General features: G+C 42.9%; 3 protein-coding genes and 2 long non-coding RNA genes across 5 annotated transcripts; 1 reads left to right on the forward strand and 4 right to left on the reverse strand.

The window, feature by feature from the left end:
* Positions 1-11560: 11560 nt before the first annotated feature.
* Positions 11561-14574, reverse strand: LOC120521043 (zona pellucida sperm-binding protein 3-like). The gene is made up of 9 exons (XM_039742936.1): positions 14152-14574; positions 13095-13213; positions 12824-12927; positions 12570-12744; positions 12376-12496; positions 12204-12295; positions 12010-12125; positions 11815-11940; positions 11561-11694 (listed from the first exon to the last, which is right to left on the reverse strand). The coding sequence occupies exons 1-9, from the start codon at positions 14491-14493 to the stop codon at positions 11576-11578; spliced, it is 1314 nt and encodes a 437-aa protein (XP_039598870.1). The 5' UTR covers positions 14494-14574; the 3' UTR covers positions 11561-11575.
* Positions 14575-32332: 17758 nt separating this feature from the next.
* On the reverse strand, positions 32333-32924 carry LOC120521042. The gene is made up of 3 exons (XR_005631970.1): positions 32782-32924; positions 32480-32577; positions 32333-32405 (listed from the first exon to the last, which is right to left on the reverse strand). It is a non-coding gene; the product is annotated as an uncharacterized LOC120521042 (long non-coding RNA).
* A 6232-nt stretch (positions 32925-39156) lies between these two features.
* On the reverse strand, positions 39157-42085 carry LOC120521040 (zona pellucida sperm-binding protein 4-like). The gene is made up of 12 exons (XM_039742935.1): positions 41977-42085; positions 41776-41897; positions 41613-41685; positions 41380-41523; positions 41118-41305; positions 40744-40841; positions 40542-40669; positions 40211-40400; positions 39987-40134; positions 39744-39819; positions 39401-39523; positions 39157-39297 (listed from the first exon to the last, which is right to left on the reverse strand). Exons 1-12 carry the CDS (start codon positions 42083-42085, stop codon positions 39176-39178), a joined length of 1521 nt encoding a protein of 506 aa, XP_039598869.1. The 3' UTR covers positions 39157-39175.
* Positions 42086-60659: 18574 nt separating this feature from the next.
* On the forward strand, positions 60660-61256 carry LOC120521039. Its single transcript, XR_005631969.1, has 2 exons — positions 60660-60955; positions 61158-61256. It is a non-coding gene; the product is annotated as an uncharacterized LOC120521039 (long non-coding RNA).
* Positions 61257-66595: 5339 nt separating this feature from the next.
* Positions 66596-69142, reverse strand: LOC120521038 (zona pellucida sperm-binding protein 3-like). Its single transcript, XM_039742934.1, has 7 exons — positions 68730-69142; positions 67683-67801; positions 67412-67515; positions 67158-67332; positions 66964-67084; positions 66792-66883; positions 66596-66713 (listed from the first exon to the last, which is right to left on the reverse strand). The coding sequence occupies exons 1-7, from the start codon at positions 69069-69071 to the stop codon at positions 66596-66598; spliced, it is 1071 nt and encodes a 356-aa protein (XP_039598868.1). The 5' UTR covers positions 69072-69142.
* Positions 69143-72089: the final 2947 nt, after the last annotated feature.

Here is a 72089-nt window from a genome sequence, read left to right on the forward strand (position 1 = left end):
AATGTGTTGTTCTTCATCCACCATGCATAGCATTATTTGTTCCGATCAGATAACTCCATTTTTGTCTCATCAGTCCAAAGCACTTTGTTCCAAAATGAATCTGGTTTGTCTAATTGAGCATTTGCATACAACAAGTGACTCTGTTTGTGGTGCGAGTGCAGAAAGGGCTTCTTTCTCATCACCCTGTCATACAGATGTTCTTTGTATAAATTGTACTGAGTTGTAGAACGATGTACAGACACACCATCTGCAGCGAGATGTACTTGCAGGTCTTTGGAGGTGATCTGTGGGTTGTCTGTAACCATTCTCATAATCCTCTGCATATGCCACTCGTGTATTTGTCTTGGCCTGCCAGACCTGCTAGGTTGGTTTAACATCAACTGTGCCTGTGGCCTTCCATTTCCTGATTCCATTCCTTACACTTGAAACTGACAGTTTAAACCTCTGAGATGGCTTTTTGTAGCCTTCCCCTAAAACAGGAGACTGAACAATCTTTGTTTTCAGATAATTGGAGAGTGGCTTTGAGGATCCCATGCTGTCTGTCACTCTTCAGGGAAGAGTCAAAGAATTATATAAAAAAAAAAAACATTAACAAGATCTACTGAGATGATTAAAGGATCACCCCTAATGCCAATGTCATTTTGTTGACCCCCCTTTCGCTTTAATGCCAGCCCTGAGTCTGTTGAAACTTCTCTATCAGCTTTACACACCTAGATTGAGCCCACTCGACATTTGCCCCAACTCTTCTTTACAGTTGAACTGTTCAAGTTCACTGACATTAGATGGTGAGCGTTGGAGGTCTGCTATCATCAAATCTTTCCACAGATTTTCAGTGTGATTTAGGTGCTTTTATGCGTTCCTAAGATACGACGCAATCTCCGAGGTGATCGAGCTTTTCCAGTTGCAGCTCCAAAACTCGGGAATGATTTGCCGTAGCACTTTAAGGCAGGCTGTGTCACTCGCTGTCTTTAAATCTTATTTAAAACCGCACTTTTACCCCCTGGCCTTTAACCCAGTATGATATGTTGACTGTCTGTGTACTTTTTATTATGAATCTCCTCAGCTCTTATGTATTTATGTGTTTCTGTTTCTTTTAGCCTTTGGTTATTGTTTGTCTGATATGTTGGGCTTTTATTGTACAGCACTTTGGTCAGCCTTGATGTTGTGTTTAAAGTGCTTTATAAATAAATAAATAAATAAAATAAAACATGCTAGCTGGGCCGGCTCAAGACAGGCATATATGAGGGGGCTGACAGAAATATGAAGGGGGCACATGGTGGGCGGAGACGGAAAGGGGTGGGGTGGTGGTGGTGGTGGGGGTGCTCTGGATAACTGTTTTCGTCATGTCATTGGATTGCACTTTGTCAGGCCTCTACCCTAAGACCTGTCCAACTTGGGTGTCCCACCTGAAGGCTAAGCTTCTGCTGGTGTGGCTCTTAGGGTCAACGAGGCATGAAAACCCCCTGACCACAATAAGGTGGCAATCCCTAAGGAGGAAAACTGAAAAATAAAACAACAAAAAATAAAATAAAATTTTCCTCATCAGATTAAAACAACTAAAAACATGACATTTATCTTAATTGGATGGCCTAAATCAAATATATTCGAACCCAACAAAAACACTTCTCACTATTGCCAATATTAGCAAAACTAAAAAGGGTAGGCCAAGTTATAAAAAAATCAATTCACTAAGTTTTGAAAACAAAACTGAAAAATAGTAGAAAAAAATCTAATAAAATAAAGAATAAAATAAAATATCCATCCAGATCTTTACAACCATCCATCCATCCATCCTCTTCCGCTTATCCGAGGTCGGGTCGGGCAGCAGCTTAAGCAGAGAGGCCCAGACTTCCCTCTCCCCGCCACTTCTTCCAGCTCTTCTGGGAGAATCCCATGCGTTCCCAGGCCAGCCGGGAGACATAGTCCCTCCAGCGTGTCCTGGGTCTTCCCCGGGGCCTCCTCCCGGTTGGATGTGCCCGGAACACCTCACCAGGGAGGCGTCCAGGAGGTATCCTGATCAGATGCCCGAGCCACCTCATCTGACTCCTCTCGATGTGAAGGAGCAGCGGCTCTACTCTGAGCTCCTCCCAGATGACTGAGCTTCTCACCCTCTCTTTAAGGGAAAGCCCAGACACCCTGCGGAGGAAACTCATTTCAGCAGCTTGTATTCGCGATCTCGTTCTTTCGGTCACTACCCATAGCTCATGACCATAGGTGAGGGTAGGAGCGTAGATCGACTGGTAAAATGAGAGCTTTGCCTTACGGCTCAGCTCTTTTTTCACCACGACAGACAGATGCAGAGCCCGCATCACTGCGGACGCCGCACCGATCCGCCTGTCGATCTCACGCCCTTCTTCCCTCACTCGTGAACAAGACCCCAAGATACTTGAACTCCTCCACTTGGGGCAGGATCTCTCCCCCAACCCTGAGAGGGCACTCCACCCTTTTCCGGCTTAGGACCATGCTCTCGGATTTGGAGGTGCTGATTCTCATCCCAGCCGCTTCACACTCAGCTGCGAACCGATCCAGAGAGAGCTGAAGATCACGGCCTGATGAAGCAAACAGGACAACATCATCTGCAAAAAGCAGTGACCCAATCCTGAGTCCACCAAACCGACCCCTTCAACACCCTGGCTGCGCCTAGAAATTCTGTCCATAAAAGTTATGAACAGAATCGGTGACAAAGGGCAGCCCTGGCAGAGTCCAACTCTCACTGGAAACGGGCTCGACTTACTGCCGGCAATGCGGACCAAGCTCTGACACCGGTTGTACAGAGACCGAACAGCTCTTATCAGAGGGTCCGGTACCCCATACTCCCGGAGCACCCCCCACAGAATTCCCCGAGGGACACGGTCGAATGCCTTTTCCAAGTCCACAAAACACATGTAGACCGGTCGGGCAAACCCCCATGCACCCTCCAGGACTCTGCTAAGGGTGAAGAGCTGGTCCACTGTTCCGCGACCAGGACGGAAACCACACTGTTCCTCCTGAATCCGAGGTTCGACTATCCGACGGACCCTCCTCTCCAGAACCCCCGAATAGACTTTTCCAGGGAGGCTGAGGAGTGTGATCCCTCTATAGTTGGAACACACCCTCCGGTCCCCCTTTTTAAAGAGGGGACCACCACCCGTCTGCCAATCCAGAGGCACTGTCCCCGATGTCCATGCGATGTTGCAGAGACTTGTCAACCAAGACAGTCCTACAACATCCAGAGCCTTAAGGAACTCCAGGCGTATCTCATCCACCCCCGGGGCCCTGCCACCAAGGAGTTTTTTTACCACCTCGGTGACTTCAGTCCCAGAGATGGGAGAGCCCACCTCAGAGTCCCCAGTCTCTGCTTCCTCATTGGAAGGCATGTTAGTGGGATTGAGGAGGGTTAGGGTTCTCCATTCTCCATGTTCTCCATGGCCTCTCCAAACTCCTCCCATGCCCGAGTTTTTGCCTCAGCAACAACCGAAGCCGCGTTCCGCTTGGCCTACCGGTACCTATCAGCTGCCTCCAGAGACCCACAGGACAAAAAAGTCCTATAGGACTCCATCTTCAGCTTGACAGCATCCCTCACCGCCGGTGTCCACCAACGGGTTCGGGGATTGCCGCCACGACAGGCACCGACTACCTTGCGGCCACAGCTCCGGTCAGCCGCCTCAACAATAGAGGCACGGAACATGGCCCATTCGGACTCAATGTCCCCCACCTCCCTCGGGACGTGGTTGAATTTCTGCCGGAGGTGGGAGTTGAAGCTACTTCTGACAGGGGACTCTGCCAGCCGTTCCCAGCAGACCCTCACAACACGTTTGGGCCTACCAGGTATGACCGGCATCTTCCCCCACCATCGAAGCCAACTCACCACCAGGTGGTGATCAGTTGACAGCTCCGCCCCTCTCTTCACCCGAGTGTCCAAGACACATCATCGACCTGAGGCCTAGGGTGTCCTGGTGCCAAGTGCACATATGAACACCCTTATGCTTGAACATGGTGTTCGTTATGGACAATCCATGACGAGCACAGAAGTCCAATAACAAAACACCGCTCGGGTTCAGATCGGGGAGGCCATTCCTCCCAATCACGCCCTTCCAGGTCTCACTGTCATTGCCCACGTGAGCATTGAAGTCTCCCAGCAAAACGAGGGAATCCCCAGAAGGTATGCCCTCTAGCAACCCCTCCAGAGACTCGAAAAAGGGTGGATACTCCAAACTGCTGTTCGGCGCATATGCACAAACAACAGTCAGGACCCTTCCCCCCACCCGAAGGTGGAGGGAGGCCACCCTCTCGTCCACCGGGGTAAACCCCAATGCACAGGCTCCAAGTCGGGGGGCAATAAGTATGCCCACACCTGCTCGCGCGCCTCTCACCGGGGGCAACTCCAGAGTGGTAGAGAGTCCAGCCCCTCTCAAGGAGATTGGTTCCAGATTCCAAGCTGTGCGTCGAGGTGAGTCCGACTATATCTAGCAGGAACTTCTCGACCTCACACACCAGCTTAGGCTCCTTCCCCTTCAGAGAGGTGACATTCCAAGTCCCAAGAGCCAGTTTCTGTAGCCGAGGATCAGACCGCCAAGGTCCCCGCCTTCGGCCACCACCCAAATCACACTGCACCCAACCTCCTTGGCCCCTCCCATAGGTGGTGAGCCCATGGGGAGGAGGACCCACGTTACCTCTTCGGGCTGTGCCCGGCCAAGCCCCATGGGTGCAGGCCCGGCCACCAGGCGCTCGCCATCGAGCCCCACCTCCAGGCCTGGCTCCAGAGGGGAGCCCCGGTGACCCACGTCCGGGCAAGGGAAAACGTCGTCCAAAGTTTTTGCTCTTCATCGGAGGTTTCTTTACAACCAATAATATAAAATTTATCTTAATTGGATTGCCTAATTCTCAAATAAATTTGTAAAATAAAGTAAGAATAAAATAAGACCTCTCAATATAGCCAATATTTACAAAACTAAAAAGGAATGGCATAGTAATAAAAAAAATGTCTTTTCTACAATTCTCAAACTAATTTGTAGAACACAACAGATTAGAACAGAACATTTGAACTTTTTTCTTCTTTTTTGTCTTTTTGTCTTGTTTTAAGCTTGTTTGTTTTACATCAACTGAACTCTCCATTTGCAACTGAACAGCTCCACTCTCCTTTCACTTCAATCCACTCTACAACAACAGTCTCCTATTTAACTTTGCAAACGCTCTTCCAAATTCATCCATAGCCAAGTTATTTGTTATGGACTTCTCATGGGCCAAAACCACTAAATTCCTCTTTCTTTTGTGTAACATGGTGCGACGATAGGGGGTTAGGACCAGTGATAAAGTGGAGAAGGAACTCTCACACGATGCTGAAGACACACCAATGACCAGGGCTGTTACATGCAATTTATGCAATTCAGGAAAGGGTTCCTTGTACTCCCATCACAGCCAGAGGGTGCAACATGATGGGATCTAGAAATGTGATAGATTTGGGAGCAACACTAGATATGGCTCTCATCAGGTCAATATTCTTGTGTGAAAATCTAGTTTCTATTTCTGAAATGGCCCTGTCATGGATGTTGAGCAGGGATCTATTCAGAGACTGATGGGGGGAAATGGTAGGGTCACCAGAGTCTGTAGAGCCCAAAGTTGAGAGTACAACACTTTGACCCAGGTGTTTGCTCATTGTACTCCTTCTCTTTGTTGGACGTGACTCATCCTCAGCATTAGATAGATAGATAGATAGATAGATAGATAGATAGATAGATAGATAGATAGATAGATAGATAGATAGATAGATAGATACTTTATTAATCCCAAGGGGGAATTCATATAATCCATATTAGATGACACTCCCCGACAGTCATCCTCACGGATGTTTTTAAAGGAGTCCACTGCTGCACTAAACCTCAGAAGCACTGCACAGATCAACTGACTGAGACTGTAGAATAGCATTTGCTGGTTTCAAGACACCAAGCACCCGCACTGGGAACTTTCCAATCTCAGACAAGTGATGCCTCTTAATTTGGCATAGCAGGCCTGATGCCTCGGTACACAGGTCAACTGTATCATCACCATCTTCTGTCATCTCAGATAGGATACTAAGGATTTCTTCTTGATTGTCTACAGTGCACCTTGTCACCTCATAGTGGCTTGTCCATCTGATCTCAAGCAGCTTTTTTAGACAAGGTGCATCATGTTTATTGAGCACATAGTGGTGGTGAACAAAGTTGTAGACTGAACTAGATAGGCTAAAAAATCTTTTTTCACACGGCTCACTCTGCATGTCCTGCTCAAGCACTAAGTGGAGTTGGTGGTTGTAGCAGTGGATGTATGGGACATATCTGTCAAGTCTCTTTTGGAGCAGAGCTTGTACCCCACCTCTAACCCCACTCATCACAGAAGCCCCATCATAACACTGGCTCAGTATACTGTCAGCACTGTAGCCAGCATCACAAAGGTGGAACAGGATCTCAGAGGTGATGTACTCTGCATCAAGTTGTTGCAAGTCAAGCAACCCAATAAGATGCTCCTCTGCCATGGAATTTCTGACAAACCGTATTATCACAGACACATTTTCCACATTGCACCTATCCCTGGTCCCATCTCTTTTGAGGCAAAACCCTGCAGAATCAGCACTTTCATATTTTTTCCTGACCTCTCCAAGAACCATGTCAGCCAGTGTTTGGATAATTTCATTTTGGATTTTCTTAGAAGTGTATTTTGCATTTTTTGTGATACCCATAGGAATGCTGGCTAGCTTCTCAACCTTCTCTAAGGTATATTCCATCAGTTTTAGAAAAATACCTGAATTAATGTCATCATCATTACCCACTGCATCATGTCTCAAGGTTTCTGCAGTCCCACGGACCCACAACTCCATTACACAGAGAAACCTTATAGCACTACCAATAGTCTTGACATAGAAATGTTTTTTTTTCAAGTTGTGTTTTACCCACCAACATTGAATCCACAGTGCCCCACCCCCCCGGGCTGTCTGCTTTTATGCTCAGTCCAGATGGTTGAAGCATGCACATGGTTGTGGCTGGACACATGCCTCTGTAGCTCCTTATCTCGATCAAGTGTTGCTTTCCAGTTGTTACACCCAGTTAAGGTAAAAACTACATAGTTGTTGTTAATTATCTCATGAGTCGCTATGATTTTGACAGAGATCTGCTGCTTCCTCAAAGCTACCTGCTGTTACGCAGCTCATTTTGCTCTGCCCCGCCTACTGAGAAACCTGACACCGGGTCATTTGCATACTAACAGTGATTGGATGTTTAGCTGGGGGGAGGGTGAGTGGGAGATCTCTGCCAAGTGCTGTGAGAGCTGCAGACAAACAGAGCACAGAGGGAAAGAGCAAACAAGAGGTGAAACCTGTCATCTCATTCGTGTCTTTTCCAGTGGATTTTTCAGCTACTGTAGTAAATCTTGTCCATATTAAGTTTGTGGGTAATCTATTATTTTCTTTCTCAATTTCTAAAAGTTTGATTTAAGGGGGCAGGACATTTGTTTAAGGGGGCATTGCCCCCTCTTGCCCCAGCGTAGAGCCGGCCCCGATCGACGATAAATAAATCTGAAACAATGGGACTCTCAAAAGCAGCAAGAGGAGTGTTGGCTGAGGCTCTGAGCCACTGGGAGTTCCTATTGCACTCACTTGGACTGAAGAGACCGCATTCTGTTCAAACCTCCCTTCAAACTAGTATGGAGTAGCCCTTTGCTGTTCCATGACTTACTAGGCAGACCTGATTACTGCTACCTGAAAACAGTTTACACTTTTGTAGTTTAAGTTGAATGTGGCATCACCATTTGAGATTTTACACTTAATTTGCAGGCACCTTTTTCTCAAACGCCAGTTCAGGTTTCATAAGATTGCTAAAATTAGTCTTCCGTTGAAATGCTGCCTCTGAATCTTCTACAGAGAAGACTGCATGCAGAGTCGATATCACTGATCAAGACATATCGACAGCCCAGAGACTTCTGGATCTCAATTCATTTACCATTATGGTCAGTGAGAAAAATGACCATAACTCTACCTGTGTATCAGTTTTGGACCAAAAGGCTTGGCTTATGAACCCAAGAAGCCCAAGTCAACTGCATGCTTTATAACCCAACTCCAGTATTAGTTCTGCTCCTTCTACTTCACTAAATGTCTGCTTGGACTTTTGCTCTTTAGTACCAACCTTACTGTACAGGATGGCCGTTAACAAAAGAATGAAGAGACCCTTTCACTGTCAAGGGTATTCCTGTGCTGGACAGTAAGATGATGGTGCCAAGTTGAATCCAACCTCAGTAGGAAACACAAAAAGATTACAGAAAAGCAATACTTTCTTCCAGCAAACTATGTAACATATGAGGAGCATTCGGATGGGAAATCTTGGAGTGTAACTGCAGTACAACCAGCAAACACGAGGTATGACCAAACACCCAAACTCACAATGCAACAGAGCCCCTGAACAAAGACAAGGCAATTTTTTAATCCTTCTCAGTGTCAAAGACCACGTGGTGGTCTCTAAACAAATGGAGGTGATGCATTTCCCTGTCTAATCAAAGGACAAAAATAAGCACACCAGATATAATTTTGGTTGCAAGACAGTTTGCAACATCAGTTTGTTCGCTTTACCCCCAGCAATCTAAATTTAAGTGGTTTTGGGTTTCTTCCAAATTTAAACTGTGGATACACAATCAGAGAGTGGGACAGGTGCCAGTAGTGGAAACAAGAGCTTATAACCAGATAGAAACTTAAAAGCGCATTTGACCCCCCTTAACATATAAATGTAAAATGCTCTTAAAAGAAGTGTTTCCTTTTTGTTAAGTGCTGGCGTGATTTTGGTGTATAGAGGTGCGCATGAGCAAGATTTTATTTTGTTTTTTAATATAATAAAAAGGAGACTGCATGACCTTTTTTTTTTTTTAACCCTGATCAAGAAGCTTCAGAGAGTTTTGTTATTCTTCAGACATCAGTATATTACCCAAGTGTACGCTGTTAAAACATTTCTTACTATTGCAATGACATTTAGTCTTCATGTCAACACCCACAAAAACAATTAAAAAAACATTAAAAAGCTGGTCTGGAATGAAACAAGCAAAAGCTGCCAAAAACCGGACAGATTAGCTATTGTTTAAGTTAGTAATGGGCCCCAAAACACTAAAAAAAAATAATAAATAACACATTTAAAAGCTCGTCTGGAATGAGTTTGAGAAATTCTTAAGACGGGGTCCTCAATCACGGTGGGCTGCATTGGCTGCAGGTTTTTATTCCGTCTACCATCATGTACAGGTCGGGTCTTGAAACCCGAAAAGTCGATCATATCAGACCGACTTGTACGCCCGTTCAAAAATGCGACACTTAATTTTTCTTTTACATGTTCTTGCCTCCTTCAATCTCACATCAGTTTCTCAGACACATTGAATTTTGTTGCAGCAGCGTAGTTGCCAATTTCTTTCCGTACTTCAACGTTTAATTTAAAACCAGCTTTATATTTTCTTCTGATCGGACGCTTCATCGTAGATAAGGGATGCTCTTACGTTGAAGGGGCGAGATACACAAAAAAAAAAAAAAGTGCAAACGTCGCTTTGGAGTAGTTTGGGTATTACCGTGTGGTCACGTGGGCACAAAAGAGCGAGATTAGGCGCTGACACAGCGCATTGCCACACCCACATAAAGGCCGTGTGCTCCGTTACTCTCAGGTGGGCGTTAGCATATCGTAATCTCTTGGACCAATAGAGAGTGAGCTTTCCGCATTCGATTATACGAGCGACATTATAAAATAGTAGAAATTGTACGATAAAAATCAAGCTCTGACTTATCCACGGGAGAACTTGTCCGCGAGTACGGTAATTAGTAAGCAGTCCATGCGGATGATGAAACTTGGTATTGAACTATTTAGCTTTTTAATGCTTGCATTCATCGAAGAGCAATTGTAATTGCACTGTAGAGAGTGTCCTTCATAGAGAACATATCCATGTGTTTTACGGCCCAGAACAGATTTAAATTTAATGATTCTGCCAATTCCTCTCATTCATTTCTAAACCTTTTTTTTTTTTTTAAATCACCGACAGTTCATGGTAAGTATGTGAGCTGCTGCATGGTTTATTGGTTATGTGCATCTCATTATTAATGAAAGTCTGATAAAGATAAACGGGCAACAATTAAAACTTAATGCTACTCCTTAAATCTAAAAAGCAATTAGGATTTGTGAACGGTAACAGGCAAGGGAACTAAAATTAAGATCCAAAACATTGCTTTGCTAGTAAAAAGGTTCTAATTAAGAAATCGGTTAGAAGTGAAAAACCTGCAACCATAACAGACCACCAGGACTGTAATTGAGGACCCCTGATCAACAATAACTAAAATTTGTCTTTGATGAATAAAAGGCACCAACATTCATCAGCAGCAAGGACCAAGTTCTAGTTTGGACCCTGGTTGAAATGAAAGCCTTTAGCCAATTCAGCCCTCCAGGACCGCAATTGAGGACCCCTGCTTTAAGTCAGAAATTCAAAATCTGTACCTCTTACAATACAACCAAATCCTTGTTACAAGGAACCTATACTTTGTTGTTGCACCAGTTGGTGTTATTTAATGAAATCCAAGAAACTAGAAGAGAAAAATATCAAGTTTGATTCGTATCTACCAAGGAGAATAGATCTTTAGTTCTGACATCCCAGCTGGATTATGAAACAGAGCAACTATATATATATATATATATATATATATATATATATATATATATATATATATATATATACACACACACACACACACACACACACACACTTGTAAATTAAATGTATTGCTGTTCTTGCAGCAAGAACCTGTCTTACTGGAGAAAGATACTCCATCTCAAAGATCACTCAAAATAAAGATCTGACAGCAGGGTTACTCAGTTATGAGTGCCATTAAGATTCAGTCCACAAAAAGGGTCTTTAAATCAAAGCCAAAGTGTTTTGCTCAATGAGACACTTCATGCTGGATTCCCAGGATTTTGGTCCTGTCAGCTTGTTTTAAATTTCTTTCTAGCCTAACAGTTTGTCATGGGTAGGGTCTGAAAATGTAGACACTTGTTTGCCTCCCCCACCCCAATAAGTTTAGTCCCCTACTTTGTGAACCCGCTGCATATAGAAAACAAATGTTTTGGGTTAAAGAGCTGCTGGGCTTGTCTGAATGCAGAGAAAAGCTATAAAATCGATCACAAATGACAGGTGGCATGGGCTGCCACATTCATAGCCCCCCCCCAACACATTTTGAGGCTCAGGTCTAGATTGTGCCATTTTAATGAATAGCTGCTGTAATGTCTGAACTCTGGTGGGTACCAGAGATTAAGAGCAATGGGAGATCTGCCATCCAAAATCTGACACGAGTGCATGGAGACTTTTGCCTCGACTAGTAGGCACATTTGTGGAGAGGACACTTTCTACCAAAGTTGGTTAGAGAGCAGCTTCTTTAGTACTCACACCTAAAATCCTAAGCAAATTGATGGTCAGAGATGGTGCCACATGCATGGCCACTACCTCATGGAACAATCTGTCTAGAAGATTCAGAAAGACCAGAATGCTATTTAAATAGGCACCGGTACACCACTCCCTGAAAATATACTATAGGCAATGCTGTGAACTTTAAAAATTTTTATTGCTTAGTATTAACAGAGCCCTTTGCTTTTCTGTACGCAAAGAATAGCACAGCCACACAGGAGACAGCCAGGACACCTACAACAGCACCAAGGATGGAATCTTGGAATTGGGAGTCTGCAAGGAGAAAAGACGGACATTAGGAATGAAGAACACCTCAACACACTGCAACTCACTAGGCTAGATTCAAAAGCAGTCCTTAACATGGCTTGCATTTACACTGTACAGACAAGTTACCTGCAGAGACTTCATCTTGCCGAGGAGACAAGGCCTGAGATACAGAGGACAAAGGAGAGACCTTCTCCAGAAAAAGAGGGCCAACAGAAATGGTCTCCTGCCATCCAGCTGGTGCACTCACTTCACCTGCAAAACACAATTAGTTGGTGTATCCCAGACTGGACACTACAGAAGCCTGCTGTAAAGGTCACTTACTTGCTCTCCTGCGTCTGTGTTTAGGGGCACCAGAGCCCCTCCTGAACGGAGGGGGGTTGGCACAGCTTGTGTCACAGCAGCTACAGACAGCATTGTTCCCATCCACTGAGCTCCACCTGAAAGCACAGCCACCAATCACAACCTGCTACCTCATCTGAACAGGTGCACCCTCATCCTCCCAGTCAGTCGCTTACTGGCTCAGTGCAGAGTCATATGAACAATCCTTATTCAAAGGATCAACATTAGCAGACGCCAAGGTCACCTTCAGATGGCAGGTAATGAAGATCTGCAAGTAGACATGCAAGAGTACTGTCAAACCTGGGAGATCCAATGGGATTCCTCCAAAGATGGGAGGAAAGGACTTACTGAACTAGTAGTCAGGCCATAAAACCTGAAGGCATCCAGCTGGAACTGCATTACAGACTGGGCAACTCTGGGGGACACGAACTGGGAATTGGAGCCTGTCAGTTGGCTGTCTAAGAAACACCTGCAATACACAAGATGGACCATAGCATTGCGTTTCCAGACCAAGATCTAGTCCGACTATTCCTCACACCCACCCATTATTCCCAATGAAGGTGTAGGCTGGGGCTGATGCATTGGACCCAGGAGTGGCCACACAGCGGTCCACAAAGACACGGAGAGGCTCATGGTTAGTGCTGTCCACAGACGCTTGAAGGTTAATGAGGTCACCTAGGAAGAAGGTGTTGGATGGACTCGGCCCACTCCAGTCACCTGCAGACAGGAATGTTTCAAGGTGTTCAGATCACATTAGTGCAAATGGAAAGTAGGATTTTTAAATGTGTACACCTACTGCTCATTATAACAAGCGAGAAGCCTAGAACGTCCTCGGCAGATATTGTGGAGGTGTAGGGAACCCAAGTGGGGTTTAAAGCATTGCTGCTTACATTGTGTAGCCTGGGGAAAGAAAAAGGACATTAGAAAGGTGAGCAACATGACAGGTCTTCAAATCAGGGTAGATTCTTGTAGTTTAACACATCATAATGTGCTGTACATCGCATCCGTTTTGCACTTGTCTGTTTTGCATTAGTATATACTTGGCCAAGTGGACTTGGATCCCTTACCTGTTGTATTGGCATTCAATCTGCACCACAGCTGGATTTGTTCTTACAATGGGAAGACCATCAATTGGAGAAGGATTGTAGTCCAGGGAGAAGGTGTACACGATGAGAGCTCCCAGCATCTAAAGAGCCAACAGTTTAGGGCTATTCAGCTGACAATGCTAAACTATAAGAGCAAAAACATCTAGATTGGACTCGAACAGCACAGTCAGAGACCCTTTGTAGTCAAAAGGTTTAATCAATATAAGTTGCATAAAGCAATTTCCTTTGTAACTTTTCAGTAGAAAAGCCAAGCAAAATGACGCCTTTTATTGGCCAACTAAAAAGATTACAATATGCAAGCTTTCGAGGCAACTCGGGCCCCTTCAGGCAAGATGTAAATCTTTCAGGATTGTAACAAAAATAATCCTTTTAAAGGCTCCAGATATCCTTTTCTTGATCTGTAAAGATCTCCCACCAAAGGGCTGACTACTGGCCATTCACCCAAAAGGTTACTTAAGCAAATGTCCAAGCAGTACACCTCTCCCAATTTTTAGTACCGATGTTCAAAGCAGTTTACTCACCATATTGATTAAAGTCTTTCACAGCATAGTGAAATGGTTTGGGGTGTTAAATTGTAGATTTCATACCTGAACGCTTTAGGAATGCGGGTTTGTGAGGGAAAATGGAAAAACCTCAACTTAGTTAGGTTTAGTCAACTTAACTGAACAGAATTTAGATGGCTTCTTCAAAGGAATAATCTGATATTTAGAATGCCCACATACAGGTCACGAGTGGGCACTGCACCACCGATAAAGGGTCTATGCACACAATGCAGGCTTAACTACTCAATTCTCCTTTCTTGCCTATGCTGTACTAAAGCCTATGAGCACTCAGTCCGCTATGAAAACGTAAAGAAAGAGAGGATCTCGTTAAAGCGTGCCTGATCAATTGCGACTTGTGCGCCAAAACGTCATACGAACATAAACCAGACCTGAGCCACATACGAGAGCTTTCAGTAGTAATCATCGAGAAACAAGATTAGGAAAAGGACAAATGCGAGAGCACTTCATCAGCTCACCTCCACGGTGCTCCCGCAGCCCTGCAGAGGCGCTTCGATCACAAAAGGCTGAGCACCGGCCGGGCTGGTGACGCCACATCCACCCATGGAAAGATCAGAAGGCTGCACCGGCTTTTGGATGCCCAACAAGTCCGGACTGATGGTGACGATCACCTCACTGTCGGTGCACTGAGCGGTTACGGTCTGCGGAGCGCCAGCTCTCGGCTCAACATAATGCACGACCGCGGGCTTCTGGTGTTTTGCGATTTGCTTCCGTCCTTTGAAACGGGGCTGAGCAAAAGCATCGCAGAAGAGAAAGAGCAGCAACACCACGGCTATCTGACCCTTGTCTTTACACCACATTTTGAAACAGCAAAGGGGAAAATCAACAAAGCGCAGTAAAGTTTGAAGCGCAGCACAGTCTTTGTATACACGAATGAAGGCGGTCGACCGCTAATGATAATAACACGTGCGGAGAAAAAGATCACCAATCAGACACCAATCGCGTTTGAAATAATCAAGACGCATGAAATACTGAGGTTAATTACGGGAAACAGATCATAAAATTCGAATCACAAATTAAAGCATGCCAACGCGTAAGATCATCTCTGGCAGTAAACTAGCAGTTCTTATGTGGATCACGCAGCCGCCAATTGGGTTTTAAATCCCTCGGTAATTAAAACCTATTTGCTTTGCGTAAGTGAAGAATAAAGTGAACTAAATGTTAAGTGTGATGCCTTGAAGAAGTTTCACTTACGAGATTTGCGGGCGTGTTGTGCATTGCAGACTAACACGGAAGACTAATGGAATATTGGACAAATGTAGTTAAAGTTGAATGTAGTCAAATGTTTTGTGGTAATGGGGTGCTACTAAAACGTTTTTATGTAGCTTCGATTTAATCTCACTTTGCATCAAATTCATTTGAAAACGTTTGGAGTGATGCAGACAGCTCTAAGGAACTGTTTTGGTAAAATCAAATCAGCTTTGCAAAGCGGAGACAGGACAAATATCTTACCATTCACATTGATTTCATATCTGATTGATTAAGTGAAAAAGGTCATAAAGTAAATCACCTTGTAAAAAAAATAGTGGAAAGCAACCTCAGGACAAGCAGGCCCAGTTTTGGGTGGATTGGTTCAAACAATGCAGAGACGATGATAAATATTATTTTTGAGCCAAACAGTGGCAGTGCCTGTGACTGCTCCATTGTTGTCCTAATCTGGAAGTGGACCTCAGATAACATAAAGAAATCTTCCTTTTTTGCCTATTTATGTAATAGTGAATCAACAGTTTTGTGGTGTAAAAGTGACCAGGAACGGCACTTGAACGTCTCAGGTTCTTTTTATACTGGTGCACAATATACGTATTCAACATTCACTGGGCACAAATAAGCTGAAATGCAAAGTAAGAATATCTCAACATTGGTCAAGGTAACCTACCTCAAGTTCAATGTCTTATCAGGGGCTGGAAGCCATTTGACTCATGAGACATCCCTACCTGCCAGGATTCACTTTAAAATAATTTAATAGTAATATGTCTCTAACGATAGGTCTAATGCTGTAGTCACATGGCCTGGGAGGGCAGAAAATAATAAAAACTCCAGGGGTTGTGATGAAAGGGAAAAGAAACAAAATATTCAAGAGAGCAAAGGCCAAAAGAGCGTACACACTGACATTTTCCAGCTCTTGTTGTAACAATTGGAGTTGATTAATGGGGTGCGGAGTAAGTGATGTCTAATTTTGTTTCCCCTGCTTTCTGTTTCAAAGTATTGAATTGCTGTGGAAAACGATAAACGTACAAGACCGAAAACATCTTCATGAACAATTTAAGCTGCATGAATGTAGTCCCAGTCATCTCAGACAGTGTTTGTCAACGTCTGTATCGCAGCCAATGGTGTGCCATGACAGCTATCCAGTTGTGCCATCGAAATAATAGTGTAACGCACCTGGGTCTGAACCTGAGAGGGACAACATCCTCAGGTGGGCAAGACCTGTCTGAGGAGGACAGGACTACCTGGAGAAGCTGGCGTAAAAGCAGCTCTATTATCACTATGCTGCCAACACAGCTCCCCTGGCTGCTTGGGTGTGTGGTCGCCAGCGAGTGGATAGTTGGCATACAAGCTGATTCTGAGGCAGAGAGTGCCGGGCAAAGGGACAAAGTAACTGGGAGGTGCCACCAATGTGCTCACTAAGTGCTGTGAATGCTGATCTCGGAGCTGCTTTTTTACTCCTACCCGTTCGGACAGTTGAGCACAAGTATCAGAATGAGTGTGTTTGTGGTTACCAAAATTGTGGGGTGCCTTGGGATCTTTTTGGTTACAAAAAGTGGGCCACCTAAGAAAAAAAAGCTGGAAAACACGGATCTAGACAATCAGAAAGCACATGAGAATTCTTTCAGGCCTGAAGGAAAGGAGGGAAAAATTAATATTCAAGGAAATGCAGACATCCTGATCTTAAAGACAGAATAAGATTTAGCTTGGATGTGTCCTGTGGGAGTAGTACAAGACAGGGTGGGGGTGAATGATGTGTCAGGATGTGGGGGTCTGTGGATCTTACAGTGTGAGATTGTGCCAAGGTGAGATGAGACTGGCAAACCTCCATAGGACTGGGTAGACTGGCAGCAAGTGTAGAATAAAACTAGGGTGGGAATGGCTCTGTAGGTGGGCTAAATGATGAACTAATGTGTGGAAAACAGTGGAAATGGCCAAGGAGTGGGCACTCGATTAGCAGAGGGAGAATAAGATTTGGAGTCATGCTATGGATATGTTGTAAGGCAGACGGAAGTGCACGTTTATGGAAGATTATGGAGCTGGGGGTGCAGACATTATGGTGTGCGCTTTGGCAAAATGGGGAACTGGGCAAGTTGGCAGAGGACTGGGAAATTTAGAGTCAGGTGTAGAATAAAATTTGGGTGGCAGGGGTACACCTGTTCTTTTAAACATCTGTAGAACAAATTAGGGGAAGAATAAAGGGGGCTGCAGATGCGGATGTCACAGACTGAAGATTTGCCGAACAGTAGCAAAGGGAAAGCTGGCATCATATTGGACAGCATGGTGGGTTGAAAATATTATAGTCTGGATTTGTCCTATGGATCTGGTACTGAAGAGACCAAGATGCACATTGAAACTATGATGAGGACCGTGAGAGCAGGTGGAATAACAGGATAGATAGATAGATAGATAGATAGATAGATAGATAGATAGATAGATAGATAGATAGATAGATAGATAGATAGATAGATAGATAGATAGATAGATGTGAAAGGCACCTGTTTAACCATCCAGTGCATCAGTCTCTTCATACTTTTTAGAAAACAAATACTTATACTGTGTATTTTAATGTGCACTGCAAACCATAACACTTCATGTACAATCACTACTGTATCCATCCATCCATCCATCCATTATCCAACCTGCTTTATCCCAACTACAGATTCACGGGGGTCTCCTATAGTCAATACCAGCCAACAAAGGGCACAAGGCAGATACAAATCCCAGGCAGGGCACCAGCCCACCACAGGGCGCACACACACCAAGCTCACACTAGGGACAATTTAAGATTGCCAATGCACCTAAACTGCATGTCATTGGAAACCCAAGCAAACGTATGGAGAACAAGCAAACTCCATGCAGGAAGGACCCGGAAAGCGAACCCAAGTCTCCTTACTGCGAGGCAGCATCACTACCCACTGCGCCACCATGCCGCCCATCATTACTGTATGTTATCCCTAAATCATAGCAGATTTGCATGTAAATGTAAAGGATTTTGAACAGCAGTGAAGGGGTCTTCTTTCAAAATCCGTAGTTCCAAAAAAATATCAGCTCTCACAGCCACAGTGCTTGCTAACCCTTGAACTTTGATGAATTTTCTCCATTTTTCCATTTGACACCTCATTGTCCATGACAAAGGCATTTCCGTCTGGTTTCTCCTGTGCTGGACACAGCCTCTCCTTCACTCATGCGCCCACCCTGTTAGCTAGTCCTGCTTTCAATTGCTTTTGCAACATTCGTCACTTGCGCCATGCTGAGCATTTAAGTTAACATAATATAAACAAAAATTTGAAAATTAAAAATTTATCGTCAAATTATTAGATCATTTTCTTTTTTCTACAACATGACCAAATTTAAATCAAATCAGTCAAAGTAATTTTAACATTTTGTTTATTTAATTTTTCTGTTGTGTTGGGGAGTTGCCCCTTATTATTGATGTATTAAAATGTCTTATATTTCCAATTTCTATAGGATGCTTAATTGTTCTTCAGCTGTGATTTCTTTTCGCTGCCTATTGTAGAAGTCCAGCCCCGGACACACACAGTCACCCACCTCCTCAAGTCTTCACCGCCTCCACTCCTCTCCACCGAGCTCTGTCTTCTTCCTCGTGACTACAGCTGATGAATGGAGTGAGGCAGCCCCTTTTAAGTCCACCCGGATGTGCTCCTGACGAGCTTCCTGCGTGGTTCAGAGGAGGTGTAGTCCTTCTCCTGGTCCTTCCAGGCATCCTGGCTCGGCATAGCCCCCAGCCACCTGCCACACTATATAAGTTTAGGAATGTCTTTGTCCAGTCAGAGTGGCTCAAGACAAATGAGGAATTTACTTACAGTTCCACAATAGTTCCTTTAAATTATGCAAATTTGAAATAATACTTTTTTATACAGTAATGAAAATATTATATATATATATATATATATATATATATATATATATACATATAAACTGCTCAAAAAAATTAAAGGAACACTTTTTAATCAGAGTATAGCATAAAGTCAATGAAACTTATGGGATATTAATCTGGTCAGTTAAGTAGCAGAGGGGGTTGTTAATCAGTTTCAGCTGCTGTGGTGTTAATGAAATTAACAACAGATGCACTAGAGGGGCAACAATGAGATGACCCCAAAACAGGAATGGTTTAACAGGTGGAGGCCACTGACATTTTTCCCTCCTCATCTTTTCTGACTGTTTCTTCACTAGTTTCACATTTGGCTACAGTCAGTGTCACTACTGGTAGCATGAGGCGATACCTGGACCCTACAGAGGTTGCACAGGTAGTCCAACTTCTCCAGGATGGCACATCAATACGTGTCATTGCCAGAAGGTTTGCTGTGTCTCCCTGCACAGTCTCAAGGGCATGGAGGAGATTCTAGGAGACAAGCATTTACTCTAGGAGAGCCGGAGAGGGCCATAGAAGGTCCATAACCCATCAGCAGGACCAGTATCTGCTCCTTTGGGCAAGAAGGAACAGGATGAGCACTGCCAGAGCCCTACAAAATGACCTCCAGCAGGCCACTGGGGTGAATGTCTCTGACCAAACAACCAGAAAGACTTCATGAGGGTGACCCAAGGGCCCCATGTCCTCTAATGGGCCCTGAGCTCACTGCCCAGCAGCATGCAGCTCGATTGGCATTCGCCATAGAATACCAGAATTGGCAGATGCACCACTGGTGCCCTGTGCTTTTTACAGATGAGAGCAGGTTCACCCTGAGCACGTGACAGAAGTGAAAGGGTCTGGAGAAGCCATGGAGAACATTACGCTGCCTGTAACATCATTCAGCATGAGCAGTTTGGTGGTGGGTTAATGATTGTCTGGGGAGACATATCCATGGAGGGTCACACAGACCGCTACAGGCTTGACAAAGGCACCTTGGCTGCCATTAGGTATCAGGATGAAATCCTTGGACCCATTGTCAGACCCTATGCTGGTGCAGTGGCTCCTGGTGCACGACAATTCCTGGCCTCATGTGGTGAGAGTATGCAGGCAGTTCCTGGAGGATGAAGGAATTGATACCATTGACTGGCCACCACACTTTCCTGACCTAAATCCAATAGAACACCTCTGGGACATTATGTTTTGGTCCATCCAATGCCACCAGGTTGCACCTCAGACTGTCCAGGAGCTCAGTGATGCCCTGGTCCAGATCTGGGAGGAGATCCCCCACAACACCATCTGTCATCTCATTAGAAGCATGCACCGATGTTGTCAGGCATGTATACAAGAACACAGGGGCCATACAAAGTGCTGCATACAATTTGGAGTTGCTGCAATTCAATTTTGGCAAAATGGACTAGCCTGCCACATCATTTTTTCACTCTGATTTTTTGGGGCGTCTTTGAATTCAGGGCTCTGTAGGTTGATCATTTTCATTTCCATCAAACGATGTGGCATCCTTTCGTTCCTAACACATTACCCAGTCTATATCAGTATAGATATCCAGGAGGATTTCTTTTTCCCATTGAGATCTGATGTGTTTTCAAAGTGTTCCTTTAATTCTTTTGAGCAGTTATATATCTCCACATAGTATATTGTAAGGTTTCTAAACTCTATTGGGACTCCCCCCTAACGAGACAGCACACTGAAGAGTATCCAGAAGCACAATCGCCGTGTCTGTGGGAGACAGCGTATCTGTTGCCAGGGCAACAGCAGGCTCCCAGCGCTCACTGGGAAAGCAAATCCAAGCCGACCGCGGTCACACTATAAGTGCTGTCATTGCTGGGTGTTGCAAGGAACATTATAAAGGCAGGGAACAGGATTACTTGCCAATTAACCTGGCAACGACCTTGCCTGACTGCTGTGTCTGCGTATTGGAGAGTGGTAGATCCCACTACAATAAATATCCATGCTCTTCCTGTTTCAAGCTGAATAAAGTTGATTTTGCTAAAGTACTGAGACTCAGCCTTGTGTTTTGAGGAGCAAGACAAGGATGGACATATATATATATAAACACGTGATTAGGAGGCAGTCAGAAAGCACAAAGGTGAGTGAAATATCACGAGAGGAAGGATTGTCACGTGGTACTTACCTGGACCTTTTCTCCCAACATAAAAACCAAAGAATGATAATAGCCACTATTTCCGGGTTTCAAAATGGTCGCCATAACGTCACTTCCGGTGACTCCATTTTTCATCTCTTCTGCCTGTCACCATGGACACTTCCAGCTCCTCCACAATGACAATGCCACTTCCTGCCAACCAGTTCCTGTTCCCATAATGCATCCTCTATAAAAACGCCATCTTATCATATCCATTTTGTCCACTGATACTGAATTACAAGAACTTTTAATCACTTTTGCATTCTTTTGTCCGCAGGACAATATATGGGGACGGTCCCCAAAACTTTATCTTTGTGGAGTTTCTTTTCTTTGTTGAATAATTTCCACTATATATATATATATATATATATATATATATATATATATATATATATATATATATATATATATTGTGAACTTGAACCCGGACACAGGCAGACAGACATCGTTGGTTCCACCACACACTTGTTTTTTTACACTATGTACAAAAGTCACGTGCACAAACCCCATTGTCTCTTGCACCGTTCCCCCAATGTCCAGGCCTTACAATGCCTCTCTCTCTCTTCAGGCCTTACAACGCATCTCTCATCTGGCCGCCTCCAGTCTTCTCTCCAGCTCGTCTCTCTGCCACCCGACTTCCGCCAATGACTGGAGGGAGGCGGCCCCTTTTATAGGAACACGGATGGGCTCCAGCTGCTTCCCGGCAATCTCCCACAGACACACCCCTGTGTGGCGTAAGTGCCAGCTGCGCACGAAGCTGTCCGGTGTCCCCTGTCGTCTTCCCCTGGCACTTCCTGGTGTGGCGGAAGTGGCGGGCTTCCGAGATAATCAGGCACTGGGCGCCGCCTGGCGGTGGCCACGGGTCCCTACAGGGCTGGGCTTCCAAGCCCTACCCGAGGCCTCCAGGATAACAAGGACGGACACCCCCTCGCGGTCTAGAGGAGGCACAAGCCCTCCTCTGGTCCTCCTGGGCGTCCCGGCTGGGCTGCAGCCCCGGCCGGGGACCATATTATAGATTTAGTAGATGCTACATGGCCCGAAGAAGGGATGGTTCCTGTTTCAGACAGGAGGCTCCTAACAGGCAGAAAGCCAACCTGGCTGGGAAGGAGGAAGGAATCAGACCTGGAAGGAAGGACCTAAAGGGATTGCACAGACAGCCCACTGAATGAAGATGTCACTGGAAGTTTTTAACTGCCCCAGCACACTAGATGGCAGTGGCCCTGGATATCAGTGCCCAGTGGGAAGCCAGCAGGGCTGTTCTGCAGGCTACATTCCCCTGGGTGCCACAAGAGGGCACTGCAGGAGGACAAGCTCCCTGTTATAATTGACTTTAACATAACCCGGAAGTGATTCCATCGGGCAGTAGCCCTGTCACTGGAAGTACTCCCAGGTCCTTAATAAAAGGGACCACACTCCCTTTTCCAGGTGAGTCGGAGCTGGGTAGTGCGGTGGTGAGGGGTGAATTGTGGAGATGGAAAATCTGTGCTTGTGTTACAGTGAAGGTATTGTGGTGAATAAGAGCCATCCTTTATTTGAACCGGGACTCTTGATGTGTTCGTGTTGGGTGTTTGGGCCAACGCACTGGTTTCCTGCACAATATATATATATATAAAATATATAAATATATACATATATATACGTACATATACTGTATATCTATATATATATATTTGTTCAGAGTGACACGTGAGTCACTGTCTTGGATCAGAGAGAAGACGCTGAACCCAAAGTCTTCAAGAAAACCAACTTTTCTCCAATCAAAACAGGAACAGTCAACATATTGTTTTAAATGGCAGCTACCACAAACAAGCAAGCAGAGATGGGGTCAGGTCAGTGGCCAGATTAGAATGCTCCCTGCATCAACCATCAGGCAACAGATGCATTACAGAGCGAGGCTGCAAACTTGTAGTTGCCTCTTTGATGCCATGAACCTGTGGTTGCCTCGGCAACAGACAAGCAATCTCTGCCTGTGTCAACTGCTTATCAGTGGTCCAAACCTTCAAGCTCTGCCCGTTAAATTTCAGAGGTAGTAAGATAGTCTCATACATTTTAACGGTCCTATGGACAAAGTGGATGTTCATGTCCATGTTTGTCTAAGGGGCCTGCTGGAGAAAGCCATGGTGGACAACACGGAGGTCACTACCAATGTCCAACAGAGCCAGGACTTTGTGTCCAGCCAACTTAACAGAGACCTTAGAATTTTCCTTTTTCAACATCTTGTGAGAATCTTGAGAACCGCGTACCTGGGCCAGACCAATGTCCATGGACGGTGATAGCAAGAGGCAGCACTCCCAAGCAAGATGTTCTGGTTGGTCACAGCTAAAGCACCTGCCCTCAATCCCAGCTGTGGAGTTCCTACAATAGTACCGTCTACCTGCGACATCAATCTTTGTGCCCCAAGCAGTGGCATCACCAACTTTAGGAGCCTGGGATTGAATAGGAGGGGAAGAGGAAGGGAGTGGCAACAGATATTGTTCTGAAGAGAGGCAAAGACAAGTTGGAGGTGGAGGCTAAGACCCATAGAATCAGCGATTGACCATCTAGAGTGGACGTGATGGTTGGGTCGAATCAGTGCCACCTGTGCTTCCGGGTGGCTTAGGTGCCCTTCAATCTGCGGCTAAGGTCAAGCAGCAAGTGGACATCATTCCAATGCATCTCATCACAAAGGACCTCATTTATCCCTGATAAGACTGTGTCTATAGCGAGCTTTCTTCAAGGCATTCGAAGGTGTCTCCGCAAAACCAGCTTTGAATCAGGTCTACCAAACCCTGGACCCGTCCCTATATAGGGCAATCAGAATCGATTCGCCAAAGCTAAAACTGATGTCCCTTGGCCAAGGGGATCATAGCCATATGGAGGAGGTTCTGTTGCTACAAGAAGTCAAAATCAAAAGTCTGTCAGGAGAAAGATTTAGCATGACCTGTACGGCCTCCCTGGTCATAACAGAGGTCATAATTGATGCCCAGCCTCCCTTGTCCCGCACATCAGTATTGCTATGCATTCCAAACAGAATAGGAAGCACTCTGGGATGTATGAGGGAGACATCTTCACCAGCACATCACTGGGACAGACAAGGGCAGAAACACCTGCAGTACCCTCATCCACTGTGGTTGAAGAGGAACATCGTATGACTGTTGAGTTTCCATTGGTGCAAGACCCCACTTATGGTACCATGTGAGTCACGGTCTTACACTTGAGAGAAGATGCTGTATCCAAATGCTTCAAGAGCACAATCTTTATTCCAATCAAAACAGGAACAGTCAGCATATTTATTCAAACAGGAACTACCACTTCAATACACGCAGACACAGCAAACAGGCAGTGACAGGGCCAGGTCAGGGTCGGGTTAGTATGCTCTCCACATCAATCATTGGGCGACAGATGTGTTACGCCATGAGGCTGTGAACTTGAAGTTGCCTCGGTAACAGACAAGCAATCCTCGACAGACGCGTCAACTGTGTGTCACCATGCAGCACACGGTATTTAATATATTTCTCACCATATACACTTTCTTATGTTGTAGATTTTCTTTAAGATAGATACATTTGCTATTTTTGACAATCATCTACACTCAATAAACCATAATGACAAAGTGAAAACATGTTTTCAGATAGAACTGCAAATTTATAAAAAAAATCAATAAGTGAAATTTCTCATTTACATAAATATTCAGACCATTTCCTGTGGCTCTCCAAATTGTGGTCTTGGTCCTTTAACCCAGTATGATATGTTGACTGTCTGCGTACTTTTTATTATGAATCTCTTCAGCTCTTATGTATTTATGTGTTTCTGTTTCTTTTACCCTTTGGTTATTGTTTGTCTGATATGTTGGGCTTTTATTGTACAGCACTTTGGTCAGCCTTGATGTTGTGTTTAAAGTGCTTTATAAATAAATAAATCAATAAAATAAACAAACCTTGCTAGTAGCTGGTTGGACCACCTTTTTGCCTTCAGATCTGTCGTGACTCTTCAGGGTGTGGATTCAACAAGGTGCTGCAAAAATTCATTGGGGACTGTCCTCCATATTGACATCACTTAATACTGTGGATTAGTCGACTGCACATCCACGATGCAAATCTCCCGTTTCAACACACCCCAAAGGTGGTCTACTGGACTGAGATCTGGTGAATGTGGAGGCAACTTGAGTCACGTGAACTCCTTCTCCTTCTAAACCAGTCTGAGATGATTTGAGCTTTGTGAGATGGCACATGGAGATAGCCATCAGAAGATGGTGGTCATAAAGGAATGGACATGGTCAGCAACAACACTCAGGTAGGTTGTGGCATTTAAATGATGCCCCGTTGATACTAAGGGGCCTAAAGAGTGCCAAGAAAATATCCCACCACAACATCACCAGTCTGAACCGTTGAAACAATGCAGGATAGATTGCTGCTTTCATGTTGTTGACCAGGACCATCAGAATGCCACAGCAGAAATCGAGACTCATCAGACTAGGCAACATTTTTCCAGTAATCTGTTGTCCTGTTTTGGTGAGCACCATGTGTGAATTGTAGCCTCAGTGGCCCATCCTGAGCTGACTGGAGTGGCACCCGCTGTTGTCTCCTGCTGCTGTAGCCCACCTATTTCAAGGTGCAACGTGTTGTGCATTCTGAGATGTCCTTCTGCACACCTCAGTTATAACGAGTGCTTATTTGCATTGCTTTTGCCCACCCAACCCCCCAACAATCAACAAGCAGCATTAATAAGGGTATGACAAAGCGCTAGAGAGCGGGACAATGATGCCTAAGTGTCGAAGCTTGTGCCAGTCAATCTGAAGCGTACTGAGTAGAGTCAGTGTCCAAACACCGCTATCACGTGACCTGCGACGTTTGAAGCTTCAAACGTCCTCAGTGCTTCACAGCGCACTTCGTTGGTTTGGCGCTAAATGAGCAGGTAGCCTATTTATATAAAATGCGTCATTCTCATTCAACAATGTTGAGTTTTACAGATTTGGAGAGCTTTGGTGACAGATGACGACTAAAAACGGAAAACTGCGTTCAAAAGTTACATTTATGGACAAGGCCTTAGTAGAATAAGATGAATTCGGTCTCTTCTGACCTTTTACTAGTAACGCGAGATTGAAACAGCGAGCGCCGCTTTTCTTGTGTGCTTTTGATTTGTTGCCTTGACCTCAGTTAACCACCAGATGCCGCTGTTCATACTGGAGCTGATGTTTCAAAGCTTTTTCGGCACAAATAGAAAGAAAGCCTCAAAGCTTCACGAGACTTAATTTTCCCCACCACTACAAAGCGCCCAGTCCCAGCATTAAGTCGAGTGTTGGGGCGCACTGTGATAAAAGTCGGAATGTGACGTCAGAGTCCGTTTACTGTCTACATATGACTTAAAACCTCTAAGCGAATCCTAGTAGGATCGATGTGCGCGCTTCGATGTTTGATGAACGGTTCGATTTGATGAAGCAAATGCCGACATACAAATGTATTAGTGGTGCTTTTATATTCAAGCGTCGGATATTCCCGCTCGTAATGTCACGATACAAACTCTCTCTATATATATCTATATCATATTTTATGCCGTCTCTTTTTTCTGGGGCTTCCTCCTGATAGGCAAACAGCAATATATCGCCATAACGAGTACATTGATTTTCCAACTCTCTGCATTTAGAATCCTTACATTTATAGATGATTTCACTTTCTTGATGAAATGATACATTTTACGAAGCGTTATTGTTTAAATTAACTTTTAATAATTACACACATGGGGGTGAAACGGTGTTGAAGCGTTGCATTTCTGTTCCGGAGGTAGTCACGTCGCTCTTATTCCCTGCCTGCAGTTTCCATGTTTTTCCTGCTGGGTTTGCACAGTGGGCTCCGGTTTCCTTCCAAACAAATGCAGATTTGCTGACACTAAAATGATGCCGCTCTGTATTTGTTTGTGCTTGTATTCACCTTACGATGAGCCCATGCCCGTCCAGGGTTGGTTTCTGCCTCGTCCTCTGTTCTAGCTGGAATGGGCACATCCCTGGATTTAATCATCTTTTCAGAGATATTGCGGTAAGGGGTCACCGGAATTAAACCCTCCTCTTGTGTTACGGTCTGCGCCGACCCGTTTTAAATTTTAAATGCATACAAGAATCACATACATTTCTTTATTGAATCAAGGTTTTTGACATTGTCTGGAACCTCTATTTCAACAAAATAAAGCAAAATATATATATATTTTTTTACTAAATTAAAAAGTGCTCTGGTTGAAATTATGACCTTTGTGTTGTTAGGGTCGGTTTCGAACCAGTTATGATAATACGATGATAAAGCAATAATTAGAGCCAAAACTGAAATCCTAAGCGCACTGTCAGCTGACACACTGACAACCAGCTCCGCTCCTAATCATGTGAGCTTTCTCATTTTGCGTGGCTTTCCAGGATACCTGCACAAAAACAAAACAAACAAAGACGGTCATATCCAGACATGTGAGGTGAATTCACTCATTTGAGTGGCCATTTGACTTGCAGAGTGCACATTTACAATTTGCAGCATGGAAAAATGAGATGAAGATTCACAGTGAGCCAAGTTCTGGATCATATTTGTGGTGAAAATGAAGGAGAGGACACAGAGCAGCATAACGATTCAGATGAGCAGGTTTCTGAGGAGGAAGACAATGTGGAGTATCATCCAGAAGACACAGACACATCTGATGAGTCGCATGAGGAGGTCACTGGTGCTGAAGCTGCTCCTGCTGAAAGATTCAAGTCCAAAAATGGTAAGATCTTTTGGAGCTCAGTACCTCATGATGTACATGGCAGGGCAGCTGCTGCAAATGTCATCCAAATGACCCCTGGAATCACAAGGTTTGCTCTGACCAGAGTCAGTGACATCAAGACATGTTTTGAGCTATTTATGCCATTGTCACTAAAAAGAATCATCATTACTATGACGAACCTTGAAGGAAAAAAAGTCCATGGCGACATGTGGAAAGACATTGATGAGGAATACCTGGATGCTTTCATTGGTGTTCTTCTTCTTGCTGGAGTGTACAGATCCTGCAATGAGGCCACTGATAGTCTATGGGAAGCATCAACAGGCAGAAATATTTTTCGGGCAACAATGTCACTTCAGACATTTCAAATGATATCAAGAGTCCTCAGATTTGACAACAGAGAGACCAGAGTGAGATCTGACAAGCTCGGTCCCATCAGGGATATCTGGGAGAGATGGGTGCAGCTCCTTCCGCTGATGTTCAACCCAGGGCCAGAGGTGACAGTGGATGAACGTCTTGTCCCTTTTCGAGAAAAATGCCCCTTCCGGTAATAGATAGATAGATAGATAGATAGATAGATAGATAGATAGATAGATAGATAGATAGATAGATAGATAGATAGATAGATAGATACTTTATTAATCCCAAGGGGAAATTCACATAATCCAGCAGCAGTATACTGATACAAAGAAACAATATTAAATTAAATAGTAATAAAAATGAAAAGAATTAAAATAAAATTAATGTTCGCATTTACTCTCCCGGGTGGAATTGAAGAGTCGCATAGTGTAGGGTAGGAACGATCTCCTCAGTCTGTCACTGAAGCTGCTCCTCTGCCTGGAGATGATCCTGTTAAGTGGATGCAGTGGATTCTTCATGATTGACAGGAGTTTGCTTAATGCCCGTCGCTCTGCCACAGATGTTAAACTGTCCAACTTTAATCCTACAATGGAGCCTGCCTTCTTAACAAGTTTGTCCAGGCGTGAGGCGTCTTTCATCTTTATGCTGCCACCCCAGCACACCACCGCGTAGAAGAGGGCACTCGCCACAACCGTCTGGTAGAACATCTGCAGCATCTTACTGCAGATGTTGAAGGATGCCAACCATCTCAGAAAGTAAAGTCTGCTCTGAGCTTTCTTATATAGAGCATCAGTATTGGCAGTCCAGTCCAATTTGTCATCCAGCTGCACTCCCAGATATTTATAGGTCTGCACCTTCTGCACACAGTCACCTCTGATGATCACAGGGTCCACGAAGGGCCTGGGCCTCCTAAAATCCACCACCACCTCCTTGGTCTTGCTGGTGTTAAATACATTGTTGGTGTGAATACATACCCAGAAAGCCAGAAAGCCAGGGAAATATGGCATAAAAATCTGGGCAGCCTGTGACGCAAGAACCAGCTATGCCTGGAATCTACAGATTTACACAGGCAAGGCTGCGAGTGGCATCCCTGAGAAAAACTAAGGAAAACGTGTGGTCCTCGATATGACAACTGGACTGCAAGGTCACAATATCACTTGTGACAATTATTTTCACCAGCTATGACCTCGGACGAGAACTTCTCAAGAGGAAACTTACCATTGTGGGAACAGTGAAGGAAAATAAATCTGAGTTGCCTGCTGAAATCTTGCAGGTGAAGGGCAGGGCTCCACTTTCCTCAAAGTTTGCTTTTACAGACACCACCACTGTTGTCTCATATTGTTCAAAAAGAAACCGGAATGTGACACTCATGTCTACTCTTCACAAAGACGCAGCTGTATCATCAGGAAGTGACAAAAAGCCCACAATTATCCACGACTATAATAAAAACAAAGGAGGAGTGGACAACCTGGTCAAGATGACAGCCCCATACACATGCCAGAGAATGACCAGAAGTTTTACAACATCCTTGATGTGTCTGCATAGAATGCATTTTTGTTGTGGAGCCACATCCACCAAGGATGGAACTCAACCAAAAATAAAACAGGCGGAGACTGTTTCTTGAGGAGTTGGGAAATTCCCTTGTCAAGCCACACATTAGGTGAAGGGAACGGGTGCCCCGAGACCCAGACGCTGCAGCATTGGTCAGACAGCTGGAGAGCTCACCCAGCACTCCATCCTCACCATCAGCAACACAGAGAGAATCTGCATCAGCATCTTCCTCAACAGCAACCGGAACAGCACCAACCTAGTCAGGCCGCCTGATTCGAGAAGAAAGAGGTGTCAGGTCTGGCCAAGCAGTAAGGACAGAAAGACAAATGTATTGTGTTTGAACTGCAAGAAATATCTCTGCAGAGAACAAACAAGAAGTGTCACTTTTGGCCACACATGCCTCTAAACACACACATACACAAGCATGTTCTTGCACACGGAGGTTTTAACTCTGATTTAGCTTTGTATTAGTTTTGGAACTTGTAATTGATTTCTGTTTGTTTGATTTTCTTGATTGTTTTTTGTTTATTTGACCATGCAAGTATATATTTTGTGTCCTGAGCTGTTCTGCTTTTCATTTTTTTTCAGTTTAAATTAAAGTTCTATTGTTAAAAAAATAATTTTTTTTGCCTTTTCTTGATGTAAATATCTATGGGTCGAAATTGACCCGTAACACCATAGATGTCACTTTAGTTATTAATATTAAAGTGAAAAAATAAATAAAATAAATTTATTTAAGAGATGTGTTCTATACCCCTCAGTATTAGTCAGGTAACACAACAACCTTTTATTTATTAATATGATTCTCTTGAGGTTCATTTTACCATTTTTTAAAATTGAAATCAAGGGGTATTCTGACAAAAAAAGACCCAGAGGCCCTCACCAAAAGTATTAAAACCAACATTTTCATGGCTAAGGAAGCCTAACAAGGTAACCAAGAGATGAGAAATAAATTGGATGATAGCTTATTGTTTTAGTGTATTTTATAGCTGATTTAATACGTGGGTCAAAACCGACCCGTTAACATAAGAGATGATAACAGAAAGCTAACACAAGAGGAGGGTTAGTGGGTTTTTAAACTCACCCCTTCCCGGTTTCAGATGACGAAAATGCATCTGTTGTGTTGTTTGAGCCATTACCCCATCATTTGAATCGCAAATAAATCCTTCAACATGGAATTTTAAGGGCGACTGCTAATTGTCACCATAGAGCTCAAAAAAAAAAAAAAATCCCTAATTTTCTTCTGAGTTCAAAATTCCTCTTTTTTTCTAAAATGAAATGTCAAATACCAAAAAAGTAGACGGACTAGTACTGCAGTGCTCTTGCCCCAAAAATACCCACAGCTGAACCCTGTTTGGCACGGCTCCAGTTTGTCCAAAAACCAGAAAGAAAAGTCACAAGTCAGGCAGCCATAAAAATATTAAGACATCAATTTTGCTTTTTGCCAGTTGAACCTCCGCCCAGCAACTATACCCAAAACCAGGACCACCATCAACATGGCAGCAGCAGCACCCGGTATCCAGTGGGGAAAAGGGGCTGTGCAAGGAAGACAAAAGGGCATTTACTCTCCAATCACCATTAACTAAAAAGCCATTTTCTGGGATTCAAACATTACCTTCATCCTCCAGCTTAGATGTTTGCACCTGGTCAGCCTCCAAGACGACAGGACCACTGTGAAGGAGCACATTCTGGCTGAAGGAAGCCTACCTGTCTGCAGCTCTGCTGGATCCTGAAGGTGGCAAGAGGAGGAAAACAAAACAAAAAAGAAGCCATAACAAGATGCCAATAAGACCCCTTATTAGGAAGGCAAGCCAAGCGCCCACCATTTGGAATACACCAAACTACCCCAATTTAAATTTTGTAAACTAAAAAAAGAATTCTGCATTCCAAATATGGATTATACATTTGAGTAATTCACAAGTTATCAGTACAGGACTACCTAATGATTAGTTAACTCACTTCTCACAGGGCAGCTCTGAGTACAGGGGTCTGCTGCAGAGGGATAGCAGGCAGCAGCAACACACTAGGTGAAGATCTACAGAAAGTAAAGGAAGCAACATCAACAGGAACCCAAAACAGCAGACAAACTTACACTGTAGTTGCCAAAGCAATGACATTTCAAGACAGACGATATAAAAACCACAGAGCAGCACAAAAACACAGGATTCACCATCACCACAAAACCCAGCTTTTCAGCCAAGGCCTGCTGAGCTGCAGGGTCCACAAAAGCAAACATTTCAAAACACAAATCTCTTCTAATAGCTTAGGTAGGCCACTCCAGATGTGCTGTCCACTGTCACCAAGCTTGTCAAATAGTTATCCCCTGTGTATGGGCACCTGGGCAATGCAAACCTCAAGTCAGCACTGAACAGCCAACCTCTCCTCCCTACTTTCACACTGGGCAGACGGCATCAACCCATTCACCAGAAGGCTCCACTGGGGCAGGCTGGAAGCAGAAGGTCCTGGGGTGACCCAGCAGTCCCCAAGAGTCAGCACAAGGTTAGGGTCAGTCCTGTTCACGATGTGCACTTCCACAGCCACAAGATCGCTCAGAGTTTTGTTCACAGGGTAGTCAGCATCCATGTAGCAGGAGCCATAGGAGGAATCTGACCATGGAAAAGAGGGGGCTTTACTTCACAATCACACTCTAACTTCATACTACATGGATCAAGGCATTGACAATGATCAGCAAATCAAGCCAATCTGTGACCCCAGCAGTACCTGTGGTAATGACCAATTCCAGGTCAAATGGCCCTTGCTCTACTACTGGCAGAGTTGGCGTCACAGGATACACCTCAGCCTCCACTTGCACATCCTGGCTTCCCGAGTAGGTGCACTGGAAGAATAACCTGAGGAGAGAAACACCACATCATAGCAGGTAGAGCACATTTAGGGTCAGAGGAAGCAGGTTCAGAAGCCTTACTTGTAGACACTGTCCCTGGTGATGGAGCCCTCTGGACCACTCCTCACAGTGATGGCAGCAGACATGGTGTTCTGGCAAGTCACGTTGCCACCAGCCATCTGAAACAGGATCATCATTCACTGCTGGTTACTACATTTTAATAATGGTTCTAGTAAAATCACATTGCCTTAATATTTCCAAAGAGGAAAATGGGAAAGATTAGATTCTACACCAGACATTAACCTCCATTGAACAGGTAGGACAACTCTATACATCTGAGCCACTTTTAGCCAACATTGCTAAGTCGCCAGAAGGGGTCTCACCTGAACTGTGCTGCCACAGGCACTTACTGGAAACTGGTACATGACAAAGCTGGACAGGCTGGTCACAGGGCTGCAGCTGGGGGAACTGCTGTCCACCAACTGGATGGACCCAAGATCCTGGGGAGGAAGGGTCACATTATCAGATACCACCACAAACTGGCCTTTGAGGGTGCACTGCACTGCACTGTCACTGGACAAAGCAAACAAACATGAATATCCAGTAGCAGCCACCTTTGCTCACTCACATCTTCCAACCACTCACCATCATTGGCATAGTAGCATGGACTGGTGCTGCTCCTTGAATCGTAGCAACAGTTGCTGGCTTGACAGTCTGCTTGAGTGATGGATGAAGACCCTCCATAAGAGAGCTTCTCACTGGCTGCAACTGCACATCTCAGCAACACTCACAGATCGGCGAGCTGTGATGGCAAAAGAGCCCATTTAGAAGATGGGAGAGACACTCAGGGTGCCATCCCAGAAGAGAAATCAGAACAGGCTTAGGGCATGTGAAGGTTTTCAGATTTGTGCGAGATACAACAGTAATGATCACAACATACTGGGAACTCTAAATAAGCAGGAGGCGCAAAAAGACACACAGCTTTATTCTCAACGGCAACCAATGGCTGAAGTGTCGGCACTACTGACCTTCTCAGATGCATAACCGTAAGGGGAAGAAAATGTCACCGATAATGTGGTTCGACTGGATATTACATGGAGGACGACTCCTGGGAGATTGTCACCTTTACCAGTCCACCACTCGTCTCTGAAAAGATAAAAGTTGACGAGATTTACTGGAATACGCAGGCGCTTACAAGTCTCAATGCTCGGGTACACGCCGCACTCACTCTGGAGATAAACGGCAAATGACAGCCTCAGTGACCATTGTGTGGGGCGATCTGTCTGTTAATTTAATGAGGGGAATCAGGAAACATTAATCAAGGAAAGGAGATGAGAAACGTGTCAAATATGAGTATTTCAAGAGAGAGGCTTTGTAAGGTTTGGGAATGACCCGTTAATTAAGTACTAATAAATAAACAGAAAAAGAGGGTTTTGGTGAAGGTCTTTAAAAAATAAAATAAACGTATTAATATTTTTGAAGTTCGTAAAGTAAATGACTAGAAGTTAGATCAGCCGTATTTTTTTAATTGAAATTCCTTTGCTGAAATGATGTATTTTAAAACAAATTCCTACATATAGCGCCTTTTGACCAAAATAAATAAATAAATAAATAAATGCATCGTGCTCCTACACTGCTTTAGTTCAGCTTTTTTTAAACAACTATTTCCAAATGTCCTCTTTCTCTCTTCATTTTAGCGCTTTAGTATTGGAGATAAGTTTCCCGTTAACGGCGAATCCTAGTTTTTCAAGGGGAAATTTATGATGCAACTCGTTAATGTATGCAGTCGCGCACCAGTGCGTCACTGTGCTGTGAATCCAGTTATTAAGATATTTTCATTAGCTGAGGGGAATAAAGGGGATTTCTTGAGACTTATTTAACTTAAGTTGGTGTTCAGGCCCCTCTTGAGATTATTACACTGGACATGTGCAAACGATACAAATTAAAAGAAGAAATAAGAAAATGGTATGAGCAGCCGTTTGGTAGAGCTTATTTTGAGTCTCGAGATCTGATCTCTTACTATATAAAAGTCCCGTGAGTGCTACGCAGGCGCGGAGTTTCACACACGCCCCGTCCATTTTGCAATGCACGATGGGATTTTTAGTTTCATTATCCAGGTAAAAGATGATTTTCTACTCCAGACTGTGAGATATCTTCTTCTTCTTTCTTTCTTACTATATAAAAGCTGTTGGGAATTTCCTTCCGTCCCGTGAGTGGAAAGCGTAGCGGTTTTCCGCTTATCACAGACTTACTACTTGCAGCTTGCGGTACGAAGCGACATGATGTGAGCAGAGTTCTGGAGCTCCCATCGTTCCATTGGTTTTGTGCGCGATGCGCTGGAAAAATAGACAAAATTATGTCTCTGGAAATAATTAATGTTGATGGGGTACAAATGCCTCACCGTGTAGTAAATATCAGGGGGGTTCAAAAGGGCGACCTCAATATAGAAAAAACAGTTTAAATTTCATTACAAAAATAACAGAAACTACGAGTATTAAAGTAATACCGCTCAAATGCAATATTACCAAATTAATGAGTTTGTATAAAATATCAGATTGATCTACATATTGAATTGCCTTAAGAAGTGGTCAACTTAAAAGTCGGTCGCCTTTAAAGGCGGGTCAGCTTAGTATAAAAAAGAGGGGTACTCATCTCACTCGGTTTGTGTCATTTCAACCATTTAGTTTAAAGTGTGTTATTCACTAAGCAGTCATTAGGTGGCAGTGTGAGCTCAAGAAAAGGCCCTCGTCAGGCAACATCGGAAGAGAAACTGAAATCACAGCTGACTTGTGCGTTTATCTTCACAACGATTTCAAAGGTAAGTTTATTTTTCTGATATGGTTCGGCATCAGAGGGTTTACTGAACAAAACGATTGCACTAAGTATCAAGAAATAAGTATAAAGAACTTTCCTTTTAAACATGCTCTACCTTAAGGTTCAGGTGTCACTTAACAGTAAAGGAATTCACTAACACTGATTTTTCCAAATGTTTCTGTTTTCATGAAGAATCCAATGTTTTGTGATCGTAAACTGTAATCAACACGATGAATGTGCTGTGACTTCACTATACACTCACCGGCCACTTTATTAGGTCAGCAAGCGATAACTTGGATGGCGCCAGTGTGTGTGGCATGTCGTCTGCCGCTGTCTATTTTGCTTATGTCTTTGTTGTTATTTTTGTGTGTCATGTAAAATGTCAACTCATTACTGGTGTGTGATCGTCGAAAACTTCATTTGTCTACTGTAAAACTTGTACAGTTGGACAACGGAGGACGAAATTTTCCAATCTGGAATACCAGCATTCGTCTACATTGCTCCAGGTCCACCTCTCTGGAGGAAGCGTCATAGACGACGAGGTAAACTCGGCGGACGGTTGAAGTTAAAGGCCTGTTTTGTTCGATCTCCCAAAGTTTATCTGGCTCATCATAGGTTGACTCCTCACCTTTTTGCGTCATGGCACTCCCGGGACCCTGTGGACTCCTTGCTTGTACCTATTTTTGGTTCAGATCAGGCTGATGCCACCCCCATGCCCCTGCCCAGTTCACCTACGCCAGCGAGGTGCGTTTCTCCAGAATTTGTGACCTCTGGGCGCGCTCCGCTCACTATTACGGCTTCGGACCCGGCTCCCATCAGGATGGGTCTAGTGAATGCTAGATCTGTAATGAACAAAACTTTTATCTTAAAGGATTTCTTCGCCCCTCATGGATTGGATTTCCTCTGAGTGACTGAAACCTGCTTGTCTCCGGCGAGTCCAGCGTTGCAGTATGAATCGTTGCAGTGTGGCTACTCGTATTTTAATTACCCGCAGTTCTCAGGTTGTGGTGGAGGTTTAGTGAATGTCTTCAAATCCCACTTTAATTGTAAACGGCGGTCTCTAGCTGTTTCTTTCTCCAGCTTTCAATGGAGTATTTTTGAGTTGGGTCGTTCTCCTGTGCTGCGGCTTATCGTCCACCAAAGTATAAGAAGGATAAGTAAAAGTGACTTGTATGATTTCTTGGCTGAATTTATGACAGAATATGACGGTTTTAATTGTTAATGAATTTAATATCCATGTTTGTTGCACTGAAAAGCGTTTGGTGAAGGACATTTTTCATTTAATAGACTCTTTTAGTCTAATTCAGTCTGTAACTGGTCCTACTCAGGAACGCGGCATACGCTGGATCTTGTCTTACCTCGCGGTTTATCTGTTCTTAATCTGGAAATTGGTGATGCAGTGTTTTCAGACCACATGCTCGTTTTGATTTTGTTCCTCTGTCAATTTGCTAAACCGTACGCTCCTGCGCTCTTAAATCGTCCACTGCCATTCCGTTCTCCTCTGTTTTATTTATGATGTGACCTCACAGCCCTCGGTGTCTTCAATACTGAAGAGCTAACACTTCTGTTTAATTCTGCTAGTCAAACTGCTCTGGACTCTGTGGCTCCAACTAAAGCCCAGCAGCTCTGAGCCGTGGCTAAACATTAATACCTGAGCCTATAGACGGGAGTGCAGGAGAGCTGAGCGGAGCTGGAAGATGGACAGGTGGCAGGTTTCTTTTGAAATTTGGAGAAATAGTTGGTTGTGTTATGAGAAAGTTTTGAAAGCTGCTAGATCAAGTTATTGGCTCTAACTCTCACAACCCCAGTGTACTTAACACATTGAGTTCTGTACTTAATCTTCATGAACCAGTCTTTCTGGAAGCTTCTAGAGAAACTTGCAAGAAATCTCTTGACTTTTTTTGTGGAAGGTTAATACATTTTATTTATATAGCGCCATTCCCATGTTCAAAGCACTTCAGAGTTTTAAGATAGAGTGGCAGGGTATATTGCATTGTACAAACCAGTTAAAAAAAATGAAGATTAAGACAGTAAATTCAGAGAAAAGGCCTAACAGACAACATATCTGATGGTCTCACACACACACACAGGTTACATGAACATCTTGACATGGAGGTAAACAGAAAAACAGTCAAGTAGAGCTAAAAGCCATCCTGAACAGATGAGTTTGGAGTTTTTTTTTTTAAATAATTCATGGAGTCAACCGACTATATATATATAAATATAAATTTATGCTGTCTCTTTTCTGGGGCTTCCTCCCGATAGGCAAACAGCAATAGATCGCCATAACGAGTACATTGATTTTCCAACTCTGCATTTAGAATCCTTACATTTATAGAGGATTTCACTTTAATACATTTTACGAAGCGTTAATCTGGTTTAAATAATGAATACTGTTAATAATTACACATGGGGTTGACACGGTGTTGGAGTGTTAGCATTTCTATTCCGGAGGTAGTCACGTCGCTCTTTTTCCCTGCCTCCATGTTTTCCTGCTGGTTTTCCAGAGTGGGCTCCGCTTTCCTTCCCAAAGAAATGCAGATTTGCTGACACTAGATTGATTCCGCAGTGTATTTGTGCGCACTTGTATTCACCTTACAATGAGCCCATGCCCGTCCAGGGATGGTTTCTGCCTCGTCCTCTGTGCTAGCTGGAATGGGCACACCCCTGGATTGAATCATCCTTTTCAGAGATATTGTGGTAAGGGGTCACTGGAATTCAACAGGGGTCCCAGGTAATTCACAACAGAGGAGCCGAACCTGTTCTCACCAAGATTCTCACACCGCCACCTGGTAGATTCCAATAAATTTCAAGTACGGGCGCAAGAATAAACATTGCAACACTTGCGTAGCAGGAGTGTCCGCTGAAAGATGAAGTATATACCTGGCCTTACAATTCTTCAAAGAGTGTAAAGCCGTTTTTGGGACTCTGTCTAATATCCATTGACTACTGTAGACAAGAATTTTAAAAGGTATTCAATGCCGTTAGAAACCAAATGTAGCAACTTAGTGGTGTGACACCAACCAACTGAGGAGGGCACAACACTAAATGCCATTTCATTTGCACTCCCAGCAGCTGAGAGTTGCAGTATTTCAGATGTGACAAGAGCACAGCTTGGACCAGATGTTGGGCTGCAGTCAGCTACGATCTCACCATACTGATATGCTACTGAAGTGAATCAAGAAGGAAAATGTTTCAACATAGTCATGGAAGGAGAGGTAGTCAAGCCAACAGCATCCCGAAGGATGAATTGGCAGATGTTGGCGACAGAGCAAAGATGAAAAGAGATGGTGTGATTCAAAACCACACACCCAACAAAATTCACTTGTGGTTCATTCCTGCTCATTGCTTTATAACCAACATGTAGCAGACGGCATGTCATTCAATTACAGGTACTTTTGCACCATAGCACTAAAACACACAGGAAGGGATGATAGTGCCTAGTGACGAGAGGCACAACAGGCAAGACCCTGACCATTGAGCCAATCAAGCCATGCCAAAGTTTAAAGCAGCCATACTGGTGCATTTGGTTAGCCAATGTGACCACCAATATGAAAATGAAATTTGCCCATTGTAGAAACAAAGTATCCAAGATAAAGTAGATGAATGTCAGCTCAAAGCCTCCATGCGATACCATGAGCTGCTCAGGGTAGAGAGGGTAACTCAGACACATCCCAGAGTTAAATAGAAAGCAGTTCTGTACAAGCAGACAGTTCCCTGGTCGTCCAACAACCCATTAAAAACACTCCTTGAGTAGACTTGGCAAAGATGGGATGTGATAAGTAAAGGAGGCCAGCAATAAATGCAACAAAAGAGTTCAAGGGTGGTTTACTGCTGAAGTGTAGGTCACAAACCATTTCATAAACCAAAAATCGACAGCTAGAGCTTTAGACACAAGACCCACAGGTTTCACTCCATTTAAAAATTGCACAAGATTCCAACCATTCATGAAGAGCCTTTTATTTAAAATTTCAGATTTACTTTCTGCTTGTTCAACCTTCTCAAAGCAACTATAGCTAAAACCAGGATCAGCATCAACATGGCAGCTGCAGCTCCCAGCACCAGGTATCCAGTGGGAAGAGAGGCTGTGGGAGGAAGACAAAGGACATTTACTCTCCAAGCCATACAGTAAAGGATGAAGACCTCAAGCAGAACTCTGGACTACTCTAGAAGGATCAAGATGGTTACCTTTCTGCTCCAGTCTGGAGGTTTGCATACCGTCAGCCTCAAAAACCACAGGACCACTGTGAATGAGCACATTCTTCCTGGATGAAGCAGTTTGTGCCACCTTGTCTGCAGCTCTGCCAGATCCTGGGAGAAGAGAAAAAAAAAAAAAATTCTGTTTAGCTTCACACACCGAGCCCCCTTTACCAGGCAGTCAACCAGATTTCACACCCCATGTCTATGAGACAAGCAGTCTCCATACCAGTGTGCAAAGCGTCAATTACAAGGCACTGAATTACTGTAGTAACAGTGACACCTTGTCCTACAAAACAAATACCAAAGCCAAAAACTGCCACAGGCTACTTACTTCTTACAGGGCAGCTCTGAGTACAGGGGTCTGTGGCAGAGGGATAGCAGGCAGCAGCAACACAGTAGATGAAGATCTACAGAGAAAAGCCAGGGACACAAATCGTGAAACCACACAGCAGAGAAGCTTCGGATGTCACTGGTTGGTATCCATACACCGATTTCCAAACTTAAGCCCATCACAGTATTTCAAGCAAGACCACAGAAACAGGGCAGGATTACCCTTTGTCACAAAAGCACCCACCTTTTCAGCCAAGGCTTGCCGAGCTACAGGGTCCACAAAAGCAAACATCTCAAACACAAATCTCTTGTAATGACTTGGGTAGGCCACTCCAGATGTGCTGTCCACTGTCACCAAGCTAGTCAAATAGTTGTCCCCTGCGTACGGGCACCTGGGACAAACAGACCTCCAGTTAGCACGGACCAGCCACCCTCTTCACCTCACCCTCCCACAAGGTGGTCACCTACCCATTCACCAGAAGGCTCCACTGGGGCTGGCTGGAAGCAGAAGGTCCTGGAGTGACCCAGCAGTCCCCTAGAGTCAGCACAAGGTTAGGGTCAGTCCTGTTCACGATGTGCACTTCCACAGCCACAGGATCCCTCAGAGTTTTGGTCACTGGGTAGTCCGCATCCACATAGTAGGAGCCATAGGAGGAATCTGACCATGGAAAAGAGCAGAAATTACATACCCTAACCATACGATTCTTGTAACTACAAATCTACCAGGTTTTATTGTACCTTCAAACCATTCTGTGAAAGGAATGGAAATAAAATGATCATGGACCCCACCCAACAGTACCTGTAGCAATGACCAATTCCAGGTCAAATGGCCCTTGCTCTACTACTGGAAGAGGTGGCGCCACAGTATACACCTCAGCCTCCACTTGCACATCCTGGCTTCCCGAGTAGGTGCACTGGAAGAATAACCTGAGGAGAGAAACACCACATCACAGCAGGTAGAGCACATTTAGGGTTAGAGGAAGCAGGTTCAGAAGCCTTACTTGTAGACACTGTCCCTGGTGATGGAGCCCTCTGGACCACTCCTCACAGTAATGGCAGCAGACATGGTGTTCTGGTAGGTCACATTGCCACCAGAAAGCTGAAACAGGGTCATCAGAATTGCAGTAATTCTAAAGTCATTGCAGGGGATTTCCATTTCTAGCACATCAGCAAGACATTTCTAAGGTCTGTATGGTCCAACAAATTTAGAACAAACCTGATCCTTTACTAGGACAGAAAACTACAGAATGAGGACTAAAATATTAGATCCACCACAAGCCATCAGGTCTAATACAGAGATCTGATTACTCAGCTCTCTGGCTTCCTATGGTTGACAGAGTGCTTGTTGCTGCACATCACCAAGATGGAGTCTCACCTGAACTGTGCTGCCACAGGCACTGACTGGAAACTGGTACATGACAAAGCTGGACAGGCTGGTCACAGGGCTGCAGCTGGGGGAACTGCTGTCCACCAACTGGATGGACCCAAGATCCAGGGAAGGAAGGGTCACATTCTCAGACACCACCACCACAAACTGGCCATCCAGGGTGCACTGCACAGTCACTGGCCAAACCAAACACAAGCATGAATATCCAGTAGCAGCCACCTTTGCTCTCTCGCACTCTCCAACCACTCACCATCATTGGCATAGTAGCATGGACTGGTGCTGCTGCTTGAATCATAGCAACAGTTGCTGGCTTCACAGTCTGCTTGAGTGATGGATGAAGACCCTCCACAAGGGAGCTTCTCGCTGTCCACAACTGCACATCTATCAGCGGAAGCTTAAGAACTCGACGACCTTTTTTAAAAAAAAAAAAAAGTGTGGGTTTATTTTAAAGACTCCATGTTCCAACCCTGAACAGAAACATACCTGGCTTAGGGCATGTGAAGGTCTTCAGATTTGAGCGAGATCCAACGGCAATGGTCACGACGTATTGGGAGCTCTAAAGTGAGCAGAAGAGGCTCAGACCACAAATGACATACAGCTTAATTTAAAAACAGCAACCAACGGCTGAAACATCGGCGCTACTCACCTTCTCAGACGCATAACCGTACGTTGAAGAAAAGGGCACAGTTAGTGTGGTGCGGCCAGACTTTTCACGGATGACAACTCCTGGGAGATTGTTGGTCACCTTTACCAGTCCAACACTCGTCTCTGAAAAAGTTAGTTTACTAGCTTTACTGGAATACGCAGGAGCTAACAAGTCCAAGTACCGAGGACACGCCACACTCACTTTGAAGAAAAACGGTCGGAGAGCCGGCAATTGACAGCATCATCATCTCGTCACCATCGCATTTTTTGGTCAAGTCTCCTGACGCCGCATAAACAAACTGCACCCCCATCAGGCAAACGACCAGCCAGAAAAAGCACCAACAATCCAAACGTGCCATGCTGTGAATTCACCAAACAGAAACGCCACATGAACAAGAGAGCGCAGGTTTAAATCATCAGCGGCGGCGGCGCAAGTGACTCGTTAGTGAGAAAGCGCGGGAAGTCTGAGGAACTCCTTCTGCTCGTGCGGCTTTAATGAGCAATCAGCACGTCACGGCATCGGACTGATATGTCCAGTAGAAGACCGCGTGTAAGTGACCGCTCAGCAGTGGATCTTTTAATTTAGTGAGGGAAATCAGGAAATCTCAACTAAGAAAAAAAAAAAAAGGAGAAACGTGACAGCTATAGGTACGAGTATGTCTAAAGAAGGGCTTTGTAAGGTTTTAGAATGACCCGTTAATTAAATACTGATAAATAAATCAGAAGAAAGAGGGTCTTCCTGAATGTTTTTTTTAATTCACAACGTTTTTGAATTTTGGAAACTAAATGACTAGAAGTTAGTTCAGCCGTATTGTTTTAATTGAAATTCCTTCCGGAAATGATGTAGAAGAAAAAAAACCTCCATAAAAAAATATTATCTTTCACATACTTTCTCGTGGTTCAACTTTTTTAACATCTATTTCCCACTTTCATCTTTCTCTCTTCATTTTTTAGCATTCCATTTTAACCTTTTATTTCATTTCATTGTTTAGCACGCATGTTCTAGTATTTGGAGATGAGTTTCCCGACAACGGCGAATCCTAATAACGGGCATTTTTTTTTTCTTTCGTTAACGTATGCAGTCACCGTGCCGCAAATCCAGTTGTTATTATTATTTTTTTTTCATTAGCTGTGGGGAATGAAGGGGATTTTTTTAGACATATTTTACTTTAGATGGTATTCAAGCCCTCTCTGTATCCTTTAATTCCCACCCCTGGTGCAGTGAGGACTTCTCTTCGTTGATTCGCCCTACTTTTGTTTCTCACACACAAGGGCATCGCGATGTCATCGGAAAGTAGAACAGGGTGCTCATCGTTTCAAAAGTGAAGTTTTTTCACTGATGAGTGTGCCTGTCCTTTCTTTTGCTTTTGTCCACGAACCAGTCCGTATCCGAATTTAGCCGCTTTTAAGGGCTTTTTCGTATTCGGTTATTTAATTACTATGTAGTGTTTACCTTATGTAACTTTTCACAAGTGTATTTATTTCCACTGATGGGTTAATAACGAAAACATTTGTCAATTGTCAATCAACGACTTTGCAGTGCGTATAGCATGAGATGAGTCCTGGAATAAAACAAAATGTAGCCCATATTAAGATAAATAAATGAATAAAATTACTTTTAAAAAGTCTTCAAACATTTATTAAAATGGAGCTATAATAAACCGAGCGTAGAGCTGCTTTGCAATAAGCTTTTTGTTCGTCAAATATTTTGTGTAAGAGGCTGACACTGGTCATGATTTGTTTTTATATTAGGCTGACCGTCTTTTAAGGCGACCGACTTTTAAGTTGACCACTTCTTAAGGCAATTCAATATGTAGATCAATTTGATATTTTATACAAACTCATTAATTTGGTTATACAGTATTGCATTTAAGCAGTATTACTTTAATACTCGTAGTTTCTGTTATTTTTGTGATGAAATTTAAACTCTTTTATATATTGAGGTCGCCCTTTTGAGCCCCCCTGATATTTACTACGCGGTGTGGCATTTGTACTCCATCAACATTAATTATTTCCAGAGACATAATTTAGTGTATTTTTCCAGCGCACAAACGCAAGGGAACGATTGGAGAACCAGAACTCCTGCTCACATCATGTCGCTTCGTACCGCAAGCTGCAAGTAGTAAGCCTGTGATAAGCAGAATACCGCTACGCTTTCCACTCACGGGACAGAAGGACAATCCCGACCGCTTAAAAGAAGAAGAAGAAGAAGATATCGCACAGTCTGGAGTAGAAAATCATCTTTTACCTGGAAAAACGAAACTACAAATTTCATCGTGCATTGCAAAATGGACGGGGCGTGTGTGAAACTCCGCGCCTGCGTAGCACTCAAGGGACAGAAGGACAAACCGACCGCTTTTATATAGAAGGATGATGATTTGAGTGGTCACTTCAAGGCAAGCGGGCAGCAGTGATGGAAATAACGAAGTAGAATTACAATTGTTTCTGTTTTTTTTTTTTTTTCTGTAATTTTATTTACAAGATTTATCTGCAGAAACTTTTTACTTTTATTCCACTACATTTTATAGCACATATCTCAACCTTCCAGTCAGTTACACTTGGCGATGTATTTTTACAGTCATGACTACATGAGTAGTTTCACGAAGCAATAAAAGAAGTCCTACAGAAAGAAGGGTGTACAAAATTCCTTGATATTTGCTGAACCGAGTCAAGACACGCCCACAAGACTATGCACGGCGTTTTGTTTCTGAATTGTAACGCGCTCACAGTCTCTACCTGCTTGTTTGTCAGTAACGCACAACACACAGTTACAAAAGTTAACAGCAAAGTTTTTTTTTTTTTTTTTTGCAGTGTTCACTGTAACTTAATATCTTAGCTATTGTTGCAACTTATGTTGATATTCAGTGCAAGTATACAAAAGCGCTATTATGGCTATGTTTGCTATTTGCGAATGAACATATTGTTAAGTCTGTGCACTGTTGACCTTTGAGGAGAGATGCGCTGTATATTACAACGCTACAAGACGTTAAAATGTGTTGATTTTTTAAACGTAAAGGTATTTTTTTCTAAATGAATGCCGTCTTGGGCATTACGCTGTACCTTTAATTCTGGTTAATAGTGCCACCTACTGGTTTGATTAAACAATACGTAAAGTTGAGTGATGTTTAACATTGCTCTTCCTGAACACTGTGTAACTTTGACATTTAATTAGTTACAGTATGTTCATATATGTATTCCATCGGTATTTATGCACTTATTGTATTCATTTATTTCTGTTTAGATACCACACATGTATACAAATCTATCAAAGTACCTGAAGCAAGCTGGTGAAGGGTATTATCTACTCTCTGGTGTAGCTGCGGTTCTTTCTAACCGAAGAATTAGGCCAGCAAGTGCACAATCAGCACAGTAACGTACAACTGTCCCTCACACTGGGAAACGATTGGCGAGCACAAACAAATCGATTCAGCATTGCGTTCCGCGAGAGAGATAAACGAACGATCCCGCTAAGCCAGCCTCATTCGTTTGTAGTGCTTCAATGGATCGCCGTCATGTCTGTGGTTGGTCGCCGCTTGATTATGTGGTAAAATGAGCCAGTTTGTCCAAGCATGAATTCATCTATCGAATGACAAACCGCCCAATATTAGTGAAACAATACCGTTGACGCATCACAGAGAGATTTCCTTTCTCTAATCTAATCTGGTCGAATCTAATCTAATGTAAGTTTATAATTATTTCCACCCTCCATTTGACAACCAGTAAAACACTCAAGTGCTGTCATTCTTCTCATCTTAAGACCGGGACAGAGGAGGAGAAAACAGACAAGCTTGTGAAATGAAGGGACCTCGGAGCTGGTTTGATCAAAACCGAAAAAGCTAATGTGACTTAAGAATTTGATGACTTTCGGGGTTTTGTGAGGGGTAAGACAATCAAGTCGGGATGGGGAGCATGCACTGGTACAGCGCGTTACCGCACCCACCACATGACGAAACAGCACGGGATCCCGGTTGGCAACCACCCAGGCAGACATGTGGTCCAGTCCCACCCTCCAGAAATGACCTATCTGTCGCAGCCAGGTGTTACGTGAGCGAACCCTTGGCCTGGTCCAGCCAATCAAGTCCTCAATAAGGATCACCCTCTGGTAATTGCGTCACATGGCCATAGTGTCTACCTCAGTGAGGACTTCACTTGAACACTTAACACCAAACAGCTGGTCAAGAGGGCCAAACAGCAGCTTGACTTTCTGAGGAGGCGGAGGAAGTTTGGTATGTCGACTAAGATCCTCGGCAACTTTTACAGCTACATTGTTGAGAGCATCTTGACCAGCTGCATCACTGTGTGGTACGGCACCACTACTGCTATGGACTGCAAATGCCTGCAGAGAGTGGGAAAGACTGATGAGAAGATCACCAGGACCCCACTGCCCTCTCTGCAGAGCATCTACAACTGCAGAGTCTGCAGGAGATCTGCCTCGACTCACCCCCAACACAAAACTGTTCACACTTCAACCCTCAGGAAAAGGTATAGAAGTATGAAATGAGGGCTTCCAGGCTAAAGAATTTCCCAAGGCCATGAGCCTCCTAAATAACGGACTGGAGTTTATAACCGCGGTCCACCTCATTCTATCGACCTCACACCACTGTGTTTGACTTGTCCATCACACACCTACCTGCACATTACACTTTATACTTCTATTCTGTTTTTATACTTTATGCTGCCTCTGTCACTTACTATCTATCTGCTGCTTATTATTTATGTTTATCTTTATATGTTGGTTCTGTTATTTGGTGAAGAAAGAATTTCATTATACTGGGAAACGTGTTTCCTTACTGTGCACATGACAATAAACTTTGAACTTGAACTAGTGATGTAAGCTCCCTTACAATGCAGGTCATGTGCCTCATTCGGGACTCCAGGAGCAACAGAAATTCAAACCAGCGGGACCCAAAGATTCTCTGAAGAGACACACATGATGGAGTCCAGTCTTCGTCTCAGGTCACCGGATATCGTCCATGTCTCACAAAAGGGAGCACCAGGACTCTGAAGACTTGGACCTTCATCATTTTCAGATATAAGGAGAACCACACACCCCTTTCCAGTGACCTCATGACCACTCATGCTCTCTTAATCCATCTACTGACTTCATAGGAAGAGTCACCAGAGATATGAATGTCACTGCTGAGGTAACTAAACCTCTCTCTTGACGAGGTCGACACTCTCTCCGCAGACACACTGCTGATGGCCGTGCCCAAGAAGTCATTAAAGGTTGTTTGGTTTTTATCAGGACCCTCACAAGGCCAGACACTCAGACTCCTCACTCAGTCTCTTGATTGCACCGATCAGAGCCTTCATTGACTCTGTGAATAATCACAGCATTATTAACAAAGTCAAGATCAGTGAATCTTTCTTCACCAACAGATGCCCCCCATTCACTGGACCCTACGACACTATGCAACACTCAGTCCATGCAAGCACTGAACAGAGTAAGAGCAGAACACACCGCTGATGGACCCAGAATCACCTGAGAGGGTCTGCCCCCTCTCTGCACAGCACTCACAGTACCAGTGTACAGGCCGGCCAAAATATCCGACAACCTTGAGAGGATCCCGTGAAGTCTCATGATGTCCCACAGGGCAGCTTGATCAACTGACTCAAACACTTTATGAAAATCGACAAAGGCTGTAAAGAAACTCTGTTGATATTGGTGTTTGCGCTCCATGAGAACCCTCAGTGCCAGGATGCAGTCGATGGTAGACTTCTTAGGCGTCAAACCAGACTGCTCCGGTCGCTGGTAGGTGAGCAAGTGATCACTGATCCTATTGAGGATGACCCTAATAAGGACGTTACTTGGCACTGAGAGCAGTGTTTTCATCCTGTAGTTGCTGCAATCCAGGCGATCACCCTTCCCTTTCCAGATAGGGATGACAAGTCCCGTTTTTCAGTCACTTGGGATGAGGTCCGTCTCCAAAATGGAAGGAAAGATTATTTGCAATGCCAGGAGGACAGCTGGCCACCAGCCTGGGGAAGTTCACCCACAGATACCACAGAACCCTGCATCCTTCCCTTCCCTCAGCTGGTCCACCACCTTTGCAATTTCAGTGAGGCTGGGAGGTTCACAGCTAATTGGAGGATCAGCTTCAAGAACCGCAGACCCAGAGATGTCCAACATCCTCACAGGAGGATCAGCTCATCACTGATCTAATCTATGCAAATATAATATAATATAATATAATATAATATAATATAATATAATATAATATAATATAATATAATTATTTCCTTCTTCCTTCTGACAACCAGTAAAACACAAGTAAGACAATGAGGATATCATATACAGTCATATGAAAAAGTTTGGGACCCCCTCTTAATTCTTTAATTTTTGTTTCTCATTGGCTGAGCTTTCAAAGTAGCAACTTCCTTTTAATATCTGACATGCCTTATGGAAACAGGAGTATTTCAGCAGTGACATTAAGTTTATTGGATTAAAAAAAATATGCAATATGCATCATAACAAAATTAGACAGGGGCATAAATGTGGGCACCCCATTAGAGATATGACATCAATACTTAGTGGAGCCTCCAAGCAAGACCAAGGAACTGGTAGTGGATTTTAGGAGGCCCAAGCCCCTCCTGGACCCCGTGATCATCAGAGTTGACTGTGCAGAGGGTGCTGACCTATAAATACTTGGGAGTGAGCTGGATGATGAATTGGACTGGACTGCCAATACTGATATTCTGTGTAAGAAAGGTCAGAGCCGACTATACTTCCTTAGAAGGTTGGCGTCCTTCAACATCTGAAATAAGATCCTGCAGATGTTCTACCAGACGGTTGTGGTGAGCGCCCTCTTCTACGCAGTGGTGTGCTGGGGAGGCAGCATAAAGATGAAGGACGCCTCACACCTGGACAGACTTGTTAGGAAGGCAGGCTCTATTGTAGGAATGAAGCTGGACAGATTGACATCTGTAGCAGAGCGATGGGCGCTAAGCAGGATCCTGTCAATCATGGAGAATCCACTGCATCCACTGAACAGGATCATCTCCAGACAGAGGAGCAGCTTCAGTGACAGACTGAGTAGACTCCACACTATGCGACTCTTCACACCTGCTGTCTTGTCTGAAGTCTTTGTCCACATAACTGGTTATAAAGCAGCTTTATTTTGCAGAGTCACAGTGAGAAGAGTTTTAGAAAAGTAGACAATCAATATACATGACAGCGTCAGGGCTCTTCTGAACGCCGTCTGTTGGGTGGGGCAAGTTTATATACCCCTAGAATGCGTGATTTAATATCATTATGAAATATAACAGTCAACACGTTTATTATACACAATCCTTGAGCCTCTTCAACGCCCTTGCAAAACTTGATTTCTTGGCCCCGTTTGTTATGGCGTTCAGATGTAAGCTAAGGGACAACGTGATAAGGCAGACTCAGGTGTGGAATGCTCAGACATTAAGTCCTTTGACAAATATTTTTCTGTTTTGCTCAGCAAAGCATGCTTTTCCATAGTGTATGGTGTGGACTTGACCCGGACACAGATAGGCGGACATGTTGTACTTCACCACCACACGTGTTTTATTTACAGTTATTTACAAATATTTAGTCACTCAGACTCAGTTCAAATAAGTGCACAAACCCCAATACTCGGTCCTGGCCTCACAATGCCTTTCTTCGGGCCGCCTCCACACCTCTCTGGTGCCTTGTCCTGCTTCCACCCAACTCCAGCCATCCCGGTGTCCTCCTAAATCTTACCCCAAGCACTTCCTGGTGTGGCGGAAGTGATGAGGTCACAAATCCCAAGGCATTGGGCGCTCCTGGCGGTGACCACAGGCCTCTATAGGGTGGGGCTTCCATGCCCTGAACCTGTGGCCCACAAAGCAACAAGGAAGGCGGCCCCCACGTGATCCCAGTTGGTCACATGCACATCCTCCAAGGCGTCCCTGCCGGGTCGTCGCCCTGGCATCGCGACAATGGTTTTGTAAAGCTTACTTCTCAGACATGAATTAGTAAAAGGGAACGAAGAGAACATTCATCTTCCACACTTCCACCCTGGGGTTGTAAACGCTAACGTTATTCAAAGTTATTGTCTCTTTTTACATGCATTTTTATTACTCTTTAATTTAATATTGTTTTTCTTTTGTATCAGTATACTGCTGCTGGATTATGTGAATATCCTCTTGATTAATAAAGTATCTATCTATCTATCTATCTATCTATCTATCTATCTATCTATCTATCTATCTATCTATCTATCTATCTATCTATCTATCTATCTATCTATCTATCTTTTACCTCTCGATGCTGTCCTCCTATAGCCTGTGATGAGTGTCTGGATGCTGGATGGAGGTATTTCTGACCATTCTTCATACAATCTCTCCAGTTCAGTTCAATTTGATGGCTGCCAAGCATGGACAGCCTGCTTCAAATCATCCCATAGATTTTCGATGATCTTCAAGTCAGGGGACTGTGATGGCCATTCTAAAACATTGTACTTCTCTCTATGTATGAATCCTTTGTAGATTTCAAACTGAGTTTTGGGTCATAGTCTTGTTGGAATATCCATCCCCTGCATAACTACAACTTTGTGACTGACGCTTTATCCTGAAGAATTTTTTGAAATTGGGTTGAATTCATCCGGCCCTCGACTCTAAAAAGGGCCCCATTCCCTGAAATAGTCACACAGCCCCACAAAAAGATGGAACCTCCACCAAATTTGACAGGAGGTAGCAGGTGTTTTTCTTGGAATGTGTTGTTCTTCATCCACCATGCATAGCATTATTTGTTCCGATCAGATAACTCCATTTTTGTCTCATCAGTCCAAAGCACTTTGTTCCAAAATGAATCTGGTTTGTCTAATTGAGCATTTGCATACAACAAGTGACTCTGTTTGTGGTGCGAGTGCAGAAAGGGCTTCTTTCTCATCACCCTGCCATACAGATGTTCTTTGTGCAAATTGTGCTGAGTTGTAGAACGATGTACAGACACACCATCTGCAGCGAGATGTTCTTGCAGGTCTTTGGAGGTGATCTGTGGGTTGTCTGTAACCATTCTCATAATCCTCTGCATATGCCACTCGTGTATTTGTCTTGGCCTGCCAGACCTGCTAGGTTGGTTTAACATCAACTGTGCCTGTGGCCTTCCATTTCCTGATTCCATTCCTTACACTTGAAACTGACAGTTTAAACCTCTGAGATGGCTTTTTGTAGCCTTTTGTAGGGAAAACGGCTCAAGACAGGCATATAGGGGCTGACAGAAATATGAAGGGGCACATGGTGGCGACGGAGACGGGAAAGGGGTGGGGTGGTGGTGGGGGTGCTCTGGATAACTGTTTTCGTCATGTCATTGGATTGCTCTTTGTCAGGCCTCTACCCTAAGACCTGTCCAACTTGGGTGTCCCACCTGAAGGCTAAGCTTCTGCTGGTGTGGCTCTTTGGGTCAATGAGGCATGAAAACCCCCTGACCACAATAAGGTGGCAATCCCTAAGGAGGAAAACTGAAAAATAAAACAACAAAAAATAAAATAAAATTTTCCTCATCAGATTAAAACAACTAAAATCATGACATTTATCTTAATTGGATGGCCTAAATCAAATATATTCGAACCCAACAAAAACACTTCTCACTATTGCCAATATTAGCAAAACTAAAAGGGTAGGCCAAGTTATAAAAAAAATCAATTCACTAAGTTTTGAAAAACAAAACGGGGCAACTCCAGAGTGGTAGAGAGTCCAGCCCCTCTCAAGGAGATTGGTTCCAGATTCCAAGCTGTGGCCGAGGTGAGTCCGACTATATCTAGCAGAAACTTCTCGACTCACACACCAGCTTAGGCTCCTTCCCTTCAGAGAGGTGACATTCCAAGTCCCAAGAGCCAGTTTCTGTAGCCGAGGATCAGACCGCCAAGGTCCCCGCCTTCGGCCACCACCCAAATCACACTGCACCCAACCTCCTTGGCCCCTCCCATAGGTGGTGAGCCCATGGGAGGAGGACCCACGTTACCTCTTTCGGCTGTGCCCGGCAAGCCCATGGGTGCAGGCCCGCCACCAGGCGCCGCCATCGAGCCCCACCTCCAGGCCTGGCTCCAGAGGGGGCCCGGTGACCCACGTCCGGGCAAGGGAAAACGTCGTCCAAAGTTTTTGCTCTTCATCGGAGGTTTCTTTACAACCAATAATATAAAATTTATCTTAATTGGATTGCCTAATTCTCAAATAAATTTGTAAAATAAAGTAAGAATAAAATAAGACCTCTCAATATAGCCAATATTTACAAAACTAAAAAGGAATGGCATAGTAATAAAAAAAATGTCTTTTCCTACAATTCTCAAACTAATTTGTAGAACACAACAGATTAGAACAGAACATTTGAACTTTTTTCTTCTTTTTTGTCTTTTTGTCTTGTTTTAAGCTTGTTTGTTTTACATCAACTGAACTCTCCATTTGCAACTAAACAGCTCCACTCTCCTTTCTCCTCAATCCACTCTACAACAACAGTCTCCTATTTAACTTTGCAAAAACTCTTCCAAATTCATCCATAGCCAAGTTATTTGTCATGGACTTCTCATGGGCCAAAACCACTAAATTCCTCTTTCTTTTGTGTAACATGGTGGCAACGATAGGGGGTTAGGACCCGTGATAAAGTGGAGAAGGAACTCTCACACGATGCTGAAGACACACCAATGACCAGGGCTGTTACATGCAATTTATGCAATTCAGGAAAGGGTTCCTTGTACTCCCATCACAGCCAGAGGGTGCAACATGATGGGATCTAGAAATGTGATAGATTTGGGAGCAACACTAGATATGGCTCTCATCAGGTCAATATTCTTGTGTGAAAATCTAGTTTCTATTTCTGAAATGGCCCTGTCAAGGATGTTGAGCAGGGATCTATTCAGAGACTGATGGGGGGAAATGGTAGGGTCACCAGAGTCTGTAGAGCCCAAAGTTGAGAGTACAACACTTTGACCCAGGTGTTTGCTCATTGTTCTCCTTCTCTTTGTTGGACGTGACTCATCCTCAGCATTAGATAGATAGATAGATAGATAGATAGATAGATAGATAGATAGATAGATAGATAGATAGATAGATAGATAGATAGATAGATAGATAGATAGATAGATAGATAGATAGATAGATACTTTATTAATCCCAAGGGGGAATTCATATAATCCATATTAGATGACACTCCCCGACAGTCATCCTCACGGATGTTTTTAAAGGAGTCCACTGCTGCACTAAACCTCAGAAGCACTGCACAGATCAACTGACTGAGACTGTAGAATAGCATTTGCTGGTTTCAAGACACCAAGCACCCGCACTGGGAACTTTCCAATCTCAGACAAGTGATGCCTCTTAATTTGGCATAGCAGGCCTGATGCCTCGGTACACAGGTCAACTGTATCATCACCATCCTCTGTCATCTCAGATAGGATACTAAGGATTTCTTCTTGATTGTCTACAGTGCACCTTGTCACCTCATAGTGGCTTGTCCATCTGATCTCAAGCAGCTTTTTTAGACAAGGTGCATCATGTTTATTGAGCACATAGTGGTGGTGAACAAAGTTGTAGACTGAACTAGATAGGCTAAAAAATCTTTTTTCACACGGCTCACTCTGCATGTCCTGCTCAAGCACTAAGTGGAGTTGGTGGTTGTAGCAGTGGATGTATGGGACATATCTGTCAAGTCTCTTTTGGAGCAGAGCTTGTACCCCACCTCTAACCCCACTCATCACAGAAGCCCCATCATAACACTGGCTCAGTATACTGTCAGCACTGTAGCCAGCATCACAAAGGTGGAACAGGATCTCAGAGGTGATGTACTCTGCATCAAGTTGTTGCAAGTCAAGCAACCCAATAAGATGCTCCTCTGCCATGGAATTTCTGACAAACCGTATTATCACAGACACATTTTCCACATTGCACCTATCCCTGGTCCCATCTCTTTGAGGCAATACCCTGCAGAATCAGCACTTTCATATTTTTTCCTGACCTCTCCAAGAACCATGTCAGCCAGTGTTTGGATAATTTCATTTTGGATATTCTTAGAAGTGTATTTTGCATTTTTTGTGATACCCATAGGAATGCTGGCTAGCTTCTCAACCTTCTCTAAGGTATATTCCATCAGTTTTAGAAAAATACCTGAAGCAATGTCATCATCATTACCCACTGCATCATGTCTCAAGGTTTCTGCAGGCCCACGGACCCACAACTCCTTTACACAGAGAAACCTTATAGCACTACCAATAGTCTTGACATAGAAATGTTTTTTTTTCAAGTTGTGTTTTACCCACCAACATTGAATCCACAGTGCCCCACCCCCCCGGGCTGTCTGCTTTTATGCTCAGTCCAGATGGTTGAAGCATGCACATGGTTGTGGCTGGACACATGCCTCTGTAGCTCCTTATCTCGATCAAGTGTTGCTTTCCAGTTGTTACACCCAGTTAAGGTAAAACTACATAGTTGTTGTTAATTATCTCATGAGTCGCTATGATTTTGACAGAGATCTGCTGCTTCCTCAAAGCTACCTGCTGTTACGCAGCTCATTTTGCTCTGCCCGCCTACTGAGAAACCTGACACCGGGTCATTTGCATACTAACAGTGATTGGATGTTTAGCTGGGGGGAGGGTGAGTGGGAGATCTCTGCCAAGTGCTGTGAGAGCTGCAGACAAACAGAGCACAGAGGGAAAGAGCAAACAAGAGGTGAAACCTGTCATCTCATTCATGTCTTTTCCAGTGGATTTTTCAGCTACTGTAGTAAATCTTGTCCATATTAAGTTTGTAGGTAATCTATTATTTTCTTTCTCAATTTCTAAAAGTTTGATTTAAGGGGGCAGGACATTTGTTTAAGGGGGCATTGCCCCCTCTTGCCCCAGCGTAGAGCCGGCCCCGATCGACTATAAATAAATCTGAATCAATGGGACTCTCAAAAGCAGCAAGAGGAGTGTTGGCTGAGGCTCTGAGCCACTGGGAGTTCCTATTGCACTCACTTGGACTGAAGAGACCGCAATCTGTTCAAACCTCCCTTCAAACTAGTATGGAGTAGCCCTTACTAGACTTACTAGGCAGACCTGATTACTGCTACCTGAAAACAGTGTACACTTTTGTAGTTTAAGTGGAATGTGGCATCACCATTTGAGATTTTACACTTAATTTGCAGGAACCTTTATCTCAAACGCCAGTTCAGGTTTCATAAGATTGCTAAAATTGGTCTTCCATTGAAATGCTGCCTCTGAATCTTCTACAGAGAAGACTGCATGCAGAGTCGATGTCACTGATCAAGACATATCGACAGCCCAGAGACTTCTGGATCTTATTTCATTTACCACTATGGTTAGTGAGAAAAATGACCATAACTCTACCTGTGTATCAGTTATGGACCAAAAGGCTTGGCTTATGAACCCAAGAAGCCCAAGTCAACTGCATGCTTTATAACCCAACTCCAGTATTAGTTCTGTTCCTTCTACTTCACTAAATGTCTGCTTGGACTCTTGCTCTTTAGTACCAACCTTACTGTACAGGATGGCCGTTAACAAAAGACTGAAGAGACCCTTTCACTGTCAAGGGTATTCCTGTGCTGGACAGTAAGATGATGGTGCCAAGTTGAATCCAACCTCAGTAGGAAACACAAAAAGATTACAGAAAGCAATACTTTCTTCCAGCAAACTATGTAACATATAAGGAGCATTCGGATGGGAAATCTTGGAGTGTAACTGCAGTACAACCAGCAAACACGAGGTATGACCAAACACCCAAACCCACAATGCAACAGAGCCCCTGAACAAAGACAAGGCAATTTTTTCATCCTTCTCAGTGTCAAAGACCACGTGGTGGTCTCTAAATAAATGGAGGTGATGCATTTCCCTGTCTAATCAAAGGACAAAAATAAGCACACCAGATATAATTTTGGTTGCAAGACAGTTTGCAACATCAGTTTGTTCGCTTTACCCCCAGCAATCTAAATTTAAGTGGTTTTGGGTTTCTTCCAAATTTAAACTGTGGATACACAATCAGAGAGTGGGACAGGTGCCAGTAGTGGAAACAAGCGCTTATAACCAGATAGAAACTTAAAAGCGCATTTGACAGGCCCCCCTTAACATATAAATGTAAAATGCTCTTGAAAGAAGTGTTTCCTTTTTGTTAAGTGCTGGCGTGATTTTGGTGCATAGAGGTGCGCATAAGCAAGATTTTTTTTTTCTTTTTTAATATAATAAAAAGGAGACTGCATGACGTTTTTTTTTACCCTGATCAAGAAGCTTCAGAGAGTTTTGTTATTCTTCCGACATCAGTATATTACCCAAGTGTACGCTGTTAAAAGATTTCTTACTATTGCAATGACATTTAGTCTTCATGTCAACACCCACAAAAACAATTAAAAAAACATTAAAAAGCTGGTCTGGGATGAAACAAGCAAAAGCTGCCAAAAACCGGACAGATTAGCTATTGTTTAAGTTAGTAATGGGCCCCAAAACACTAAAAAAAAAAAAAAACAACAACATTTAAAAGCTCGTCTGGAATGAGTTTGAGAAATTCTTAAGACGGGGTCCTCAATCACGGAGGGCTGCAGTGGCTGCAGGTTTTTATTCCGTCTACCATCATGTACAGGTCGGGTCTTGAAACCCGAAAAGTCGATCATATCAGACCGACTTGTACACCCGTTCAAAAATGCGACACTTAATTTTTCTTTTACATGTTCTTGCCTCCTTCAATCTCACATCAGTTTCTCAGACACATTGAATTTTGTTGCAGCAGCGTAGTTGCCAATTTCTTTCCGTACTTCAACGTTTAATTTAAAACCAGCTTTATATTTTCTTCTGATCGGACGCTTCATCGTAGATAAGGGATGCTCTTACGTTGAAGGGGCAAGATACACACAAAAAAAAAAAACAAAAGAAAGTGCAAACGCCGCTTCTAATAGTTTGGGTATTACCGTGTGGTCACGCCGGCACAGAAGAGCGAGATTAGCTGACGCGAGAAGGGTCTGGCTGCAGCCTGCAATACCTAGGAATTTAGACACGGAACGCCCTTCATATCACGGAACGCCCCCCAGCACTAGTCACGGAACGCCCTCTGATGTCAGTTTCGAGACGTCATCATTGTTTTGTCGGAGTCCGGAGGAATGGTGGATTTAGAATATATCTTTCTAAAAGAGTTTCGAGGAAAGAAGAAGAGTTTGTGTTGGGAATTAAGATGGCAGTGAGTTTGTTGCAAGTTGTACTAGTATTAGGTAATATTATACTTTACTGCTAGGGTACGAATTATACCACAGTGTAATAAAGATGTTGAATCAACTTTCAGGTTCCGTGCAGTACTAAGCGCTCTAAGAAAGTATTAACAGTTAAACAACAAACAGAATGGTTTGTGTAGCTAATTGTTACAGGGCTAATCGGAATACTCGATTCTGAGTAGTAAATCGACGGATTCAGCAGTCAATAATTTTTTATAACAATTGTTATAATATGCAATTGACCGTTGTTGAGTATAATTAACCATAGCGCAGTGTAACGGACTGTAATCAAATATAAGTGACCGTGATTAAGTACTTATTGCCAGAATATCATTCACCATTTGTCCTGTATATCACGTACTGTATATGCAAGTTAATCAGAAGCAAAACCAGTAAACTGGTATTTTAGATATCAAAATATATTTCAGAAAGACAATACAGAGAGATTGAGCCATTATAAGGTAATGTTCCACAGAAAGCTTATTGTTTGCATAATTTTCTAAGACAAACACAGTTAATAGTGGATATACTGGTTTTCAATTATAGTAATGTTGGTAGTCTGAAGTTTGAATATACTTAGGTCACTTTAGATGATCTTTTTTCATAGTTCTGTATATATATTTACAGTACATAACTGAACATTTTAATAAGTAGCTACAAACAAAGGGCAAGTGTGAATGCAATATTCAATTTCCTTCAGTTCAAGAAAGTTCAAATTAGATTGTAGACAATAATGAGGAAAAGAACGCCAGGATAGAATCATGTTATTATTATTATTATTATTATTATTTATTTTATAAAGTTCTTTCAATGATAGTACAGTTTGTTTGAACTCTTAAAACAATATTAAATGTTTCATGCCCACCTCTCCTGCATTCTTCAAAAATACTGCTTTTGAAGTTTTTTTTCAATTGAAATAAAGTAAAGTGATTGTCCTCGTGCATGTTTGTCAGTTTTAAGATCTTTATATTTATTTTATATTCACCAGAGACACATATTGAAGACCACAGAGGAACCTACAGTTGTGTTTGGTGCTCAGGAGTTTGCTTGTCTGTTTTGCTATAAAAGATCAGATTCTGCAGGCCTCATCAGCCACTTACAGAGCCACAAAAGGACAGTGGTGGTGCATGGAGGGATGTGAAGTGCTCTAGAAGATATCTTGTAACTTTTAAAATTTGATTGACACTTTTTAATACACTATAATGCAGCTAGATATTCACCTTAACAACATGATTTTATTTGACAAAATAGTATACTGTGTACTTTTTAACCTTTTGAAAAGCTAGCTTTGAATAATTTTATATTAATTCATGACTGTGTATTAACAATTTTCTCTTTTAAAATATTTAGTAGAATATGACAAAGTTCATACTACAAATACTTTAATTTTTCAGAATGTAAGTGTGGAATTACATTGCCTACAATTGACAGGCAACATATAGTATATTTTCATACATTTTTAAAAGCATCATTGACAGAATCTTTAATTAGTTTGTTCTGTTTAAAAGAATAATAGGACAGGATTTGCTTGTTTTACCTCTATTAAATTTAAGGATTATCTGAATTTCTTTCATTAAGTTTTAAATGTTTAGCAAAATAATTCTGAATATTAACCTTTTTTTTCTTTGTACTGTTTCAGGTTTTAAAATATACAAGTGTTCACTGAACTGCCAGGGATCAGGCCATTACCATTGCTGTTATTGTCAGAAAACAGTAGTTCATAAAGATCAGTTCCTCAGGCACTTGTCAGATTGTGGCAAAGGTCCTAAAGTGCTCCCTCTGCTCTCCATGCCCATGGCACGGTCACCACCCAGCCTCTTCCCTCCATGCCCACAGCACCGGTCACCACCCAGTCTCTGTCCTCCGTGCCCACTGCACCAGTCACCACCCAGCCTCTGCCATCTGAGTTCAAGTTCGTTGTTCTTGATCTTTGTTCAACTGTTCAGTCCCAGTGTTCAAAAGTTTTAATGTTCTTTTTTTATATCTTTGTTCATATGTTCAGTTCACTCAGTTTGAACCTCAGCCCAAATCTCCCAAAATTAGCATTTTAGCAGGACTGTTCCTTATTTACTCTGTTATTTCTGTTACCTAGTGATGACTGCTGCCCATTTGAACTAGTCCTCTTTAAATAATTTGATCCTAATATTTTTCACTAGGCAAGGTGGCACAGTGGTAGCGCTGCCCCTGCGTGGAGTTTGCATGTTCTCCCCCTGTCTGCATGGGTTTCCTCCCACAGTCCAAAGACATGCAAGTTAGGTGGATTGGCGATTCTAAATTGGCCATAGTGTGTGCTTGGTGTGTGTTTGTGTGTTTCCTGTGGTGGGTTGACACCCTGCCTGGGATTGGTTCCTGCCTTGTGCCCTGTGTTGACTGTGTGTTCAGATTCAGCGGGTTGGAAAATGGATGAATGGATAGTTTTCACTAAGCTATTTTGGAAGAGCTGTGTAAATAACTCGTAATGGCACAGTGGTAAAACATCCTCAAGGTTCTAAAATATTTGTAATAGTGTGCTGTGGTCTCATGTGTGAAGCCAAAGTCACTCCCTTTATAAATTATTTGTTCATTTAAAAGTTGCTAGAGATTATATTATCTGATGTTCACTATTTCTATACCTGTTCTATTACTAATAATTCTACTCTTGTAATCTGAAATGAATATCATTGTCATAAAAGTGATGAAAGGCTCCAGCTACATTTTGGTTAAGTAATTCTTTCTTCTGTGTGATAAAATTATTAATTGCCACATTTTCAGAATTAAATATTATTAATCCAGTTCTACAATGATATTCCATCTGCAAAGTTCATATCAACTTTGTTTTAATATATATTAATATAATATAAATCAATTTTGACAAAACAAATTTTATCTGTAGGAAAATTGCCTCTAAAATAATGCCAGGTAGCTGGAAAGAACCACAGAAGAAGGTAATGTAAATATAAATGTGTGTTGCTAGTATAAGACAAAAACACACACATATATCTCCTTTACTAATCACCTCTTCATATGATCAAATCTACACAAACAGATTGACAGCCTGGACTGCTCAGGGTAAGTGGAGGACACTCTGCCAGTAGTAAGATGTAAATGTTGATTTAAAATCATAACTTGCTTTTTTATTTAGTATGCTCTCTACATTGCCACTGGAAGAGCATTTGACTTCAGTCAGGTCAGTGGTTTAAGTGTAATATTTGTTTGAATATTGTGATTTTTTTTATTCATAGAATTTATTGTAATTTCCCGATTTACATTTTTTAGGAAGACATGCCAAAAATTAGAAGATGGTTGTGTCATCTCTTACTTCGCAAAGCCAGCATTAAAGGTGTGTAACTTTTCAAGCTTTTTTTAAGGGAAGAACAGTTATAAGAATTTGTCAGCTTACAGTATTTCTACATTTTTTTTATCTTCCAGCCAAGACTTCGGTCTTCACTTTCCACACGAGAAGAAGGACATTCAGTGCCCCACGGGCAGTGCCGTAATTATCAGTTGAAAAGCTTTCTGACACTAATTTTAAATATTAGAACTTCACAAAAAGACTTTGACCAACTGGTCACACAGCAGATCTCCAGTGAGGCTGTCAGTAACTTGTGACTCTCGTCAGCCCTGTGGTGTGTCAGTGGCGTTATGGGGGCAGAGAATGGTGGTCTTAAAAAGGAGGGTTTTGTGTGCTTGTGCTCTAACTGATTTATTAAATGGCAATTATTTCTGCTTGCTTCCAGCAATTCCAGACAAGATAGGAAAGAGCAAGGACTTTTCTCCCCCACCCTTCTTTTCCATTACTAAAGAATATGAAAATGTTGACTGAATTATTTATGCCAGTACAATCATATTAAGCATATTTATGGTTACATTTAGTTAGCAAATTGTACCTCACAAAGGCACAGTCCTGTCAGGTATGTAGTGAAATGACTCTTATGGCACAGCCAATGCCTTAAAGGTGATGACTTTCTTTTTCCTTTTCAATATCATTCAGAAATCAACCAGTCTAGAATGGAGTAATTGTTTGCTTCAGGTAAACACTTTCCATTATGTATAACTTTTAGATGTAGCATTTCTATTGTAATATGTTTGGGTGAATGTTTCAGCAGTTTTTAAAGCATGCTTACTAAACTGGGAACAATTAAATTACATATTATTTGAAATTATGATATTTGAAATGATGAATTTGGCCTTCACAAGTGACAATGCTGTGGTAATTGGACTCTGTCTTTCAGGGACTCACTTCAGTACAATTCCAGTAGACGTTCAGATTGAACTGAAATGGGTCTTACAGCAATGTATTAGTAAATAAAATGAATGCTTTTTTCACTACAGAGCACTTAGTCATTTTGAATTATTTGTGCACTTTCTGAATGGTTTCTAACTAGACATGACATTACCTTGAAGATGAACTGCTGTGGTTGTACACTGGAGTTTATTTTTTTTCTTTTTCACTCCACCTCATGCCTACAGGCAGTAGAGACAAAAAGCGAGAGAAATCAATTGAGCTAAGCATTCCTATGACATGCTGTGGTCATATTGGTGTGTTCATTTCATAAGCCAATTTGATTGTTCTTTGAGTAAAAGTGGAGTTAATATATTGATATTCCTAATAAAGTACTTGGCAGTATTTTTTTCTTTTTCATAAAAAAAGTCTTCATTGATCCAAAACATCCTAACTGCTTGTGACTGGCTGGATGCCAACAAAGACCAACTTGTTGGGACAGTCCTCCGGCCAAGAATTCTGGAAATGGACGAGGATGAAGTTACATACACAATTGAAAAATAAGAACAAAGGGGAGACGATGAAGAGACTGAAGAAGTCATGTCCACCTTCTTATTTACTTTTGAATGCCTGAAGGACATGAACTTTTTTCTTGATGAGATACGGGTTAAAAAAATATTCCCATCAGTTGCTGCTGTTCGACGAATTAGATTTTTGTGTTTTTTTTTTCATGTGGAAAAACCTACCGTGATGTCATTTTGTTCAGTGGACTTGATCAGTGATTCACTGTAAAGAAAAGTGGGGATGGACTGGCTTTCTGACCTGCTTCAATAGTTCATTGTCTACTGAAATGACCGATGTAATGGATGGAGGACACAGATGGATGTCCCAACTGGGATTGTGTGCTTTATTTCTTTAAAATAAATTCATATTTGAACCTGGATCTTATGTGTGTGTGTGTGTGTGATTGTGTGAAGGGTTTGGGTGCTAAAATGCCCCCCACAGGTTACACTCCCCTATGTGGTTATTATAACAGTCTGTTTTGATACATCACTTTAATTTTCAAAACCTAGACTGTTGGCTTGCAAGTTCAAGAAGGGAGTCTAATTAAAAGCAAAAATTAGTTGGGGGAAAAAATGTACAGCCCCTGGGACTGAATATGGGAACTACTGTATGAAACAATGCCATGTTACAAATCAGGATTATTAATATATATATATATATATATATAAATATATATATATATATATATATATATATATATATATATATATATAAAATGATAATGTGTCCGGACACCACACCAGCTCCATCATTAAAAATGCTGCTGACATCACCATCATAGGCCTGATCACCACCAATGATTAAATGGCTTGCAGACAAGAGGTCTATCTGCTGACTCAGTGGTCCCAGGACAATCTGACCTTTCATGGCCAAAATTTAAGGAGCAGGTCATAGACTTCAGAGAATGGATTAAGCTGTGGTTTGTTTTGTGGGGTGCTGTGGAAATGGTGAGCTTGTTTAAATTTCGTACAGTAACAATCACTGATGAATTGAGGAGGGAACAGCATGGTTTGCCTATTGCCAAGTTCACCAATGCCTTCCTGAGATGTCTCACATGTGCTGTCTGGAGTCCATCTTCACTGGCGCATCACATCCTGGTAGGGCACACACGCGAGGGTGGTAAATGCCACAAACTATTACTGGCACCCAGCTGCCTTCTGTCCAGGATATCTAGAAGACATTCTGCTAAGATTATTACACACTCGGCCATCCTGCACAAGTGTTTTTCTTAATCCTCCCTTCTGGCAAATAGTAAAGAACCAATGGCGCTAAGTATGGCTTGAAAGAAAGTGTTTAGTTAAAGAGTTACTGAACAGCCAATCATAATAAGAAATGTAAGAAAAAGACTAGGTATAAATATTTGTAATATACCTGAATATATATATCTACTGTAAATTGTATTCTATATCTTTGTTGTGTTTTATTATATTATTACTGTTCTGAGAGGCATGTACAGTAAATAACAATATTATTGTACTGTATGCACAAGACAATAAATACTGTATGTTTAATGATGAGATCACCTCGGGATAATTCCCTGCTGAAAGCACACTGTAACTGATCCACTATTTATTATTATTAGTAGTTGTAACAGTTTTTGATATTTATTAAAATTTACAAAGACGACGACTCAAAGACAGTTTGAGTTATATGTTGGTATAAGTTGGGTCTTTACAATCAAATTAAATGTTGCACAAAATGGTTTAAGAACAATCACGATTGTCTCAAACTGAAAAGTTAAAAAATGTAAAATTATATAAAATCTACTGGCTGTCACATGCCTTTCAATTGATATGGACATGACATCCAGTATTTCACACATGCAGCTTTTAGTAATGAAAACGTTGATGGATCAAATCAATAAATAAATGACTGTTTTCTAAAATGTTTCCTTGTCAGTTTTAAAACTAATTTTATATGTAGCGCTGTTTTTGAAAACCTTCTAAAAATAATGAAGCTTTATTATTGTTTCACATGTGTATAATTTGCTAGTGGGAATATAAAATACATTTATAGATTGAAAATCTATAGGTATGAGTTTCATGAGGCACATTCCGTTTGAAACACTGGATAGTAATAAGATTTGTTACTTTTACTATAATGTAACACTTCAGGGAAAACGTAATGAACAACCATTCAAAATAGTAAAAAACCCAACATAAAACTGTACTTTATATCGACGAAGTGTTAGAATCATGAAAGAGCTTAGAATGATTTGATAGCATAAGTATGAAACTGGAAGTCATTTATGTTTGACCAGATAGAAAACTGTTGTAATTTGTACAACTACAGCATCTACAGCATTCTGTACAACGAGCGCGTCAACACTGTCTCGCAGAGGCGCGATACGAGTGACGCTGGGAAAGGGCGTTATGATAAATTGCGTCATTACATGCGTGTGTACTATGTTGTGCTCTGAAGGGCGTTACTGTGACTGAACCTATGGGCATTTCGTGATATGGAGGGCGTTCCGTGAGGTATTGCAGTCTGCAGCGTGACTCTGTTGGGATTAGGCGCGGACGCTGATACAGCGCATTGCCGCACCCCCATAAAGGCCGTGTGCTCCGTTACTCTCAGGTGGGCGTTAGCATATCGTAATCTCTTGGACCAATAGAGAGTGAGCTTTCCGCATTCGATTATACGAGCGACATTATAAAATAGTAGAAATTGTACGATAAAAATCAAGCTCTGACTTATCCACGGGAGAACTTGTCCGCGAGTACGGTAATTAGAAAGCAGTCCATGCGGATGATGAAACTTGGTATTGAACTATTTAGCTTTTAATGCTTGCATTCATCGAAGAGCAATTGTAATTGCACTGTAGAGAGTGTCCTTCATAGAGAACATATCCATGTGTTTTACGGCCCAGAACAGATTTAAACTTAATGATTCTGCCAATTCCTCTCATTCATTTCTAAACCTTTTTTCTTTAATCACCGATAGTTCATGGCAAGTATGTGAGCTGCTGCATGGTTTATTGGTTATTTGCATCTCATTATTAATGAAAGTCTGATAAAGATAAACGGGCAACAATTAAAACTTAACGCTACTGCTTAAATCTAATAAGCAATTAGGATTTGTGAACGGTAACAGGCAAGGGAACTAAAATTAAGATCCAAAACATTGCTTTGCTAGTAAAAAGGTTCTAATGAAGAAATCGGTTAGAAGTGAAAAACCTGCAACCATAACAGACCCCCAGGACTATAATTGAGGACCCTGATCTGCAATAACTAAAATTTGTCTTTGATGAATAAAAGGCACTAACAAGGCAATTACACCAACATTCATCAGCAGCAAGGACCAAGTTCTAGTTTGGACCCTGGTTGGAATGAAAGCCTTTAGCCAATTCAGCCCTCCAGGACCGCAATTGAGGACCCCTGCTTTAAGTCATAAATTCAAAATCTGTACCTCTTACAATACAACCGAATCCTTGTTACAAGGAACCTATACTTTGTTGTTGCACCAGTTGGTGTAATTTAATGAAATCCCAGAAACTAGAAGAGAAAAATATCAAGTTTGATTCGTATCTACCAAGGAGAATAGATCTTTAGTTCTGACATCCCAGCTGGATTATGAAACAGAGCAACTATATATACACACACACACACACACACACACTTGTAAATTAAATTGCTGTTCTTGCAGCAAGAACCTGTCTTAGTGGAGAAAGATACTCCATCTCAAAGATCACTCAAAATAAAAGATCTGACAGCAGGGTTACTCAGCTATGAGTGCCATTAAGATTCAGTCCACAAAAGGGTCTTTAAATCAAAGCCAAAATGTTTTGCTCAATGAGACACTTCATGCTGGATACCCAGGATTTTGGTCCTGTCAGCTTGTTTTAAATTTGTTTCTAGCCTAACAGTTTGTCACGGGTAGGGTCTGTAAATTTAGACACTTGTTTGCCTCCCCACCCCAATAAGTTTAGTCCCCTACTTTGTGATCCTGATGCATATAGAAAACAAATGTTTTGGGTTAAAGAGCTGCTGGGCTTGTCTGAATGCAGAGAAAAGCTATAAAATTGATCAAATGACAGGTGGCATGGGCTGCCACATTCATAGCCCCCAACACATTTTGAGGCTCAGGTCTAGATTGTGCCATTTTAATGAATAGCTGCGGTGATGTCTGAACTCTGGTGGGTACCAGAGATTAAGAGCAATGGGAGATCTGCCATCCAAAATCTGACACGAGTGCATGGAGACTTTTGCCTCGACTAGTAGGCACATTTGTGGAGAGGACACTTTCTACCAAAGTTGGTTAGAGAGCAGCTTCTTTAGTACTCACACTTAAAATCCTAAGCAAATTGATGGTCAGAGATGGTGCCACATGCATGGCCACTACCTCATGGAACAATCTGTCTAGAAGATTCAGAAAGACCAGAATGCTATTTAAATAGGCACCGTACACCACCCCTGAAAATATACTATAGGCAATGCTGTGAACTTTAAAAATTTTTATTGCTTAGTATTAACAGAGCCCTTTGCTTTTCTGTACGCAAAGAATAGCACAGCCACACAGGAGACAGCCAGGACACCTACAACAGCACCAAGGATGGAATCTTGGAATTGGGAGTCTGCAAGGAGAAAAGACGGACATTAGGAATGAAGAACACCTCAACACACTGCAACTCACTAGGCTAGATTCAAAAGCAGTCCTTAACATGGCTTGCATTTACACTGTACAGACAAGTTACCTGCAGAGACTTCATCTTGCCGAGGAGACAAGGCCTGAGATACAGAGGACAAAGGAGAGACCTTCTCCAGAAAAAGAGGGCCAACAGAAATGGTCTCCTGCCATCCAGCTGGTGCACTCACTTCACCTGCAAAACACAATTAGTTGGTGTATCCCAGACTGGACACTACAGAAGCCTGCTGTAAAGGTCACTTACTTGCTCTCTGCGTCTGTGTTTAGGGCACCAGAGCCCCTCCTGAACGGAGGGGGGTTGGCACAGCTTGTGTCACAGCAGCTACAGACAGCATTGTTCCCATCCACTGAGCTCCACCTGAAAGCACAGCCACCAATCACAACCTGCTACCTCATCTGAACAGGTGCACCCTCATCCTCCCAGTCAGTCGCTTACTGGCTCAGTGCAGAGTCATATGAACAATCCTTATTCAAAGGATCAACATTAGCAGACGCCAAGGTCACCTTCAGATGGCAGGTAATGAAGATCTGCAAGTAGACATGCAAGAGTACTGTCAAACCTGGGAGATCCAATGGGATTCCTCCAAAGATGGGAGGAAAGGACTTACTGAACTAGTAGTCAGGCCATAAAACCTGAAGGCATCCAGCTGGAACTGCATTACAGACTGGGCAACTCTGGGGGACACGAACTGGGAATTGGAGCCTGTCAGTTGGCTGTCTAAGAAACACCTGCAATACACAAGATGGACCATAGCATTGCGTTTCCAGACCAAGATCTAGTCCGACTATTCCTCACACCCACCCATTATTCCCAATGAAGGTGTAGGCTGGGGCTGATGCATTGGACCCAGGAGTGGCCACACAGCGGTCCACAAAGACACGGAGAGGCTCATGGTTAGTGCTGTCCACAGACGCTTGAAGGTTAATGAGGTCTCCTAGGAAGAAGGTGTTGGATGGACTCGGCCCACTCCAGTCACCTGCAGACAGGAATGTTACAAGGTGTTCAGATCACATTAGTGCAAATGGAAAGTAGGATTTTTAAATGTGTACACCTACTGCTCATTATAACAAGCGAGAAGCCTAGAACGTCCTCGGCAGATATTGTGGAGGTGTAGGGAACCCAAGTGGGGTTTAAAGCATTGCTGCTTACATTGTGTAGCCTGGGGAAAGAAAAGGACATTAGAAAGGTGAGCAACATGACGGGTCTTCAAATCAGGGTAGATTCTTGTAGCTTAACACGTCATAATGTGCTGTACATCGCATCCGTTTTGCACTTGGCCAAGTATATACTAATGCAAATACAGACAAGTGGACTTGGTTCCCTTACCTGTTGTATTGGCATTCAATCTGCACCACAGCTGGATTTGTTCTTACAATGGGAAGACCATCAATTGGAGAAGGATTGTAGTCCAGGGAGAAGGTGTACACGATGAGAGCTCCCAGCATCTAAAGAGCCAACAGTTTAGGGCTATTCAGCTGACAATGCTAAACTATAAGAGCAAAAACATCTAGATTGGACTCGAACAGCACAGTCAGAGACCCTTTGTAGTGAAAAGGTTTAATCAATATAAGTTGCATAAAGCAATTTGCTTTGTAACTTTTCAGGAGAAAAGCCAAGCAAAATGACGCCTTTTATTGGCCAACTAAAAAGATTACAATATGCAAGCTTTCGAGGCAACTCGGGCCCCTTCAGGCAAGATGTAAATCTTTCAGGATTGTAACAAAAATAATCTGTTTAAAGGCTCCAGATATCCTTTTCTTGATCTGTAAGCATCTCCCACCAAAGGGCTGACTACTGGCCATTCACCCAAAAGGTTACTTAAGCAAATGTCCAAGCAGTACACCTCTCACAATTTTTAGTACCGATGTTCAAACCAGTTTACTCACCATATTGATTAAAGCATATTGAAATGGTTTGGGGTGTTAAATTGTAGATTTCACACCTGAAAGCTTTAGGAATGCGGGTTTGTGAGGGAAAATGGAAAAACCTCAACTTAGTTAGGTTTAGTCATCTTAACTGAACAGAATTTAGATGGCTTCTTCAAAGGAATAATCTGATATTTAGAATGCCCACATACAGGTCACGAGTGGGCACTGCACCACCGATAAAGGGTCTATGCACACAATGCAGGCTTAACTACTCAATTCTCCTTTCTTGCCTATGCTGTACTAAAGCCTAGGAGCACTCAGTCCGCTATGAAAACGTAAAGAAAGAGAGGATCTCGTTAAAGCGTGCCTGATCAATTGCGACTTGTGCGCCAAAACGTCATACGAACATAAACCAGACCTGAGCCACATACGAGAGCTTTCAGTAGTAATCATCGAGAAACAAGATTAGGAAAAGGACAAATGCGAGAGCACTTCATCAGCTCACCTCCACGGTGCTCCCGCAGCCCTGCAGAGGCGCTTCGATCACAAAAGGCTGAGCACCGGCCGGGCTGGTGACGCCACATCCACCCATGGAAAGATCAGAAGGCTGCACCGGCTTTTGGATGCCCAACAAGTCCGGACTGATGGTGACGATCACCTCACTGTCGGTGCACTGAGCGGTTACGGTCTGCGGAGCGCCAGCTCTCGGCTCAACATAATGCATGACCGCGGGCTTCTGGTGTTTTGCGATTTGCTTCCGTCCTTTGAAACGGGGCTGAGCAAAAGCATCGCAGAAGATAAAGAGCAGCAACACCACGGCTATCTGACCCTTGTCTTTACACCACATTTTGAAACAGCAAAGGGGAAAATCAACAAAGCGCAGTAAAGTTTGAAGCGCAGCACAGTCTTTGTATACACGAATGAAGACGGTCGACCGCTTAATGATAATAACACGTGCGGAGAAAAATCACCAATCAGACACCAATCGCGTTTGAAATAATCAAGACGCATGAAATACTGAGGTTAATTACGGGAAACAGATCATAAAATTCGAATCACAAATTAAAGCATGCCAACGCGTAAGATCATCTCTGGCAGTAAACTAGCAGTTCTTATGTGGATCACGCAGCCGCCAATTGGGTTTTAAATCCCTCGGTAATTAAAACCTATTTGCTTTGCGCAAGGGAAGAATAAAGTGAATTAAATGTTAAGTGTGATGCCTTGAAGAAGTTTCACTTACGAGATTTGCGGGCGTGTTGTGCATTGCAGACTAACACGGAAGACTAATGGAATATTGGACAAATGTAGTTAAAGTTGAATGTAGTCAAATGTTTTGTGGTAATGGGGTGCTACTAAAACGTTTTTATGTAGCTTCGATTTAATCTCACTTTGCATCAAATTCATTTGAAAACGTTTGGAGTGATGCAGACAGCTCTAAGGAACTGTTTTGGTAAAATCAAATCAGCTTTGCAAAGCGGAGACAGGACAAATATCTTTCCATTCACATTGATTTCATATCTGATTGATTAAGTGAAAAAGGTCATAAAGTAAATCACCTTGTAAAAAAAATAGTGGAAAGCAACCTCAGGACAAGCAGGCCCAGTTTTCGGTGGATTGGTTCAAACAATGCAGAGACGATGATAAATATTATTTTTGAGCCAAACAGTGGCAGTGCCTGTGACTGCTCCATTGTTGTCATAATCTGGAAGTGGACCTCAGATAACATAAAGAAATCTTCCTTTTTTGCCTATTTATGTAATAGTGAATCAACAGTTTTGTGGTGTAAAAGTGACCAGGAACGGCACTTGAACCTCTCAGGTTCTTTTTATACTGGTGCACAATATACGTATTCAACATTCACTGGGCACAAATAAGCTGAAATGCAAAGTAAGAATATCTCAACATTGCACTGCAAACCAAAACACTTCATGTACAATCACTACTGTATCTATCCATCCATCCATCCATTATCCAACCTGCTTTATCCCAACTACAGATTCATGGGGGTCTGCTATAGTCAATACCAGCCAACATAGGGCGCAAGGCAGATACAAATCCCAGGCATTGCACCAGCCCACCACAGGGCGCACACACACCAAGCACACACTAGGGACTATTTAAGATTGCCAATGCACCTAAACTGCATGTCTTTGGACTGTGGGAGGAAACCCAAGCAAACGTATGGAGAACAAGCAAACTCCACGCAGGAAGGGCCGGAAAGCGAACCCAAGTCTCCTTACTGAGAGGCAGCAGCACTACCCACTGCGCCACCATGCCGCCCATCATTACTGTATGTTATCACTAAATCCTAGCAGATATGCATGTAAATGTAAAGGATTTTGAACAGCAGTGAAGGGGTCTTCTTTCAAAATCCATTGATGCAAAAAAAATATCAGCTCTCACAGCCACAGTGCTTGCTAACCCTTGAACTTTGATGAATTTTCTCCATTTTTCCATTTGACACCTCATTGTCCATGACAAAGGCATTTCCGTCTGGTTTCTCCTGTGCTGGACACAGCCTCTCCTTCACTCATGCGCCCACCCTGTTAGCTAGTCCTGCTTTCAGTTGCTTTTGCAACATTCGTCACTTGCGCCATGCTGAGCATTTAAGTTAACATAATATAAACAAAAATTTGAAAATTAAAAATTTATTGACAAATTATTAGATCATTTTCTTTTTTCTACAACATGACCAAATTTAAATCAAATCAGTCAAAGTAATTTTAACATTTTGTGTTTTTCATTTTTCTATTGTGTTGGGGAGTTGCCCCTTATTATTGATGTATTAAAATGTCTTATATTTCCAATCATTTCTTTGAAATGAAATTGTCATTTCTTTTCGCTACCTATTGTAGAAGTCCAGCCCCGGACACACACAGTCACCCACCTCCTCAAGTCTTCACCGCCTCCACTCCTCTCCACCGAGTTCTGTCTTCTTCCTCCCGACTGCAGCTGATGAATGGAGGGAGGCAGCCCCTTTTAAGTCCACCCGGATGTGCTCCTGACGAGCTTCCTGTATATATATATATATACTGAATATATATATCCACATAGTATATTGTAAGGTTTCTAAACTCTATTGGGACTCCCCCCTAACGAGACAGCACACTGAAGAGTATCCCGAAGCACAATCGCCGCCGTGTCTGTGGGAGACAGCGTATCTGTTGCCAGGGCAACAGCAGGCTCCCAGCTCTCACTGGGAAAGCAAATCCAAGCCGACCGCGGTCACACTATAAGTGCTGTCATTGGTGGGTGTTTCAAGGAACATTATAAAGGCAGGGAACAGGATTACTTGCCAATTAACCTGACAACGACCTTGCCTGACTGCTGTGTCAGCGTATTGGAGAGTGGTAGATCCCACTACAATAAATATCCATGCTTTTCCTGATTCAAGGTAAATAAAGTTGATTTTGCTAAAGTACTGAGACTCAGCCTTGTGTTTTGAGGTGCAAGACAAGGATGGACATATATATATATAGTCACAAACATGTGATTAGGAGGCAGTCAGAAAGCCGAAAGGTGAGTGAAATATCACGAGATGAAGGATTGTCACGTGGTACTTACCTGAACCTTTTCTCCCAACATGAAAACCAAAGAATGATAATAGCCACTATTTCTGGGTTTCAAAATGGTCGCCATAACGTCACTTCCGGTAACTCCATTTTTCATCTCTTCTGCCTGTCACCATGGACACTTCCAGCTCCTCCACAATGACGATGTCACTTCCTGCCAACCAGTTCCTGTTCCCATAATGCATCCTCTATAAAAACGCCATCTTATCATATCCATTTTGTCAACTGATACTGAATTACAAGTACTTTTAATCACTTTTGCATTCTTTTGTCCGCAGGACAATATATGGGGA

Source organism: Polypterus senegalus, unplaced genomic scaffold (genome assembly GCF_016835505.1).
Source record: "Polypterus senegalus isolate Bchr_013 unplaced genomic scaffold, ASM1683550v1 scaffold_1455, whole genome shotgun sequence".
NCBI lineage: Eukaryota > Metazoa > Chordata > Cladistia > Polypteriformes > Polypteridae > Polypterus > Polypterus senegalus.

Bases quoted from the DNA above. Each gene is read 5' to 3' on its own strand.
- LOC120521043 (XM_039742936.1), bottom strand. From the start codon at position 14,493: ATGTGGTGTAAAGACAAGGGTCAGATAGCCGTGGTGTTGCTGCTCTTT. The intron at 12,497-12,569 runs GTGGGTGTGAGG...TGTGTATTGCAG, and splicing joins ACCTTCATTGGGAATAATGG to GTGTTTCTTAGACAGCCAAC. The intron at 12,126-12,203 runs GTAAGCGACTGA...CTGTGCTTTCAG, and splicing joins TATGACTCTGCACTGAGCCA to GTGGAGCTCAGTGGATGGGA.
- LOC120521040 (XM_039742935.1), bottom strand. From the start codon at position 42,085: ATGGGGGTGCAGTTTGTTTATGCGGCGTCAGGAGACTTGACCAAAAAA. The intron at 40,401-40,541 runs GTACTGTTGGGT...TTCCATGGTCAG, and splicing joins GGAATTGGTCATTGCTACAG to ATTCCTCCTATGGCTCCTAC. The intron at 39,820-39,986 runs GTGGGTGCTTTT...TTTTCTCTGTAG, and splicing joins GGCAAGCCTTGGCTGAAAAG to ATCTTCATCTACTGTGTTGC.
- LOC120521038 (XM_039742934.1), bottom strand. From the start codon at position 69,071: ATGTGGTGTAAAGACAAGGGTCAGATAGCCGTGGTGTTGCTGCTCTTT. The intron at 67,802-68,729 runs GTGAGCTGATGA...TTGGCTCTTTAG, and splicing joins GCTGCGGGAGCACCGTGGAG to ATGCTGGGAGCTCTCATCGT. The intron at 67,516-67,682 runs GTAAGGGAACCA...TTCTTTCCCCAG, and splicing joins ATTGAATGCCAATACAACAG to GCTACACAATGTAAGCAGCA.